General features: G+C 37.2%; 2 non-coding genes and 1 pseudogene across 2 annotated transcripts; 2 read left to right on the plus strand and 1 right to left on the minus strand.

The window, feature by feature from the left end:
• Window positions 1–26275: 26275 nt before the first annotated feature.
• Window positions 26276–47544, minus strand: LOC148571126 (uncharacterized; annotated as a pseudogene).
• LOC148571127 (small nucleolar RNA R71) lies at window positions 27968–28075 on the plus strand. Its single transcript, XR_015908646.1, has one exon. It is a non-coding gene; the product is annotated as a small nucleolar RNA R71 (small nucleolar RNA).
• Window positions 47545–62312: 14768 nt separating the features above from the next.
• On the plus strand, window positions 62313–62420 carry LOC148571128 (small nucleolar RNA R71). Its single transcript, XR_015908522.1, has one exon. It is a non-coding gene; the product is annotated as a small nucleolar RNA R71 (small nucleolar RNA).
• Window positions 62421–72089: the final 9669 nt, after the last annotated feature.

The following is a 72089-nucleotide window of genomic DNA, read 5'->3' on the forward strand; positions in this document are numbered from 1 at the left end:
AGAGAAGATCAAAGAGCCATAAGGGAAGACCAAAGGGCTATGAGGAAAGAGAAACAAAGGCAAAAGGGATAACATAGAAGAGATCAATCAGCACATTGGATCCTCAAGGAGGAGCACTAGGCGCCACCATTAAAGGTGGATTCTTTCTCTTTACACCCCTTTCTTGTTATTTTTCTATTTACTGTATGTTTATTTATCTGTTTTCTTGTCCTAATTGCATGATCATTTGCATTGATGTCATAAAAAGCTGTAAAATATCCCATATATATCTCACCTTGCTTAAATGAAAATTTTTATTGAAAATAATTGAGAGATGCATGAATTTTAAGTTTAAAATAAGATTAGTTTAATTAGTTTGATGTGGTGTCATTTTCTTTTGTTTTCTGAATGTATGATTAAACAGTGCATATTTGAAGTTAAAATTTTAGAATGTTGGCTCTTGAAAGAATAAGGAAAAAAGGAAAAATATTATTGATAATTTGAAAAATCTGAAAATTGAATCTTGAAGCAAGAAAAAGAAGCAAAAAGCAAAAGAAAAAGCATGTTGCAAAAGAAAAAAAAATTATATGCATGCAAGAAAGAAAAAATGGTAAAAAAGTAAAAGAAAAAAAAATCCATTACTGCCCAAAAATGCAGGAAAAGGAGGACAGATTGAAAAAGCCAATAACCCTTTAAACCAGAAGGCAAGGGTAAAAGGACCCAAGGCTTTAAGCATTAATGCATAGGAGGGCCCAAAGAAATAAAATCCTGGCCTAAGTGGCTCAATCTAAGCTGTCCCTAACCATGTGCTTGTGGTGTGAAGGTGTCAAGTGAAAAGCTTGAGACTGAGCGGTTAAAGTCGTGGTCCAAAGCAAAAAGAGTGTGCTTAAGAACCATGGACACCTCTATTTGGGGACTCTAGCAAAGCTGAGTCACAATCTGAAAAGGTTCACTGATAAATCACTATTTTATGGTTTATCTTGTACTCAATTGAGTGGTTTTTATTAACTCTTTACCCAATTATTCATACTATTTGCATGGTTTTATATTTCCATCCTAATTATGTGTTTTGATTGAAAACATGCTTCTTTGATCTTATATTTGCTTATTATTAATCCTCTCTTATTACTATTAGATGCCTTGATATGTGTGTTAAGTGTTTTCAGATATTATAAGGCAGGAATGACTTGGAGGATGGAAAGGAAGCATGCAAAAGTGGAAGGAATACAAGAAGTTGGAGAAATTGCTAAGCTGTCCAGCCTGACCTCTTCGCACTCAAACAACTATAACTTTAGCTATAGAGGTCCAAATGACGCAGTTCCAGTTGCGTTGGAAAGCTAACGTCTGGAGCTTCGATTTGATATATAATATGTTATAGTTTCCCTGACGCTAGGCAATGCGATCGCGTGATCCATGCGGCCGCATCGCAGTGACAGAAATCAGCGTGTTTGAGTTCTTCTCCAGCGATTTCTGGGCTGTTTCTGACCCAGTTTGCGGCCCAGAAAACACAGATTAGAGGCTATAAAGTGAAAAAATATATTCCTTCATAAAGAGGCTCTCATAATTTACTTTTCATGTTTTAGATGTAGTTTTAGAGAGAGAGGTTCTCTCCTCTCTCTCTCTTAGGATTAGGATTTAGGACTTCTCTTAGTTTTAGGAGTGACTCTCGATCCCAGGTTTAATGTTCTTTTCTGTTTAATTTCGTTTCCATTTTTATTCACCTTAGTACTTTAATTGATATTTATCTTTTGAATAATTGGCTTATGGCTTTCATGTTATGATTTTCTTTATTAATGCAATTGAGGTATTTTCATATTTGTGATTTATATTTAGCTTTTTACATTCTTGGTTTTGGTTAAGAAATCAGTAACTCAGGAGTTATCCAATTCAACAGCATAATTGATAATTTTTATCTTGCCAATTGAATTGAACTTCAATAATCTCAATCTTTTCTTAGGAAATAAATAGGATTCGAAGATCAAACTAATTAATCCCTTGACTTTCCTTTACTTTAGTAAAGGTTGACTAAGTGGAATTAAGATTCAACTTTCATTATTATTGATAAGGATAACTAAGTCTGGACTTCCAATTTCTAATACCTTGCCAAGAGTTTATTTTATTATTATTATTTATTTTTCTTATCATTCAACATACTGCTTCCTTACTTTCAAAACCCCCAATTTACAAGACTCATAACCACTAATAAGAAAACCTCCCTGCAATTCCTTGAGAAGACGACCCGAGGTTTAAATACTCGGTTAACAATTTTTAAGGGGTTTGTTACTTGTAACAACCAAAACGTTTGTACGAAGGGATTTTTGTCGGTTTAGAGACTATATCTACAATGCGACTGTTTTTATGACATTCTTTACTGGCAAAAATCCCAACGTCAAAATGGCGCCGTTGCCGGGGAGTTGCAAACGTGTGCCTTATTATTGGTTATTGTAAATATTTTATTTTTGCTTGTTTATTTGTTTTTATTTTTGTTTTTATTTTTGCTTTTTCTTAAGTTAAGAGGTTATTGGTTTTTTATTTTAAAATTTTTATTTTATCTTATCTTATTTCAAAAATCAAATTTCAAAATTCAAATTTAAAAATTTTTCAAAATTCAAATTTAAAAATTTTCAAATTTCAAATTTCAAAAATCCAAAATTCAAAAATTTAAAATTCAAAATTTTAAAATTTAATTTTCAAATTCAAAATTTAAATAACATTTTAATTTAAATTTGTTTTTATTTTTGTTTTTAATTTTTATTTGCTACTATGAACTCTCACCCCTTTGGCTATGAGTCTGGTTACAATAATATTGCAGGTAGAAGAAATTACAATGAGAACAGGCATCAAGGTTGGAACAATCAAAGATGGGAGGAGCCACAAGGATTTGATCAACCCTCATGGCAACAACCACCTCCAATGGACCATCAACAACCACCACCATATGCCTATGAACCCTTTCCTCAACACAACTTTGAACTACCACACTCACAAGCCAACTACCACCATTCACCTCCATATGACTCTAACCCTCAACCACCATACCAACCACCTTATGAGCCATATGAACCATATATAGAACCACCCCAATTCTAACCCAATTACTCACAAGAACTACCACTTCAATATTCACCATCTCCATATCCATCAATCCAAGAGCACTATGATCCTATTTATGAAAGCCGAGTACATCAAGAGACAAAGGATCGTTTCAAGGAAACAGTGGATCGATTTTATGCAACCATTCGTCAATTTGAGCAGGCGATAATTCAATTAGTTTCCCGACGTTCGGACACTCAAGGAACCCCCATGGCTTCATGTGGACAATCTAATGAAGAACGTAGTATGAAGGAGATACTAGAAACTCCAGTGAACAGTACGGAGCATGACTTTGTACTGGAACAAGTAGAGAAAGCCAGAATTATTGAAGAAGAAGAATTGGTTGAAGACTTAGGAGATGCAGAACCTCCATGGGAAAGTCCAGTCATAGAACCCCCTTCCAAGACATTTGAAATTGATGCTGAGGAGGGTGTACAACCTCCAAGGCATATCACAGTTGAAGACTTGGAAGAGGTTGATCAAGTGATGGAGATTCAAGAAGAAGAAGCACGACCTCCCATGCCCTTGGAAAGCAATGAAGAGGAGATTGAATTGGAAGAAAGCTACCAAGAGGAAGAGGTTGAAATTGAAGAAGCTTGCAAAGAGGTAGTATTTATCAGAGAAGAGCACAAGGGAGTGGAGCTTGCAATTTCATTAAAAACACCTCCCCCTAAGTTGCCATCATCCTTCACAACATTCAAGTGGGTAAAATTCATATCCCTTAGCTTTCTAATCCCACTTGAATATGGATTACTGGAGACGGATGGTCAACTTAGAGCTCTTTGTGGCATTAAGAGTAAGAGGAAGATGGCCAGTGGTAAGAATTGTCCTACAAGGTTCATTATGGTTGGAAGCTTTAAGTTTAAACACAAAGGTTGGTATAAAGCTCAACTGAATGGGTCTAGGAAGTTGTTTGGCCACTTACGTGAGAATTCAGACTGCTTGCCACCCGGATGGAACAATATTGCTCAACCAAAAGACGGGTGCAAAGGCAAGGTCTGGGACCCCAGAATCCAATCTATCAATCACCACTCTTGGGGCCTGGTCACTTGCTTTAACTTACTTGAAGGCTTTCTGCACCTAGTTTGGGACCCCGGAGGTTACTAGAGATACAAACATGGGTGGAGATTCCTGGATGAATACAAGCATAAGCCACCATAACAGGAAGCTCATCAAATATCCAACTTAAGGACTCTAACTAAAAGTGCTAGGTGGGAGACAACCCACCATGGTATGATCGTTCATTTTTCATTTTTATTTAGTTTTATTTGATTTCAAGTTTTATTTTATTTTATTGAACCTGGAGTTTTGCATCACATTCATATTAACACTGCATTCTGCATCTTTTCAGATAAAAAAAAAAGCGAGCACACGACGCGACTGCATCAGCAACGTGTCCGCGTCGCAAGGAGATGGGAGACAATATTAATATGAACAGAGAGTTTCGCAGGAGCAGCGCTGGAGGCGTGCCAATGGCACAAATCACCCCACGCAACCGCGTCGCTGACGCGACCGCATCATATGGGAATAATGGCCTCCCACGCGACCGCGTCACCCACGCGGCCACGTGACCTGAAATCGGCGTAAAAAGGGTGTATGGCAGAAAGTTGAGCTGGAGTTGGGCTGGACCCGTGCTAGTAGCACAAGACCTGCCAGCGAACGCATCACCCACGCGTCCGCGTCATATTAGAAATAAGGCCACCCGCGCGATCGCGTCGACCACGCGACCGCGTCACCCTGGATTTTGGCAATACTGAGTTTTGAACAGAGAGTTGTGCGACCGCGAGGCTGCACTTGCGCCACTAGCACAAATCGAGTCACGCGATCGCGTGCCCCACGCGTCCGCATCACCCAACCTTATCGCGCACCATGCGACCGCGTCACCCACGTGACCGCGTTGCCAGCTTCGCACAACCTATCCAAATTAGTACCAATTTTCTTATCTTTTCTTTTCTAATCCTAATTTCTTCCTTCTCTCTCCTTTCTCACTTTCTTTTTCTTCTTCTCATCCTTTTTCCCTCTCATTTTATTTTATTTTATTTATTTGCGTACTTTCATTCATTGCATATTTTTATTTTTCTAAATTTATTATTTTACCATTGGTATTCAAATGTTCTTATTCAACTATTATTTCTTTTCTGGTATTATCTTGGTGCTTATGACTTGTTTTATTCTGGTTAGGTAATATTATTTAAATCAATGCCAATATTTTATACCTGTATTACTTTTGTATTGATTTTTAATTTATATTATCTTTCCTTCCCCACTCTCTTCCCCATTGTTGCATATTCTGCACCACTGGTATGCTATGGCTTCTATTGTTTTCTTACATGTTGTAGCTACCATGTAAATGAGACCCTTTTCATTTGGCATTAACCCAACCATACTTCATTTATTTTCTTATCTCTATTATTGGGTTACCTTTCTTCCCTTTTTCTTTCAGGATGGCCACCAGGAAGAGAACCGGAAGATGTTTAAATGGGGAGACAGACAAGTCCATCTGCACAATCCTTAGAGAAAAGCAACAGTTGAAACAACCCGTCCACTTGCACATCTCAGCATGCACCGAGGACGGTGCAATCTTTAAGTGTGGGGAGGTCGATACCGATCTCCGTGGGTTAGTACCTTCCTATCTCAAACACCAATGTTTTATTTTTTCTTGTTAGTTGTTGCATTTGCATATTTAATTGCATGTTTATTTGATTTTATGCATTTAGTTACTACTTGGTTGAAGTAATATTTTCTTTTTCAAGAAATATTATAGCATTTCACTAATTTGAAAAAAATTTTTATGTTAAAACTTGTTTGAAGTTGTATTTGGAACATGGTTTTTAAGCCAAAGAACACACAACCTATGAGATTTGAGCTTATTTATATGGTTACATTATTTAACCATAAATATTTTATTCCTGTGTATTTCCTTCTCTATGATTGTAATCTATTTTTTTTGTTCCATTCTATATGTCCAATATTTAGTGTATTTACATGCTTGCATATGATTGAGGCCATTGTTTGATTTTAGCTCACTTATCCCAAAATTAGCCTACCTTTTACATCACCCTTGTTAGCCCCCTTGAGCTTTTAAATCCCTTTTGTTTTATAACCACATTACTAGCCTTAAGTAGAAAAACAAAATAAGAATCCCAAGTTAAATCCTTGGTTAGCTTAAGATAGATATTGTGTAAAATTTAAGTGTGGAAAATTTTATGGGAACATGGGATGATATGAAAAAGTAGGGAATTAAATTGAATAAGTTATTTAAAAATTTGGGAAGTATGCTCATGTGAAATCAAAATAATTAAATTACTATGTGCATTGAAGAAAAATATATTAAATAATTAAATAAGGGGATACAAAAAAAATGAAAAAAATACCCCAAATGCAAAATAAAAAAATCAATGCACATGGGACAAAATTCAAAAATAAGTTTGATACATGAGCATGTAATACAAAAGTGGGAAAATTTTGGGTAGCTAGGTAAAGTATTTTTAAATTATATAAAGTATGTATATGTTAGGTGAGATCTTAGACTAATTAAGGATTCACTTTGTTAGCTCACTTAGCCTTATATATATATACCCTCACCCTTACCTTAGCCCCATTACAACCTTGAAAAGACCTCATGATGTTTGCATTGGTACATTAAATTTTTGTTGATTGGTTAGATGAAGAACAAGGTTTAGAAAGCATGACTAGAGAAGAGTAGAGTGAATAACCCTATACACTTGAGAGATTAGAGTGATATACACTTCCAGTGAGGGTTCAACGCTTAAATTCTATGTTTCTTGCTTTCATGAGCTGTCTTCTTACAAGTTCACTTGCTTTTTATTGTCTGATTTGAATTAATGGAAATTGGTTTATATTTGTCTTGGAGAACTTATTTACTCTTAACCAAGTAAGTAAAAGCATTTAGCATGTAGTTGCATTCATAGGTTGCATTTCATACCATTCCTCTTCATCTTTATAGCTTCTCTTGAGCTTAGCATGAGGACATGCTAGTGTTTAAGTGTGGGGAGGTTGATAAACCACTATTTTATGGTTTATCTTGTACTCAATTGAGTGGTTTTTATTAACTCTTTACCCACTTATTTAGACTATTTGCATGGTTTTATATTTCCTTCCTAATTATGTATTTTGATTGAAAACATGCTTCTTTGATCTTATATTTGCTTATTATTAATCCTCTCTTATTACCATTAGATGCCTTGATATGTGTGTTAAGTGTTTTCAGATATTATAAGGCAGGAATGGCTTGGAGGATGGAAAAGAAGCATGCAAAAGTGGAAGGAATACAAGAAGTTGGAGAAATTGCTAAGTTGTCCAGCCTGATCTCTTTGCACTCAAACAGCTATAACTTTAGCTACAGAGGTCCAAATGACGCGGTTCCAGTTGCGTTGGAAAGCTAACGTCCGGGGCTTCGATTTGATATATAATATGCTATAGTTTCCCTGACGCTAGGTGACGCGACCGCGTGATCCATGCGGCCGCGTTGCAGTGACGAAAATCAGCGTGTTTGAATTCTTCTCCAGCAATTTCTGGGCTGTTTCTGACCCAGTTTGCGGCCCAGAAAACACATATTAGAGGCTATAAAGTTGGGAAATACATCCATTCATAAAGAGGGTCTCATAATTCACTTTTCATGTTTTAGATGTAGTTTAGAGAGAGAGGTTCTCTCCTCTCTCTCTCTTAGGATTAGGATTTAGGACTTCTCTTAGTTTTAGGAGTGACTCTCGATCCCAGGTTTAATGTTCTTTTCTGTTTAATTTCGTTTCCATTTTTATTCACCTTAGTACTTTAATTGATATTTATCTTTTAAATAATTGGCTTATGGCTTTCATGTTATGATTTTCTTTATTAATGCAATTGAGGTATTTTCAGATTTGTGATTTATATTTAGCTTTTTACATTCTTGGTTTTGGTTAAGAAATCAGTAACTCAGGAGTTATCCAATTCAACAGCATAATTGATAATTGTTATCTTGCCAATTGAATTGAACTTCAATAATCCCAATCTTTTCTTAGGAAATAAATAGGATTCGAAGATCAAACTAATTAATCCCTTGACTTTCCTTTACTTTAGTAAAGGTTGACTAAGTGGAATTAAGATTCAACTTTCATTATTATTGATAAGGATAACTAAGTCTGGACTTCCAATTTCTAATACCTTGCCAATAGTTTATTTTATTATTATTATTTATTTTTCTTATCATTCAACATACTGCTTCCTTACTTTCAAAACCCCCAATTTACAAGACTCATAACCACTAATAAGAATACCTCCCTGCAATTTCTTGAGAAGACGACCCGAGATTTAAATACTCAGTTAACAATTTTTAAGGGGTTTGTTACTTGTGACAACCAAAACGTTTGTACGAAGGGATTTTTGTCGGTTTAGAGACTATATCTACAATGCGACTGTTTTTATGACATTCTTTACTGGCAAAAATCCCAACGTTATTCTCCCAGGTAAAGTGTCTGTGGCATGAATATATCTGGTGGTAATACTGGAAAACAGAGTGCTTAGGGTCACGGCCAAGACTCTGAAAGTTGTGTTCAAGAATCAAAATAAGCTTAACTAAGAGAGTCAATAATATCATCTGGATTCTAAGTTCCTAAGGATGCCAACATCTCTGATTTTCAATTGATAGTGAGATGCCAAAACTATTCAGAAGCAAAAAGCTACTAAGGCCCGCTCATCTGATTTTAACTAAGCGTCATTTGAAACATAGAAATTTATTGTATCTTAATTTTCTTTTCCATCCTACTGTGTTTTTTAGTTGCTTAGGGACAAGCAACGGTTTAAGTTTGGTGTTGTGATGAGCCGATATTTTATACGCTTTTTGACATCATTTTCATATTTTAGATTAGTTTTTGTTTAGTTTTTATTGAGTTTTTATAGGATTTAGTGTTAATATTGAGTTTTTGTTTAGTTTTTATTGAGTTTTTATTGAGTTTTTATTGTTTAGTTTTTGTTTAGTTGTTTAGCTATAATGATTTTTTGTATTTTTGGACAATTTTAGGTATTTTCTGGCTGAAATTGAAGAGTTAGAGTAGAAGTCTGATTTAGAGACAGAGAAAGCACTATAGATGCTGTCCAGATCTGACCTGCTTCCATTCGGAAGATATTTCCTGGAGTTACAGAAGTTTAAATGGAGCGTTCTCAATGGCTATGGAAAGCTGACTTCCAGAGCTTTCCAGCAATATATAATAGTCCATACCTTGCTTCGGATTAGAAGGCCCAAAACTAGCGTTCAACTCCAACTATCTGACTAGTTCTGGCGTCCAGCGCCAGAAAAGGATTCCAAGCTGGAGTCCAATGCCCAAAAAGGTGCCAGGACTGGAGTTCAATGCCCAAGGAAGCCTAAGCACGTGGATTTTATCAAAGCTCAGCCCAAACACTTACAAAGTGGGCCCCAGAAGTAGATTTTAATACTAGATAGACTGTTTTACCCTTACAACTCACTAGTTTAGCATTTAAAGTGTATTTTACATAATCATTTGAAGAGATCATACACCATACACGTTTTTATCATTGTTTTACTTTGGTATGAGTTTCTAAACCTCCTAGGTTGAGGGGAGGAGCCCTGCTGAGTCCTATAAATTAATAAAAGAATTACTGTTTCTTCTTTGATCTGTGTTTGATCTATCTCTAAGATGTATATCCGATCTTCATCGTGGTGAATAGGATGATCTAACCAATTAGCTCTGTTCATCATATTAAGACAAACATGCCTGACAAATACCCGCGTCTACTTGGGTTCATGTGAATACTTGGAAGGAAAGCAGGAGCCAACAACTATGTTTATACATCTCTCAGACGGTTAGTCCACGAATTTGTTGGGTACTTCTCGAGACACCAGTTCAACTGATTTTTGGGGAGATTAGGGTCTCTGTGGTAGAGGCTAGAACCCAAAGAAGCAGCGTTCTCTGATCCGAAAGATTCGACCTTGTCTGTGGCATTTTGTGTAAGATCGCCAAGAGAATGGACTGTACACGCTTCACCCTCAAGTAGAGATGGATCCACACTAAACCTAGGGTTTAGATCTGAAGGAGTATTGGCAGCTGCTCAAACCACTATCAATCACTTACAGCCTGCCACAGAAGAAGATCATTCACAATCAAGGAAGACAGTAACACTAGATTTCATTCAGAAAGACAAAGCAACTTTGACTCTCAACTCTATTCCTATTAAACATCTTTATTAGTTATATGTTTTCATAGTTTCATGATACTTTATCCAATTCCATATACAACCTTTCGATTCCACATAACTAAGACCTGCAAGACAACCATTGCTTGCTTCAAGCCACAATCCTTGTGGGATCGACCCTGACTCGCTCAAGTATTACTTGGATAACCCAGTGCACATGCTGGTTCTGCTGCTGTACGAACAGTGTGGGGTTTGCATACACACGCACCAGGTTTATAATTGGAAGGTGGTTCATCTTGGTAAGGGTATAGAGATGGTGTATATTAAGGTGGTTCTTGGGAGTAATTGTGTTGTAATTGTTGTGGTTCTATGTATCATTCATATGGCTCATAAGGTGGTTGGTATGGTGGATAAGGATTAAGGTCATATGGAGGTGTTTGATGGTAGGGGGCTTGTGAGTATGATGGTTCAAAACTATGTTGAGGAGGTGGTTCATAGGCATATGGTGATTGTGGTTGACAACCACAATGAAGGTCTCCACATCTATTAGGTTGATATGCATTAGGAGTTGGATTATACCTATAAGAAATCGGAGGAGGTTGTTGCCATAAAGAGTGATCAATTCCTTGAGGCTCCTCCCATCTTTGATTGTTCCATCCTTGATGCATGTTGTCATTGTAGTTCCCATTTCCTACAAAATAGTTTGAACCAAACTCATAGCCAAAGGGGTGAGAATTCATAGTGGAAAAGAAAAACAACAACAAAAACTAAGAAGAGATAATGAAAACAAACTCCTAAACCAAAACTAGCAAACCAACAAAAAGCAAACTATTCACACTATTCACATATGAACAATAACCAATAACAAGCATACATTGCAATTCCCCGGCAATGGCGCCAAAAACTTGAAAAAGCGAAACCGTCGGCTTAGAATTTTCTTCTCGGTAAAAGAGAAATAACTTCGTTGCAAGTATAGTTCCAAACCGACTAGTAATGCTCAATCAAAGTTTAATTTTGTTTGTCACGAGTGCAAACCAATAAAAATACCGAGAGTATTAGATCTCGGGTTGTCTCTCAAAGGAATTACAGTGAGGTATGCACATTATTCGTTATAGTATCCAAGGGGTGGTTTCCATATAAGGGCAATAAAATACATGGCAAGAAAAGTTAGAAAACAACTAAAGAAAGCAAATAATAAAGATAGACAATCATGGCAAGGATTGAGAATATAGGCTTTCTATCCTAATCATTAATTATCATACAATGATTAACAAGAGCTAATCCTATTTAGTCATCTCCAACATTGGAAGAAGGTATAATGTTATCTTCACTTGAGAGAAAGTCAAATAAAACTAGTTAATCTTAATCCAAAAGTCCTAATCAACTTACTAATTGAATTAGCCAGAGATTAGAGTCAATGAAAATAATATTAAGTAACAACTCTAGATCACCAATCTAAATTGGGTATTGATGACTTAAAAGCACCTAATTTCTCTTTCCAAGCCAAGAATGCTCAAAAAGCTACTCTAAACCTAAGCCAAGCATTTTATCAAACACTTGGAAGGTATAAAAGGAAAGCATCATAAATTGCAAGAAATAATAAAAACTATTTCTACCCAATGCAAGAAATTAACAATAACTACTCAAAAAAGCATTAAAAGAACATAAAACATACAATTGCATTAAAGGAAATGGGAAATTAACAAGAGTGCTCATAAACATAAAGGCAACAAAATAAAGGAAATAACATGTAAAACTAAGAAAGCGAAGCTATAGAAACAAGAAATTACAAGGAAAACTAGATAAAAACAAGAATTAAAACCTAAATCTAAGAAGAAAATTAACCTAAGAACCCTAATTCTAGAGAGAATAGGGAGCTTCTCTCTCTAGAAAACTAGCTAAAGCATCATCCTAACCTAAACTAATTGCTCCCCCCTTGACCCATCTTGAGTTCTGCATCAAATAGCTTCAGAAATAAGTTGGACTTGGGCCTGGAAAGCTCAGAAATCGCCCCAGCGAATTCACTTTAATGAGGTCACGCTATCAGCGTCACACGTGCACGTGGACGACGCCTGCACGTCGCTGGCAGATTCCATCCTCATGCGTACGCGTGGGTGACGCGTGCACGTGGCCATGAATTCTCCAAAAGCTCATTTCTTCATGAATCCTCCACTTTGGATGCTTTTATCTTCACTTTTTCCATCCAATAATTGCCTTATGAATATGAAATCACCCAACAAACGTATCAAGGCATCGAATGAGATTAAAGTGAATTAAAATTGGCAAATTAAAGGCCTAAAAAGCATGTTTTCACTCTTAAGCACAAATTTAGGGAGAATTACAAAAGCATGCTATTTCATTGAATAAATGTGAGAAAAGTAGATAAAATCCTATAAATTAAGCACAAGATAAATATAAAAATTGGGGTTTATCAAACCCTAAGAGTAATTCAAAAATTTAATGAAATAAAAAACACACAAAGGACACCAAACTTAAGAATTGAAGCTAGACTCAAATAAAAGACAAAGAAAAGATGGATTTTTTGAAAAAGAAAACAAAAGACACAAAATAAAATAGTAAAAAGTATTTAATCTAAGCAACAAGATAATCTGGTAGTTTGTCAAATCTGAACAATCCCCGGCAACGGCACCAAAAACTTGGTGCACGAAACTGACTTCGCAAGTTTCGCACAGATAGACCGACAACTGCACCAGGTCGTCCAAGTAATACCTCAAGTGAGTGAGGGTTGACCCCACAGAGATTGTTGGTTTGAACAAGCAATGACTATCTTATAGATCTCAGTCAGGCGGATAGAAAATATAGTTGTCATGAAACAACACATAAAAATAGAATAAAGATAAAATTACTCAATTGGTGTGAAATTAGTGATGAGAAAATGGTTGATGCTTCAGAGATGCTTCTTCCTTTTGGATCAACTTTTCTCACCATCTACTCTAACTTCTGATGATTCATTCCATGGCAGGCTGTAAATGATTAACACCGGGTCAGCGGTCATTAATCTCCTCTGCTTCAGATCAAACGTCGGGTCAGCGGTCATCCAATCTTAACGTGGGCGAAGCTCTAGCAGTGAATTCCCTTGGTGATCCTACTCAAAGTGCCGCAGACATGGTCAAATCTTCTGGATCAGAGAATGCTGCATCTTTTGGTTCTATCCTATACCACAAAGGCCCTAATTACCCCGTACCTCGGCTAAACTGATGTCTCGAGAGGTCCCCAACGAAGTCGTAGATTAGCCGTCTAAGAGATGTATAATAAAGCTTGTGGTTCAGTACTATCCCGTCAAGGACTCATACGAACCCATGTGAATAGGGATGACGGTCAACTTACACTCCCAATTCATTAGGATGAAGAACGAAGATACATCTTAGAATAAAATCAAGCATAGATTGAAATAGAATAGTGATATAATTAATCCATAAGAATCAGCAGAGCTCCTAACCTTAACTTAGGAGGTTAGTGACTCATACTCTACAATATGATGTTTGAAAATAAAAGTGGGGGAAAAAAAAGATCTTAAACAAGGGTGATCTCTCCTATATATACAAATCTGATAACTAAGAATTACAGAAATAAGATAACTAGTCCTATAGTGCGAAAATCCACTTTCCAGGCCCACTTGGTAAGTGTTTGGGCTGAGATTGAGTGAAGCCACGAGTTGGTACCCCCTCTAGGGCGTTGGACGCCAACTTGGGACTTCTGAATGGTCGTTGGATTCCAGCTGCTCCCTTCTGGGCGTTGGACGCCAAGAATGGGATTGGTGGCTGGCGTTGAATGCCAGTTTTGGGCATTCCTTTCCAAAGAAAAGTATGAACTATTATATATTTCTGGAAAGTCCTGGATGTTACCTTTTCATAGCCATTGAGATCGCGCCATTTGGAATTCTATAGCTCAAGAATTGCTCCTTCGAGTGCATGGAGGTCAGAATCTGACATCATCTGCAGTCCTTTCTCTGTCTCTGAATTGGACTTTGTCAAAACTCATCAATTTCAGCCAGAAAATACCTGAAATCACCATAAAACACACAAAATCAAAGTAGAATCCAAAAATATGAATTTTGCACTAAAACATATGAAAATATAATAAAACTTAAACAAAACATAATGAAAACTATATGAAAATGATGCCAAAAAACGTATAAAATATCCGCTCATCACTAACCATCTGTTACAATCGCATTAAAACCTCCCTGGTGGATCAAGTTTTCGAGACAAAATGTTTCTGTTCGCCTGGTACAACAAAAAATAGCACCGATAAATTAAAAAAAACTCCAATAAAAAATTAATAATTATAATAAAAAATAAATATTAACAAAAATTAAAAATAAATATTATAATATTTACAAACAAAGAAACCTATAATGTTAATTACATTACATTTAATTAAGTTAGAATGATATAATATTATAACTAAAATTATCTTAAAATAGAAAATTCCAAAATATATTATTTATTATTTTCAAAAAATAATTAATTATAAAAAAATTCTATTCATTTATTAATTATAATATTTGCAAGTTATAATAATATAATCAATATTACAAATATTAAGTTATAATAATATAATATTATAATTAAAACTATTTTAAAAAAATAATTTTCAAAAATATTTTTAATTATTTGCAGAAAATATAATTATCAAAATGTTATTAAATATTAATTATAATAATTATAATATTATACTTTTTAACCCGAAATATAGTTTTTACTATTTGAAGAAAATAGTTAATAAATAAAATATTCTAATTATTTATTAATTATAATATTTGCAAAGTATAATAACAAAAAGAATATTTTAAAAAGTATGAAATATTTTTTAATTATTTGCACTATAATTAATTTTTAACGTATTATAATTATTTAATTAATATTACTTTTAAAAATCATTTAAAATAATGTAATTCCAAAATATTTTATAACTATTTGAAGTATAATTTATTTTAAAATATTATAATTCTTTATTGATTATAATATTTATAGATTAATCATAATATTATAAATGTTTCTTAATTATAATATTTACATAATAATTACTATATATATAATTAATATACACTGACTAATTATTTACTAAAATATGAAAATAATGAGCCAAAAACTTGATACACTCGAATATTGACAAGTGCACCAAATCGCACCAAGTAATAGCAGGGTAAGTGAATATCATTCCCACAAGGATTAAAGGATCGAGTAAACCCTTGACAAGCAACAATTTTAAGTCTGGTGTTGGGCACTCCACTTTTCTTCACTTTTACCATCCATATGGCAGCAAAAACCGGAGAGTCCTCCTCAAGAAAGAGAAAAGAGAAATCTCCCTCATCTAGTCCCTATGATTTCACCCGGTTCTTTTTCAAGAATCATGAGAATCACTTCAATTAAATTGTGAGGAAAAAAAACTAATCCCGGAGGTTTGTTTTGACATACAACCGGGCGAGTATCTGGAAATCCAAGACCAGATTCAGTGGAGGGGTTGGAAAGTTCTAACCAACCCCATGACTAACGTGGGCATGCTAATGGTCAAGGAGTTCCACGCCAATGCTTGGGTGACTTACAAGCATGCACAAGGTGTGAACACGAACCCGAAGAACTGGTGCACTGTAGTCTGAGGGACGATCATGGAGTTTAGTCCAGAGAGTGTGAGGGAGATACTTCATCTGGCACCATCTAGAGACAATCCTCACTCTTACACACAAAGGTAGTGTTTGGAAGAGAGACTAAAACAGAGAGACTGAGACTGAAATAAATTTCAGTATTGTATTTGGCGTAAAGAAGAAGACAGAAATTGAAATAAGAATGAAGCTCTAATTTAATTTGCACAAAGGGTAAAGTTGAAACTAATTAATTGAAAGGGGAGTATTTTAGGTATAAAATATTATTAAAATTTCAGTCTCTGTTCCAAAAAATTTCAGTCCCTTATGTCCCCACTTTTTGGAGGTATTGAAATACTGAAATTTTAGGGACAGAGATGGAATTTTTAGTACCAGTTTCTGAACCAACAAACATGATACTGAGTTCCAGTCTCTTAGTCTCCATCCCAATACCTCAAAATAAATGCTACCAAAAGGTCAACACGGACTAGAGATTGGACATGGTCCTTGCTGATATTTGCATTCCCGGAGCAGAGTGGAGGAGGGATACCAGAGGTCAGCCGTATGAGCTGGGTAGGCATGATTTGAGGCTAGTTGCTTAGGGGTGGTTGGAGATTATTCAGCGCTCTATCATTCCTACAAGTAACTGGTCAGAGGTTACTATCGACTGAGCTGTGATGATTCATTGCATCATACTTGGTAATGAGGTAGAGGTACATCGGGTGATCCCACAGGAGATATATAGGCTAGCCGATAAGGCCTCCACCTCTACTAGATTGGCCTTTCTCCACCTCATCCGTCGTCTTTGTGAGGATGCCCGAGTCCATATTGACGGAGATACCTTCATTGTTGTTGATCGACCTATCAGGAGGAGGGGTATAGAGCATGCTAGGGAGCTTAGACATGCACCACCACAAGAGCTAGTTTCCCCTCATCAGCAGGAGTAGCGGGATGCCTCATGAATTTTATTTCCCTCCCCGTGATTACTGGGACCAGTTGACCACATCTATTGGGGAGATGACATCAACTGTTGATCAGCTGAGAATTGAGCATCAGGACCACTCAGCCCTCCTCCATCAGCTAGTGGAGGAGCAGCTGAGGCATAGGCATGACTTGGATGAGCTGAAGTCATAGAGAGATTCTCTGGAGGGAGCACCAGCCACCATGACTGAGGTGGTTTAGTTTCTTTATCTTCTGCCTTCCCTATTTTATTTTCTATTTCCTAGTATTTTTTCTTTGTTTTTGTTTTCTGTTTGATAGCTTTTGCATGACTTGTGGTAGTATTTTATTGCTTTTCTAGTTTAGTTATTTATTTTGTTATTTTAATTGTATTATGAAAATTTGTCTCATGTATTACTCACTGAGTTTGAAAAATAAAAAAAAAGAGGTGGTAAAATGCATGAGACTTAAGTTATATCTTATGAGTTGTTCTGATTACTTTGATGTGGTGCTATTACCTATACTTCTGAATGTATGAAATGAACATTGCATATTTGGTTCTTGAAGAATAGGAACTTAGAGAATTTTTATGGATTCTCTAAAGTAAGAAATTGGTCCTTGAAGTAAAACAAACAGCAAAAGGAAAAAGAAAATAAAGAGCAAGGTCCAAAGCTCTGAGCATCAATGGTTAGGATGGTCTAAAATGATTAAAAGCTCAAATAAGCTATTTTCCTAACTACATACTTGTGGTGTGAATGTGTCAAGTAATTCTTGAGACAAAGCACTAAGAGTCAAGACCAAATGCAATTACAGAGTATGCCAAAGGCTCTGAGCACCACTGTTTGGGAGAAATAAAAAGAAAAACTAGAACTCAAAAGAGTTCTCTAGTTAAGTACTTGTGGTGTTGTTGTATCATGTTAAGCTTGAAGACAAAATACTTAGAGTCGTGGCTAGGCTCAAGGTGCACAGCACCAAAGGAAAAGAAAAGAAAAAGCTGTGTTCAAGGATTAATCAGAGCTTCAAGAGAAAGAGAGTCCATAATACCATCTGTGTTCAAGGATTAATCAGAGTTGTGTTTACAGAGCATGACTCACTTCAAAATTTTATGTCCAAATTTAATTTTTAATATTATCTTTTATGATGGAACTTCTCCCGTACATCCGTCAGTTACGTTACATAAAGAAACCATTTCCATAGTGAACGACAACTCATATTCTCTATCTCATTTTCATCTATATTTCAGTATTTCAGTAACAGTTGTAGAAAAATAATGTGTAACATCTTCTTCAATTCTTTACTCTATTAATTTACCTTTTAATTTGTTTCATTTTTTTACTTCGATTTCTAATTCAAGATGCACTTCTCTGTATGGAACAATTATTATTAGAATAAAAAAAAATAGTCATTATGACAGAAATTAAAAAAAATAGTAAATAAAAATTAGTAGAAAAAATAGTTATTATGTTAGAAATCAGAGTTGTCAATCATACAATGGGACTATTTTAGTTCAACCATGTCGAAAAGAATAAAAGAAAATTTGAATCTAAATTTATTAGATATTAAATAAAATAAAATTACATAAAATATTTTTTACCGTATAAATTAAATAAAAAATTATCAATATTTTTAAATAAATATTTTATACAACAACTGCCATATAAAACTCACTAAATAGTAAAAAAGAGTTGAACATCAGACTCCTATATCCTTTTGTATATTGTTATTCTGTTATAGTATAAATAATAATTTTGGAATTATTTAAATATTTTAATATAAATTATTTAATATTGTCAGAACTAAAAAAATTAAGAAATAAAATTAATATTTCTTCTAAGAATGATTATTTTTAAAATTATAAATACACAATAAAAAATTAGAGTACATTAAAATGTTATTATAATAAAAAATAATTCAAAAGAAAAGATTAACAAATTAATGGAAAATATATACACAACTAACCAATCTTATCATCATTCAGTATATTATTTAGACTCATTCTAATACTTGAATATCTAAAAAATAGATTATTAACAGATAAATAATATTTTTTGAATTATCTAAATCTTTTAATATAAATGATTTAATATTGTTTGGACCAAAAAAATTAAGCAATAAGATTAATATTTCTTCTAAGAATAATTTTCATCAAAATTATAAATACATAATAAATATCTAGAGTACGTTAAAATAGTACCATAATAAAAAAAATTCAAATATTAAATTAATAGTGTAAATTTTGTAAGTGAATAATTATCAATCATAATACACTGTATTATAGATATATGTAACATATTATATTAGAAATAATTAAAAGTTTACTAATTATGAATGAAAGCTTTTAAATAATAATAATTTATACCCACTAATGTTATTATTGTTCTGAGATGTCAGGGCATCTTGGCCAGTTTCATTGACCTTTTTCATTACTATTTTAGGGTAGTTTCATGCATTCTCTTAGTAAATAAGCAAGTTTTGGGTGAATATACACTTACATCTTGATTCAAGCAAACATTGTGAACTTTACATGATTTCATGAGAATTATGCATGAATTGAATGATAAAATGGATGATGCATGAACTCATGACTTGAAACAAAGCTTTGATGCACCTTATTTGTTTGATTTCAGGACAAAGGAAGCAAAGAAGAGCCACGTTAGCAGCCACGTTAGTCCCACTAACGTGACCACTAACGTGGAATGGGAGTAAGTTTGCAACGTTAGTGGAAAAGTTACCACCAATAACGCCTTCGAAGGCCATCATAACCCACGTTAGTTGCTACGTTAGTTACATTAACATGGGAACTAACGTGGAAGGAAAAAGAAGCTCCAACGTTAGTGGTAAAAGTAAACACCACTAACGTTTCAAAAGGCCACACATAGCCACGTTAAGAGTCACGTTAATCTAATTAACGTGAACTCTAACGTGGAATAAGAAGAGATCGCCAACGTTAGTGACACTCACCTTTGTCACTAACGCTGGATCAGGCCAAGATTGCCTACTTTAGTGGTCACGTTAAGACCACTAACGTGAATGGTAATGTGGAGCAAGGGATGATATGCCAACGTTAGTGACACTAAGCTTTGTCACTAACATTGGAGATGGCAAGCACACCCACGTTAGTGGTCACGTTAATTCCATTAACGTGAAGCACTAACATGGAAGGAAGGGGCGTTTTGAAGCGTTAGTGACAAAGGTAAGTGTCACTAACGCCCTCGAGTTTTGGCATGCCCACGTTAAGGGCCATGTTAGTTACACTAACGTGGATCATTAACGTAGGAAAGAGGGACAAGGAGCAGCGTTATTGGTAAAAGTAAGTGTCAATAATGCTTGCAAAGGGCTAAGAGGCTACGTTAGTAATCACGTTAGTACCACTAACGTTGAAGTTAACGTGGATCAACTGGTTTGGAACGTTAGTGACAAAGTTATTGTCACTAACGCTTTCGAACCCAAGTTCACACTTAACATTAATGCCACTAACATCCTAACTAACGTCCTACCATGCCTAACTCACATTCTTTCTGCAAGCAAAGCTGAGCCCACTGAAGACTGTAACCACTTCAACTAAAGATCAAGGGCCCATATCCAAGACTTGAAGAGCTAACTAGAAGATCAGAAGAGTAGTATATATAGGGATAGTTTTGAATTAAAAAGGGGATTGGAAATTTAGAAAGCTACACTTTGTACATTTTACTTTCTCTGTAATTTCTAGTTTAATTTCAGAATGTACTCTTCTCTATCATCTTCCATTTTCAGAGCTATGAACAACAAAATCCCTTTTCATTGGGTTAGGGAGCTCTGTTGTAATTTGTTGGATCAATTATAGTTTTCATTCTTCTTCTTCTTTCTTTTCTCTTGATTTACTAGAAAGATTTCGATCTTAAATCAATTGGTTAGTTGTCTTGGAAAAGAAACTCTTCATAATTGGATCTCCTCTGAGCCTTGGAAAAGGGATGAGGATCATGCTAGAATTGCTTTCTCTTGTTGGACCAAATTGGGGTTTGGATGGATATAGTGACATATAATCCTACCAACACTTTGATTTGGAAATACATGTGGTATAATCAGTGACCATACTTCATCTCTTCCCATGAGTAATTAAATCAAGGAATTGGGTAATTGTTCAAGCTTAGAGAGATTGGGTTGCCAATGAATTGGAATCCAATCACTTAAGATTGCCAAGGAGATCAATGAATGCATTGATTGAGGAAGAGATGAGAATGAACTTGATCCGGAGAATGCAACATCTCCTAAGCCCAATGAATCCCCCATTTCTGATCTTACCCATTCTCTTTACCTTCTGCCATTTACTTTTATGCTTATCTCCCCAAATCCCCATTTAAGATTCTGCAATTTACTTTCTGCAATTTACATTCCGCCATTTATTTCCAGCACTTACATTTTTTGTTATTTGCTTTTCCGCCATTTAATTTTCTGTAATTTCTCAACTTAATTTCTGGTTAGTTGAACTAGAACATTCCTCTAATTAAAGTTGCTTGACCAATCAATCCCTGTGGGATTCGACCTCACTCTATTGTGAGTTTTTACTTGATGACAATTCGGTATACTTGCCGAAAGGAAATTTGTTGAGAGACAAGTTTCCGTGCATCATTCTATCTATTACTTGGATTTGGACCAATTCTATTGTTATTTTGAGTATCTGACTCCTTAAGAAGTAAATATATTATTGACATGAGATTAATGCATTTTTAAATTCTACCAAAAATAAAGTAATTTCTTATGTAAATCATAGCTACTAAGAGTAAAAAAAATATAATAGTAATTATTAAAATATAGATCTAAACGAAAAAATTATTATTTATAATTTATAATAATTAATGTAGATAAAGTAACTCAAGCAAAATATTGAAGGTCAATAATTTTGGGCATGCGTCTATTTCTATTTGTGATATCTTTAAAAAAAAGATAAATTGGATTAAAAGCAAATTAAATAAAAAAATTTCTATGTATATTCAATAATACTAATAAGAGATGAGATGAGGAGAGAGAAACAGATTAGAGGTAAAAGATAACGGGTAAAAGTTATATCAAGGTGGCCAAGTAGTGGAGAAGTTAATAGAAAGGATAATAATGGAAAGAAATCTTGGACACCAAACCCATGTATTGCCATTATATATTGTTATAGATAATAATAATAATGATAATAATGATAATAATGATAATATAATAAGAGTAATAACAACAGCAACACCAACAACAACAACAACAACAACAACAACAACAACAACAACAACAACAACAATAATAATAATACTAATAATAATAATAAATTTAATTTTTGTCTAATTAAAATATTTTTTGATAAATAATTTAAATTTTAGTCAAATAAATAATAATTAAATTAAACTTCAATAATCATAAAATTCTATTTAATTATTTTTGTTAAAAATAATTTTCTTAAAAACTATATCTCAATATAATATAATAACTTATAATAACTACATAAGTGATAAGGTCCAGGCATGGCCGAATGGCCAGCCCTCCCAAAAGTCTAAGATAGCATAAAACTAATCAAAGATCTGATCTGAAGATGTAAATACAATAGTAAAAAGTCCTATTTATACTAAACTAGTTACTAGGGTTTACAGAATGAGTAATTAATGCAGAAATCCACTTATGGGGCCCACTTGGTGTGTGCTTGGGCTAAGCATTGAGCTTTACACATATAGAGGCTTCTCTTGAAGTTGAACGGCAGTTTGTAACCTGTTTCTGGCGTTTAACTCCACTTTGCAACCTGTTTCTGGCGTTTGACTCCAGAATGCAGCATGGAACTGGCGTTCAACGCCAGTTTACGTCATTTATCTTTAATCAAAGTATGGACTATTATATATTTCTGGAAATTCCTAGATGTCTACTTTCCAACACAATTAAGAGCGCGCCATTTGGAGTTCTGTAGCTCCAGAAAATCCACTTTGAGTGCAGGGAGGTCAGAATCCAACAGCATCTGCAGTCCTTCTTCAACCTCTGAATCTGATTTTTGCTCAAGTCCCTCAATTTCAGCTAGAAAATACTTGAAATCACAGAAAAACACACAAACTCATAGTAAAGTCCAGAAATGTGAATTTTAATTAAAAACTAATAAAAATATACTAAAAACTAACTAAATTATACTGAAAACTATGTAAAAACAATGCCAAAAAGCGTATAAATTATCCGCTCATGACAACACCAAACTTAAATTGTTGCTTGTCCCCAAGCAACTGAAAATAAAATGGGATAAAAAGAAGAGAATATACTATGAATTCCAAAATATCAATGAAAATTAGCTCCAATCAGATGAGCGGGACTTGTAGCTTTTTGCCTCTTGAATAGTTTTGGCATCTCAATTTATCCATTGAAGTTCAGAATGATTGGCATCTATAGGAACTCAGAGTTCAGATAGTGTTATTGATTCTCCTAGTTCAGTATGTTGATTCTTGAACACAGCTACTTTATGAGTCTTGGCCGTGGCCCTAAGCACTTTGTTTTCCAGTATTACCACCGGATACATAAATGCCACAGACACATAACTGGGTGAACCTTTTCAGATTGTGACTCAGCTTTGCTAAAGTCCCCAATTAGAAGTGTCCAGGGTTCTTAAGCACACTCTTCTTTTTGCTTTGGACCTCGACTTTAACCGCTCAGTCTCAGGTTTTCACTTGATACCTTCACGCCACAAGCACATGGTTAGGGACAGCTTGGTTTAGCCGCTTAGGCCAGGATTTTATTCCTTTAGGCCCTCCTATCCACTGATGCTCAAAGCCTTGGATCCTTTTTATTTACCCTTGCCTTTTGGTTTTAAGGGCTATTGGCTTTTTGCTCTTGCCTTTTGATTTAAAGAGCTTTTGGCTTTTTCTGCTTACTTTTTCTTTTTCTTTATTTTTTTTTCGCAATTTTTTTTTGCAAGCTTTTGTATTCACTGCTTTTTCTTGCTTCAAGAATCATTTTTATGATTTTTCAGATTATCAAATAACATGTCTCCTTTTTCCTTATTCTTCAAGAGCCAACATATTTAACATTCATAAACATCAACTTCAAAAGACATATGCGCTGTTCAAGCATTCATTCAGAAAACAAAAAGTATTGTCACCACATCAAAATAATTAAACTAGTTTCAAGGATGAATTTGAAACCATGTACTTCTTGTTCTTTTGTAATTAAAACAATTTTCATTTAAGAGATGTGATGGATTCATATTCATAACTTTAAGGCATAGACACTTAGACACTAGTGATCATGTAATAAGACACAAATATAAATAATCATAAAGCTTAAAAATCGGAAAACAAGAAAATAAATAAACAAGGAGATTAAGGAATGAGTCCACCTTAGTGAGGGTAGCGTTTTCCTCTTCTTGAAGAACCAATGGTGCCCTTGAGCTCCTCTATGTCTCTTCCTTGTCTTTGTTGTTCCTCCCTCATAGCTCTTTGATCTTCTCTAATTTCATAGAGGATGATGGAATGCTCTTAGTGCTCCATCCTTAGTTGTCCCATTCTGGAACTTAATTCTCCTAGGGAAGTGTTGATTTGCTCCCAATAATTCTGTGGAGGAAAGTGCATTCCCTGAGGCATCTCAGGGATTTCATGGTGAGGAATCTCCTCATGCTCATGTTGAGGTTCATGATCTCTTGTTTGCTCCATCCTTTTCTTAGTGATGGGCTTATCCTCTTCAATGAGGATGTCTCCCTCTATGTCAATTCCAGCCGAATTGCAGAGGTGGCAAATGAGGTGAGGAAAGGCTAACCTTGCCAAATTGGAGGACTTGTCAGCCACCTTGTAGAGTTCTTGAGGTATAATCTCATGAACTTCCACTTCCTCCCCAATCATGATACTATGGATCATGATGGCCCGGTCTATAGTAACTTCAGACCGGTTGCTAGTAGGAATGATTGAGCGTTGAATGAACTCTAGCCATCCCCTAGCCACTGGTTTGAGGTCAAGCCTTCTTAGTTGAACCGGCTTGCCTTTTGAGTCAATTTTCCATTGAGCTCCTTCCACACATATGTCCATGAGGACTTGGTCCAACCTTTGATCAAAGTTGACTCTTCTAGTGTAGGTGTGTACGTTTTCTTCCATCATTGGCAAGTTGAACGCCAACCTTACATTTTCTGGACTGAAATATAAGTATTTTCCCCGAACCATAGTAAGCCAATGCTTTGGATTCGGGTTCACACTTTGATCATGGTTCCTTATGATCCATGAATTTGCATAGAACTCTTGAACCATTAAGATCCCGACTTGTTGAATAGGGTTGTGAGAACTTCCCAACCTCTTCTTTGAATCTCAAGTCGGATCTCCGGATACTCATTCCTTTTGAGTTTGAAAGGAACCTCAGGGATCACTTTCTTCTTGGCCACAACTTCATAGAAGTGGTCTTGATGGACCTTAGAGATGAATCTCTCCATCTCCCATGACTCAGAGGTGGAAGTAATTGCCTTCCCTTTCCTCTTTCTAGAGGTTTCTCTGGCCTTAGGTGCCATGAGTGGTTATAGAAAAATAAAAAGCTATGCTTTTACCACACCAAACTTAAAATGTTTGCTCATCCCGGAGCAAAAGAAGAAAGAAAGAAGTAGAAGAAGAAAAATAGAGGAGAGGGAGAGAGAGATGGTTTTGGCCAAGGGGAAGAAGAGAGGGTTTTGTTGTGTGAAAATGAAGAGGGAATGAGGGGTTTATATAGGAGTGGGGAGGGGTTTAGGGTTCGGCCATTTAGGGTTTAGGGAAATTATTTTGAATTTAAAGGTAGGTGGGGTTTTTGGGAAAGAGAGGATGGATGTGATTGGTGAAGAGGTGATGGGGAAGAGTGATTGAGTTGATTGGTGAGGGATATTTGGGGAAGAGAGTTATGGAAAGGTGTGAAGAGGAGAGAAGAAGTAGGTGGGGATCCTGTGGGGTCCACAGATCCTGAGGGAATCCTGTGGGGTCCACAGATCCTTAGGTGTTTGAGGATTTCTCATCCCTGCACCTTTTTGACGTGTAAAACGCCCCATATATGCAACCCTGGCATTTAACGCCAAACTGCAGCATGTTTCTGGTGTTAAATGCCACTTCCTTGCTTGTTTTGGGCATTCAACGCCAGTCCATAGCATGTTTCTGGCGTTGAACGCCAGAATAGTGCATGTTTCTGGCGTTAAACGCCAGTCTGATGCTTGTTTCTGGCGTTTAATGCCAGCTTTCCTCTGGGTGCAATCTTGGCATTTAAACGCCAGACTGCTGCTTGTTTTTGGCATTTAACGCCAGTTTCATGCTCTGTTCTGGCGTTAAACGCCAGCCAGATGCTCCTTTCTGGCGTTTAAACGCCAGTAAGCCCTTCCTCCAGGGTGTGCTATTTTCAATGCTGTTTTTCATTCTGTTTTTGATTTTTCAGTAGTTTTTGTGACTCCACATGATCATCAACCTAATAAAACATGAAATAAAAAAGAGAAAATAAAATAAAAAATGATTAAATAACATTGGGTTGCCTCCCAACAAGCGCTTCTTTAATGTCAGTAGCTTAACAGTGAGCTCTCATGGAGCCTCACAGATAATCAGAGCAAGGTTGAGACCTCCCAACACCAAACTTAGAGTTTGGTTGTGGGGGTTCAACACCAAACATAGAGTTTGGTTGTGGCCTCCCAACACTAAACTTAGAGTTTGACTGTGGGGGCTTTGGTTGACTCTGCAGTGAGAGAAGTTTTTCATGCTTCCTCTCCATGGTTACAGAAGGAGGTCCTTGAGTTTTAGACACAAGGTTGTCCTCATTTAGTTGAAGGACTAACTCTCCTCTGTCCATATCAATGACAGCTCTTGCTGTGGCTAGGAAGGGTCTTCCAAGGATGATGGATTCATCCTCATCCTTCCCAGTGTCTAGGATTATGAAATCAGTAGGGATGTAAAGGCTTTCAACCTTTACTAACACATCCTCTACTAGTCCATAAGCCTGTTTTCTTAAGTTGTCTGCCAATTGTAATGAGAATATGGTAGGCTGTACCTCAATGATCCCCAGCTTCTCCATTACAGAGAGTGGCATAAGATTTATACCTGACCCTAGGTCACACAGAGCTTTCTCAAAGGTCATGGTGCCTATGGTACAGGATATTAAGAATTTGCGAGGATCTTGTTTCTTTTAAGGTAAAGTTTGCTGAACCCCTGTATTTAGTTCACTAATGAGCAAGGGAGGTTCACCTTCCCAAGTCTCATTACCAAACAGCTTGGCATTCAGCTTCATGATGGCTCCTAGATATTGAGCAACTTGCTCTTCGGTTACATCTTCATCATCTTCAGAGGAAGAATAGTCTTCAGAGCTCATGAACGGCAGAAGGAGGTTTAGTGGAATCTCTATGGTCTCTATATGAGCCTCAGATTCCTTTGGGTCCTTAATAGGGAACTCCTTCTTGCTTGAGAGACGTCCCATGAGGTCATCCTCATTGGGATTCACGTCCTCTCCTTCCTCTCTAGGTTCGGCCATGTTGATTATGTTAATGGCCTTGCACTCTCTTTTTGGATTCTCTTCAGTATTGCTTGGGAGAGTACTAGGAGGGGTTTCAGTGATTTTCTTACTCAGTTGGCCCACTTGTACCTCCAAATTTCTTATGGAAGACCTTGTTTCACTCATGAAACTTAGAGTGGCCTTGGACAGATCAGAGACTAAGTTTGCTAAATTAGAGGTATTTTGTTCAGAGTTCTCTGTCTGTTGCTGAGAAGATGATGGAAAAGGCTTGCTATTGCTGAGCCTGTTTCTTCCACCATTATTAAAGCCTTGTTGAGGCTTTTGTTGATCCTTCCATGAGAGATTTGGGTGATTTTTCCATGAGGGATTATAGGTGTTTCCATAGGGTTCACCCATGTAATTCACCTCTGCTATTGCAGGGTTCTCAGGATCATAAGCTTCTTCCTCAGAAGATGCCTCTTGAGTACTGTTGGATGCAGCTTGCATTCCATTCAGACTCTGGGAAATCATGTTGACTTGCTGAGTCAACATTTTGTTCTGAGCCAATATGGCATTCAGAGTATCAATTTCAAGAACTCCCTTCTTCTGAGGCGTTCCATTATTCACGAAATTTCTCTCAAAAGTATACATGAATTGATTATTTGCAACCATGTCAATAAGTTCTTGAGCTTCTGCAGGCGTTTTCTTTAGGTGAATGGATCCACCTGTAGAATGGTTCAGTGATATCTTGGAGAACTCAAACAGACCATAATAGAATATATCCAGAATGGTCCATTCTGAAAGCATGTCAGGAGGACACCTTTTGGTCATCTGCTTGTATCTTTCCCAAACTTCATAGAGGGATTCACCATCTTTTTGCTTGAAGGTCTGAACATCCACTCTAAGCTTGCTCAGCTTTTGAGGAGGAAAGAACTTAGCCAAGAAGGCTGTGACTAGCTTATCCCAAGAGTTCAGGCTATCTTTAGGTTGTGAGTCCATCCATGTTCTAGCTCTGTCTCTTACAGCAAAAGGGAAAAGCATGAGCCTGTAGACTTCAGGATCTACTCCATTAGTCTTAACAGTCTTACAGATCTGCAGGAACTCAGTTAAAAACTGATAGGGATCTTCTGATGGAAGTCTATGGAATTTGCAGTTCTGTTGCATTAGAGCAACTAATTGAGGTTTCAGCTCAAAATTGTTTGCTCCAATGGTAGGGATTGAGATGCTTCTTCCATCAAACTTGGAAGTAGGTGTAGTATAATCACCAAGCATCCTCCTTGCGTTATTGTTGTTAGGTGCGTCTGCCATCTCCTTTTCTTGTTCAAAAATTTTAGTAAGGTTGTCTCTGGATTGTTGTAATTTAGCTTCTCTTAGTTTTCTCTTCAGAGTCCTTTCAAGTTCTGGATCAGCTTCAACAAGAATGCCTTTTTCCTTGTTCCTGCTCATATGAAAGAGAAGAAAACAAGAAAAGAAGAAGAATCCTCTATGTTACAGTAAAGAGGTTCCTTATTGTTAGTAGAAGAAGAAAGGGAATTAGAGTGAAGAAGAATGGATAATCCAAACACAAGGGTGAGGATAGGAGCAGAGATATGAGATGAAGAGAAGAGTTAGTAAGTAATTAAATAAATAGAAGGAGATGAGAGAAAGAAGTTTTCGAAAATAATTTTTGAAAAGGAGTTGATGATTTTCGAAAATTAAAGGGGAAATAAAATTAAAATTAAAATTTAAAATAATTAATTAATTAAAAAGAATTTTTGAAAAAGAGGGAGGTATTTTCGAAAATTAGAGAGGGAAGAGTAGTTAGGTGGTTTTGAAAAAGATAAGAAGTAAACAAAAAGTCAATTAGTTAGTTGAAAAAGATTTGAAAATCAATTTTGAAAGGATAAGAAGATAAGAAGTTAGAGAAGATATTTTAAAATCAAATTTTTGAAAAAATATGATTTAAAAAGATATGATAGAAAGATATGATTAAAAAGATATAATTAAAAAGATTTAATTTTTTAAGATTAAAATTGATTACTTGACCAACAAGAAACTAAAAGATAAGATTCTAGAATTTAAAGATTGAACTTTTCTTAACAAGAAAGTAACAAACTTCAAATTTTTGAACCAATCACATTACTTGTTTGTTAAGTTTTGAAAATTTTGAAATAAAATTAAGAAAAAGATTTTGAAAATAATTTTTTTGAAATTTTCGAAAATCATAAAAAAACTGAAGAAGATTTAATTTTTGAAAAAGTTTTGAAAAAGATAAGATTTTTAAAATTGAAATTTTGATTTGACTCATAAGAAACAACTAGATTTTAAAAATTTTTGAAAAAGTCAATCCAAATTTTTGAAATTTTGAGATAAATAAAGAAAAGATATTTTTTATTTTTGAATTTTTAATGATGAGAGAGAAAAACACAATTATGACCCAAAACATGAAAATTATGAATCAAAACAAGAAAAATATGTAAGAACACTTTGAATGCAAAGATGAACACCAAGAACACTTTGAATGTCAAGATGAACACCAAGAACTTATTTTTGAAAAATTTTCAAGAAAAGAAAACATGCACGACACCAAACTTAAAAATTTGCAAACTTTAGACACTAACAAATTGAAAATGCATATGAAAAACAAGTAAAGACACAAAACAAGAAAATAAGGGGATCAAACAAGAAGATTGGCCAAGAACAACTTGAAGATCATGAAGAATGCAATGCATGAAATTTTCGAAAATAATTTTTAGAAAATTAAAAAGATGCAATTGACACCAAACTTAAAACTTGACTCTAGACTCAAACAAGAAACACAACAAATATTTTTGATTTTATGATTCTATAAATTTTTTTGATTTTTCGAAAATAAATTTGGGAAAAACGAAAAAAGAAGAAATATATATATATATATATATATATATATATATATATATATATATATATATATATATATATATATATATATATGTATTTTTCGAAAATAAGAAATAAAAAGCTTAAAATTAAAATAAAATTACCTACTCTGAGCAACAAGATGAACCGTCAGTTGTCCAAACTCGAACAATCCCCGGCAACGGCGCCAAAAACTTGGTGCGCAGAAATCATGATCATTCCTTCCTTGGTAACGGCGCTAAAAACTTAATACGCACGTTCATGTTCTTAATTCTGTTTCACAACTTCGTACAACTAGCCAGCAAGTGCACTGGGTCGTCCAAGTAATAAACCTTACGTGAGTAAGGGTCGATCCCACGGAGATTGTCGGCTTGAAGCAAGCTATGGTCACCTTGTAAATCTCAGTCAGGCGGATTCAAATGTATTAAGAGATTATGGTGTACTAAAAGATAATTAAAATAGGATAGAGATACTTATGTAAATCATTGGTGAGAATTTCAGATAAGCGTATAGAGATGCTTTCGTTCCTCTGAACCTCTGCTTTCCTGCTGTCTTCATCCAATCAGTCCTACTCCTTTCCATGGCAAGCTGTATGTTAGGCATCACCGTTGTCAATGGCCACCTGTCCTCTCAGTGAAAATGGTCCAATGCGCTGTCACTGCATGGCTAATCATCTGTCGGTTCTCGATCATACTGGAATAGGATTTACTATCTTTTTGCGTCTGTCACTACGCCTAGCACTCGCGAGTTTAAAGCTCGTCACAGTCATTCAATCCCTGAATCCTACTCGGAATACCATAGACAAGGTTTAGACTTTCCGAATTCTCAAGAATGGCCGTCCATGGGTTCTAACTTATACCACGAAGATACTAATAACTCGGACTCGGTCCCCTATATTAGATATCCAAGAGATACTCATTCTAGCTTGTTTGCATGTAGAACAGAAGTGTTTGTCAGGCACGCGTTCATAAGTGAGAATGATGATGAGCGTCACATAATCATCACATTCATCATGTTCTTGGGTGCGAATGAACATCTTAGAAGCGGAATAAGTTGAATTGAATAGAAAAACAGTAGTACTTTGTATTAATTTATGAGGAACAGCAAAGCTCTATACCTTAATCTATGGAGTGTAGAAACTCTATCGTAAAAAATACATAAGTGATAAGGTCCAGGCATGGCCGAATGGCCAGCCCTCCTAAAAGTCTAAGATAGCATAAAACTAATCAAAGATCTGATCCGAAGATGTAAATACAATAGTAAAAAGTCCTATTTATACTAAACTAGTTACTAGGGTTTACAGAATGAGTAATTGATGCAGAAATCCACTTCTGGGGCCCACTTGGTGTGTGCTTGGGCTGAGCATAGAGCTTTACACGTGTAGAGGCTTCTCTTGGAGTTGAATGCCAGTTTGTCACCTGTTTCTGGCGTTTAACTCCACTTTGCAACCTGTTTCTGGCGTTTGACTCTAGAATGCAGCATGGAACTGGCGTTCAACGCCCGTTTACGTCATCTATCCTTAATCAAAGTATGGACTATTATATATTTCTGGAAAGCCCTGGATGTCTACTTTCTAACGCAATTGAGAGCGCACCATTTGGAGTTCTGTAGCTCTAGAAAATCCACTTTGAGTGCAGGGAGGTCAGAATCCAATAACATCTGCAGTCCTTCTTCAACCTCCGAATCTGATTTTTACTCAAGTCCCTCAATTTCAGCCAGAAAATACCTGAAATCACAGAAAAATACACAAACTCATAGTAAAGTCTAGAAATGTAAATTTTAATTAAAAACTAATAAAAATATACTAAAAACTAACTAAATTATACTAAAAACTATGTAAAAACAATGCCAAAAAGCGTATAAATTATCCGCTCATCACTCAACTTGAAGGCCCTCCTAGAATTTGTGGTTTGTGCTCTAGCACCACGCATTACACTGATCAATTCCATCAAACTCTAGAGGAGCATGCTCTTGTTGTGGCCAATGTGAATTACAACAACCGTCTACCCTATCCTTCTCAAGGCCAAAATAACTACTCTCATGGTAGTAATTAAAATCAAGGGTGGAGGGATAATGCACAAGGGAGCAATCAAAACCAAAGATGGAACAACTCTTCTTCTCATTACAACAACAACCAATCTTCATCTAAATACCATCACAACAACAACAACCACCAAGCCAACCAAAATCACCAAAACCAAAACCAAAGCAACTACATCAAATACCAAGCACCACACCATAGACAACAATCTAACCAATCCTCTTCATCTTCCACCAATCAATTTGATGAGCTTAGAACCACTATGGAGAAACGGGACGAGAGCTACAAGGCTCAATTCGATACCATGGGCGCTTAATTAGCCAATCTTACCGACATGATCTCGAAGATGTCCATGTCCTCCAACAATACCAACCAACCCTCAAGCTCTTCTAGCCTTCCTTCCCAACCCCAACCAAACCCCAAAGGTGGTCTCAACGTCATCACTATACAGTCGGGGACTACATTAGAAGAGATACCTCCTAGGGTAATGGAAGACATTCATGAGGAAGAAGTGGTTGTTGAAGCTCCACATGAAGAGGAGGAGGTAGTCAAAAAGCATGATGAAGAAAGTGTAAGCCTTAAGGAACCCAAGAGGAAAGCTATAGTGGATGAGTCCATTCCTATCCCATTTCCTTTCTTGGTGAAGAAAGCAAAGAAGACGCCGGAATTCGATTTAAACATGCTTCAAGTGTTCAAGAAAGTTGAGGTAACCATACCACTTCTTGATGCTATCCAACAAATTTTGAAGTATACAAAATTTCTGAAAGACTTGTGCACACACAAGGATAGGATACGAGAGTTGGAGACATTATCCTTGGGTAGTTCAATTTCTTCCTTGATGGAACCTATTCCAAAGAAAGGTGGTGACTCTAGACCTTGTTTAGTTTCTTGTTGTATTGGTGGACGTACTTTTCATGACTGTATGTATGATCTAGGAGCTTGCGTAAGCATCATGCCACTTTCTATCTTTGTGCGGTTGAATTTAGCTCCATTAAAGAAGTCGGCGGCGAAGTTTGCCTTAGCCGATAAAAGTGTGATCACGGTGATGGGAATAGCAGAAGATGTACTTGTGGCAATCAAGGACTTAGTCTTTCCGGTTGACTTTTACATCCTTGAAATGCCCCCAACAGAAAATAGAAGCTCATCCTCTGTTCTACTTGGTAGACCCTTCCTCAAGACCTCTAAATTCAAGTTAGATGCCTTCACCGGCACATATTCTTTTGAGGTTGGAGACAAAACTATCAAGTTCAATTTAGAAGAGGCCATGAAGCATCCTCCCGAAGAGCATTTCGTTCTCCGATGTGATGTAATCGATGAAGTGGTAGCGAAAGTGCAAGAAGAAGACCACAACAAGTTGTGCTACCATGTTGTTGAAGAGACGGATGACCAAGAGAATGAATATGAGAAAGTTGTTGAGAATGAACTCCGTGAGCTTGATGAAAAGGAACCTCAGCTTGAGGCAAAAAGTGAACTGAAGCCTCTTCCATCTCATTTGAAGTTTGCTTTCTTAGAGGACAACCAAAAGTTTCCAGTCATTATTGCTAGTGAGCTTTCGAGTGAAGAAGAAGAAAAGCTCCTAGATGTCCTAAGAAGGTACAAGAAGGCAATTGGTTGGAGCCTAGCTGATATTGTGGGGATTGACCCTCACAAGTGCATGCATCGTATATTTCTCCAAGAGGGAGCTAGGCTGGTTAGGCAACCTCAAAGGAGGCTCAACCCGACCATCCTTGATGTGGTAAAGAAGGAGGTCACTAGGCTACTTGATGCGGGTATCATATACCCAATTTCTGATAGTGAATGGGTGAGCCCAGTCCATGTTGTTCCCAAGAAATTGGGCATTACTGCGATTAAGAAGGATGATGGTGGAGTGGTCACCAAGAGAGTACAAAATGCATGGCGAGTGTGCATCGATTATAGGAGGTTGAACGCCGCTACAAGAAAGGACCACTACCCTTTGCCCTTTGTTGATCAGATGTTGGACCGTTTGGTGGGTAAATCCCATTATTGCTTTCTTGATGGATTCACTGGTTACTTCCAGATTCACATTGCTCCTGAAGATCAGGAAAAGACCACATTCACTTGCCCTTTTGGCACCTTTGCCTATAAAAGGATGCCATTTGGACTATGTAATGCACCTGCTACTTTTCAGCGGTGTATGACCAGTGTCTTTTCTGATCTAATGGAGAATTGTCTGGAAGTCTTTATGGACGACTTCAGTGTTTATGGAAATTCATTTAATTGTTGCTTAGAGAACTTGGCCAAGGTCCTAGCTAGATGTGTTGACACTAACCTTGTCTTAAACTTTGAAAAATGCCACTTTATGGTAAGGCAAGGTATAGTGTTAGGACATGTGGTATCTAGTGAAGGCATTTCTGTAGACCCGGCCAAGGTCGATGTTGTCACCACTTTACTTCACCCCTCATCTGTGAGGGAGGTTCGCTCGTTTTTGGGACATGCAGGATTTTGCAGGCGCTTTATCAAAGATTTCAGCAAAATTGCTTTGCCATTGTCGCGCCTACTCCAAAAAGATGTGGATTTTGAGTTTGACAGTGCATGTGTGAAAGCATTTGAAGAGCTAAGGAGAGTTCTTACCACAGCATCGATTGTGCGAGGCCCCAACTGGACATTGCCATTTGAGATAATGTGCAATGCTTCAAACCATGCTGTAGGTGCCGCGCTTGCACATCGCGATGGTAAACTTCCTTATGTCATTGCTTACTCTTTTAAAACATTGGATGCAGCGCAATCCAACTATACCACTACAGAAAAGGAACTCCTAGCTATTGTTCATGCTTTAGATAAATTCAGATCTTATCTGCTAGGGTCCAAGATAGTGGTATACACGGATCATGCAGCTTTGAAGTACTTATTGACCAAGAATGAGTCAAAGCCTAGACTCATACGTTGGATCTTGCTTTTGCAAGAATTCGACATTGAGATTAGGTACTGGAGTGGGTCTCAAAACTTGGTTGCGGATCATTTAAGCCGCCTTGAGAATTTAAAATTTGACCCATTTCCGATCAATGACTCATTCCCATTGGATAGTTTGCATGCTGTGTCGGATAGCTTTCCTTGGTTTGCCCCAATGGCGAACTACTTGGTTGCGAAAATCTTCCCTCCCAACTTTTCTAACAACCAAAGAGACAAGTTGAGGAGTGATTCCAAATACTACATTTGGGATGATCCTCACTTGTGGAAGAGGGGCATGGACCAAGTAATTCAAAGATGTGTGCCGGAATCTGAAATTCAACCCGTTCTTGAAGCTTAACATTCGTCCGAATGTGGTGGCCACTTTGGCCCACAAAAGATAGCTAAAAAGGTGTTGGATTGTGGATTCTGGTGGCCAACCTTATTCAAGGATGCTAACCGGTTCTGTGTGTCTTGCCATCAGTGTCAGAAGTCGGGAAACACGTCCCAAAGGGATGAAATGCCTCATCAACCTATGTTGTTTTGTGAGATATTTGATGTATGGGGCATTGACTTTATGGGACCGTTTCCCAACTCAAGTGGATATCTATATATTCTGCTAGCGGTTGACTACGTGTCAAAGTGGGTAGAAGCAATACCTACCCACTTTGACGACCCCAATACCGTTGTTTCTTTTATTAGAAATCACATTGTATGCCGTTACGGGTCGCCACGAGCAATCGTGAGCGACCAAGGATCCCACTTTTGTTATGATAAGGGTGAAATGTCTTCTTTAATGAAAACCATGGTGGAACACCAAACTTAGATTTACACACTCACCCTTTACTTTCTTTGGTGTGCAACACCAAACTTAGCTCCTAGCAATGTAGAGAAATCTCATTACTCTCTTATTGACAAGCTATGGAAAGAGAATTACCTTTAGTTGGTTTGCCTCCCAACAAGCGCTCTTTTAATGTCACTAGCTTGACGACTAACTCTCTCAGTCGAGTCTGTATTTTTTCTTAGTCCTTTCCTTCATATCACCCAAGTAGTGCTTGAGCCTTTGTCTATTTACAGTGAAGGTCTCCTGTGATTTTTCTTCCATGATTTCTATATGTCCATAAGGGGAAACCTTGGTGATAAGAAAAGGGCCAGACCACCTTGATCTTAATTTCCCAGGGAAAAGTTTCAATATGGAGTTGTAAAGTAGCACTTTCTGTCCTTCCTCAAAGCTTCTTGGTGCCATCTTGAGGTCGTGTTTTTCCTTTGCCTTTTCCTTGTACATTTTTGCATTTTCATAGGCTTGGAATCTGAATTCTTCCAATTATTACAGTTGTAAGAGCCTCCTTTCACCAGCTGCTTCACCATCAAAATTCAATAACTTGAGAGCCCAGAAAGCTTTGTGTTCAAGCTCTAATGGCAGGTGACAAGCCATACCATACACCAGTTGATATGGAGACATCCCAATTGGTATTTTAAAGGCTGTCCTGTATACCCAAAGAGCATCATCCAGCTTCTTTGACTAGTCTTTTCTTGAAGCTCCCACCATCTTTTCCAGGATCCTTTTTAGCTCTCGATTGGATACTTCTGTCTGGCCACTTGTTTGCGGGTGATAGGGTTTGGCAACCCTGTGCTTAACCCCATATCTGTAACGACCCAATTTTTAGTACGCCTAGGACATACCAGAAACTGAGTGCTACCAATTTGTCATCCTAATTATTATCTATTATTTATTATATGAGCCTGATTCGTTGTTAAAAGCGTAGTTAGTTAGTGAGGTACTTTTTTTTTAAAACGTTTGGATTAATAAATAGAATCATTCATAAGCAATTCACAAATAATAATAGATAAAACGCTTATAAACAACCACACATAAATACATCTCAAGCAGATGATAGCATTCCGTGATCCAGCTTTATTAGAGTATAGACTTTTAGATAGAACACCCCTAGATATAGCTAGATAATAACTATATACATATACATACATACAACATCCCAGGTCCTGACCTGTTCAAGAGGTCCCTAAGCTGGCACCTAGGCTAGCCTAGACTCTATACTCACCTAGTCCCTCTAAACTACTAAAGCGAGGGAAAGTATGTTCTAAGTCTTCAAAACTCAAGTCAGGTGGAACGTCATCAAAAGGTGGAACATCATCTTCTACTCCTCTGCACGATCAGATATTGCCATATGATATCAATCCAGTACCTCATCAAGTAGCCATATAACAAGAGTCTCGTACATAGAATTTAGGTTAAAGTTCGCGTACAAACGGGGTGCAGATATTGGCTGGTTTCACCGTATATACATATGAACAGAGAACGGGATTCACCCAAGACTCAGAAGACTACCTAGAGCGGAATCCTCTTTGTGAACGGTAATAAGCGAACTACGGAAGTGTACCCAAGCTTCCATCTGAAGGGGGAAGGGAGAGAGAAGGGGTAAGAACTTGGGAGTTCTTAGTAGGGTCGGGGTTATTAGTTAAGTTCATTAATTCCGTGTTGTTTAGCAGACAAATAGCAGAATACAAGAAGCAGTAAATAGAAGATACATATAAATAGAGGAAATAGAGAAAATAGAAAACAGAACACAAACAGAAAAATACAAGAAAATACAACACAGACACAGAGAATAAAATACAAACAAGGAAAGCATACATTCATACAACAATCATAACAGAGGAAAATGCACAGCCAAGTATGATGCATGTCTAGCCATAGTGCAGGTAATGAGCTCATTTGTCGGTTACATACCCACTCCTGACGTTACCCAGCAACCTCTGTCTGGATAAGGCTTTCCTGTTGGCAATATCCACTGCAAGCAACCTTTGTCTTGCAGGGCGGCACTTATTAGCCGATATACGCTTAACAGACTCACTATAAGCAACCTCTGTCTTACAGGAGCAACAACATACTCACTGTAAGCAACCTCTGTCTTACAGGAACAACAACACACTCACTGTAAGCAACCTCTGTCTTACAGGAGCACACTCATCTCGATACCTCTATAAGCAACCTCTGTCTTACAGCAAAGCATTATAGCAAGGTATCCCAGGAAAGCGTTCTCAGTGGTCGTACCACCATCTATCTGACTGCCTCTCTGCAGCAGATTCTTACATAATCATTCTCATTATCATCATTCATTAACATTCTCATTATTCATCATCACTTTCACATTCTTATGCAGTACTTCTTTCTTTCTCTGTTCAATCATGCTATACAAACTCTACAGCTTTTACTTTTACAACATCTTAATTCAAACCATTTCTCTTTATCACATTACTCTTTTCTCTTTGTCTTTTTACTTTGCTCTGATTACTCTTTTCTCTGTATCCTTTTATTCTGCTCTGGTTACTCTGTTCTCTATGTTTCTTTACTCTGCTCTGATTTCTCTATTTAACGTATGTATTTATAGCTTATGTAAATTTCGGTATGAATAGTTAGTCTGTCCCAAGTATAGGTTCATTAAGTCTATACTGAAACAGTTTAACTTTTCATATAATACCTAACCCTAGTCGCAACTCAAGGACTAACTACGTTGCCCTAGTTCGTTCACTAATTTCTATCTATTTTTCTGTCATTAAAACCTTACAGACTTTTTATTCGATTTTTATCTTTTCTTCAACTTTTTATCTTTTATTTATCTTTGCCTCACTAATATGTTTTTACCACTCCCTAAGTGTTTTATGAAAGTAATTATGAGATTCTGTGCTTAAAGTCGTCTTTCTAAAGCTTTTACAGAAAACTGCCTTTTCTGCATTATTTTATTAATTTTATTAAAATATTATTTTTAATTAAATATTATTATTTAATATTTTATTATTTTTTAATTATTTTATCATTAAATTTTTGAAAATTAACTTAATTTTACTTTTAACCTTTAAAATTCACTTTTTACCACCCGTAACTTTTAATATTTATACTTTTACCACCCTAACTTTCATAAATTACCAAATAACCCCTTAAACACCAAAAATTTTACTTCCTTGCCCTTTTAAGGATCTAAAGCCTGTTCTTCATCACACTCAAAGTGTTCTTCATGTTCTTCATAAATTCTTCAGATTCCTTCTCTGTTTTTACCCGTTTTTCAGTCTTTTCAGCAACCGATTTTTACTATAATTCATAATAAATTAGCAGCCACTAAAACTCCATATTTTCTACATGATTTCAACACAAATTGAACCTCAATTTAAGCTTAGGGTTTCGTTTTTCCAGCTTCCCAAGAACATGAACTTTAAAGCTTGAATTTCATCAAATTTCATCAAAATTTCACCAAATTTTCACCAAGAATCAATCATATATGCAACCAATTTTTAGCACAGCAAATTTATACAACATTCACACAAATCAAACACAAATAATCAAGATTAATTTCGTGACACCCTACCTGGTTTTGCTGCTCCTAATTCGGTTAGACTTTCAGGTGGTCTTTAAGAACTTTTTCCTCCTAAATCACATCAAGAACAACTTTAAATCCAAAAACTCTCAACTAACCAAATCTCACTCAGCATGTTAGGAAGTGATTTCTAAGCTTAGACTTGTTGTAAATTCACGTTTCTTGGCTCTCAAGTCAAGTTAAGCATGATTGCTAAGGAAAAAATCAAGAAAACACATGTTTTGCATGATTTTCCTTGAAAACCGAATTGAAATGGGAGGGAGACAGCCATCTCACCTTATTTCCATCATTGATAACTTATATGGTTATGTAGAGAAAGAAGAGAGGATCATTTTGGTGAAATCAGAGTTTTGATTTGAGTTTTAGTTCAGAAGAAATCAAGCTTTGAAGATTAAGTGTTCATGAAAGTTCTCTCTTTTCTCTCTTGTTATTTTTGGCCAAAATGATAAAATGAGACAGCCTTGAAGGTCTTGGGGTGTAAGGTGAGTTGTGATTGGTTGGCTTGGAGGTGGGTTAAAATAATATTAAAATATCTCAGGTGTATAACTACTAAAACTAGATGTATCGGAACACTTGTAAAAACATCTCTAAAAATTATTTTCTGAGCTACTAGCATAAATGACACTAGTAACATATTTATTATGAGAATAGAACATGTATGATGAGGCCTTAGCATTGCTAACATCATCAGAGAGTGCTAGTGCTAAGCTGCACCAGTAAAACCTAAACCCAGTTAAACCGATTTCCTGTTTTTAACTAAAACAGACCAGGTAACCTTATAATATCATTCAAGAAGCCTCTAATACTAATATAATGATAATATCATCCTATTATCTCTCTTATCTCATAAATCGGGTCCGGTTTGTCAAATTGAAACTATTTCCAAAAAACCGAATCAAAACTCCTAACCGATACGGTTCAAAAACTAGGTTCTTCGTGACTGCGTTATTGAGCTTGCCTCATAAAAGGTTCTATCTTAAAGATGACATAATGACAATGAGGATTGAGATACTTGATGATATATCAGAGGTGTTCCCTTTACTGATCTTCCGAAGAAATTCGTGCCTGTAGAAAAGATCTCGCGTACTCGAAAATCAGGGTTGTTACATTCTACCCTCCTAAAAGAAAATTTTGCCCTCAAAATTTCAGCCGCCTACAGGAATCCATCTTCAAGCAGTCTATTTCCTTCAAGCCATCCTGACGAAGAGATCGGTTCATTCCTTACAGCATCTAAATCTCACATAGTCATAGTCATGGAGATCATAATAGCTATGAAGATAGCTGTGGCTCACAACAATTCGTCGTTCGGAGCTCGATTAAACCGTGCCTATTCATAGTCATTGAGGTCTTATCCGCACCAAACAATCAACATTAAGGTGATCAGTCTTAATATCTCAAGTTAAGTACGAACATTCCCAAAATGAGCACTCATAGACATTCATGCCAAATGTATCTTAAAGATACCCTATCGGCATGAGACACACAAGCAGAGTATGCAATAAAGCATAGTCAGTCCACTCCCCAGGCTCTACCGGGAACAAACTACTCTGATACCAAATTGTAACGACCCAATTTTTCAGTATGCTTAGGACATACCAGAAACTGAGTGCTACCAATTTGTCATCCTAATTATTATCTATTATTTATTATATGAGCCTGATTCGTTGTTAAAAGCGTAGTTAGTTAGTGAGGTACTTTTTTTTTAAAACGTTTGGATTAATAAATAGAATCATTCATAAGCAATTCACAAATAATAATAGATAAAACGGTTATAAAAAACCACACATAAATACATCTCAAGCAGTTGATAACATTCCGTGATCCAGCTTTTTTAGAGTATAGACTTTTAGTTAGAACACCCCTAGATATAGCTAGATAATAACTATATACAAATACATACATACAACATCCCAGGTCCTGACCTGTTCAAGAGGTCCCTAAGCTGGCACCTAGGCTAGCCTAGACTCTATACTCACCTAGTCCCTCTAAACTACTAAAGCAAGGGAAAGTATGTTCTAAGTCTTCAAAAATCAAATCAGGTGGAACATCATCAAAAGGTGGAACATCATCTTCTACTCCTCTGCACGATCAGATATTGCCAGATGACATCACTCCAGTATCTCATCAAGTAGCCACATAACAAGAGTCTCGTACATAGGATTTAGGTTAAAGTTCGCGTATAAACGGGGTGCAGACGTTGGCTGGTCTCACCGTATATACATATGAATAGAGAACGGGATTCACCCTAGACTCAGAAGACTACCTAGAGCGGAATCCTCTTTGTGAACGGTCATCAGCGAACTACGGAAGTGTACCCAAGCTTCAATCTGAAGGGGGAAGGGAGAGAGAAGGGGTAAGAACTTGGGAGTTCTTAGTAGGGTCGGGGTTATTAGTTAAGTTTATTAATTCCGTGCTGTTTAGCAGACAAATAGCAGAATACAAGAAGCAGTAAATAGAAGATACATATAAATAGAGGAAATAGAGAAAATAGAAAAAAGAACACAAACAGAAAAATACAAGAAAATACAACACAGACACAAAGAATAGAATACAAACAAGGAAAGCATACATTCATACAACAATCATAACAGAGGAAAATGCACAGCCAAGTATGATGCATGTCTAGCCCTAGTGCAGGTAATGAGCTCATTTGTCGGTTACATACCCGCTCCCGACGTTACCCAGCAACCTCTGTCTGGATAAGTCTTTCCTGTTGGCAATATCCACTGCAAGCAACTTTTGTCTTGCAGGGTATCCACTGCAAGCAACCTTTGTCTTGCAGGGCGGCACTTATTAGCCGATATACGCCCAACAGACTCACTATAAGCAACCTCTGTCTTATAGGAGTAACAACATTCTCACTGTAAGCAACCTCTGTCTTACAGGAGCAACAACACACTCACTGTAAGCAACCTCTGTCTTACAGGAGCACACTCATCTCGATACCTCTATAAGCAACCTCTGTCTTACAGCAAAGCATTATAGCAAGGTATCCCAGGAAAGCGTTCTCAGTGGTCGTACCACCATCTATCTGACTGCCTCTCTGCAGCAGATTCTTACATAATCATTCTCATTATCATCATTCATTAACATTCTCATTATTCATCATCACTTTCACATTCTTATACAGTACTTCTTTCTTTCTCTGTTCAGTCATGCTATACAAACTCTACAGCTTTTACTTTCACAACATCTTAATTCAAACCATTTCTCTTTATCACATTACTCTTTTCTCTTTGTCTTTTTACTTTGCTCTGATTACTCTTTTTTCTGTATCCCTTTATTCTGCTCTGGTTACTCTGTTCTCTGTGTTTCTTTACTCTGCTCTGATTTTTCTGTTTAACGTATGTATTTAAAGCTTATGTAAATTTCGGTATGAATAGTTAGTCTGTCCCAAGTATAGGTTCATTAAGTCTATACTAAAACAGTTTAACTTTTCATATAATACCTAACCCTAGTCGCAACTCAAGGACTAACTATGTTGCCCTAGTTCGTTCACTAATTTCTGTCTGTTTTTCTGTCATTAAAACCTTGCAGACTTTTTCTTCGATTTTTATCTTTTCTTCAACTTTTTATCTTTTATTTATCTTTGCCTCACTAATATGTTTTTACCACTCCCTAAGTGTTTTATGAAAGTAATTATGAGATTCTGTGCTTAAAGTCGTCTTTCTAAAGCTTTTACAGAAAACTGCCTTTTCTGCATTATTTTATTAATTTTATTAAATTATTATTTTTAATTAAATATTATTATTTAATATTTTATTATTTTTTAATTATTTTATCATTAAATTTTTGAAAATTAACTTACTTTTACTTTTAACCTTTAAAATTCACTTTTTACCACCCGTAACTTTTAATATTTCTACTTTTACCACCCTAACTTTCATAAATTACCAAATAACCCCTTAAACACCAAAAATTTTACTTCCTTGCCCTTTTAAGGATCTAAAGCCTGTTCTTCATTGTTCTTCATCACACTCAAAGTGTTCTTCATGTTCTTCATAAATTCTTCAGATTCCTTCTCTGTTTTTACCCGTTTTTCAGTCTTTTCAGCAACCGATTTTTACTATAATTCATAATAAATTAGTAGCCACTAAAACCCCATATTTTCTACATGATTTCAACACAAATTGAACCTCAATTTAAGCTTAGGGTTTCGTTTTTCCAGCTTCCCAAGAACATGAACTTTAAAGCTTGAATTTCATCAAATTTCATCAAAATTTCACCAAATTTTCACCAAGAATCAATCATATATGCAACCAATTTTTAGCACAGCCAATTTATACAACATTCACACAACTCAAACACAAATAATCAAGATTAATTTCGTGACACCCTACCTGGTTTTGCTGCTCCTAATTCGGTTAGACTTTCAGGTGGTCCTTAAACACTTTTTCCTCCTAAATCACGTCAAGAACAACTTTAAATCCAAAAACCCTCAACTAACCAAATCTCACTCAGCATGTTAGGAAGTGATTTATAACCTTAGACTTGCTGTAAATTCACGTTTCTTGGCCCTCAAGTCAAGTTAAGCATGATTCCTAAGGAAAAACATCAAGAAAACACATGTTTTGCATGGTTTTCCTTGAAAACCGAATTGAAATGGGAGGGAGACAGCCATCTCACCTTATTTCCATCCTTGATAAGTAACATGGTTATGTAGAGAAAGAAGAGAGGATCACTTTGGTGAAATCAGAGTTTTGATTTGAGTTTTAGTTCAGAAGAAATCAGGCTTTGAAGATTAAGTGTTCATGAAAGTTCTCTCTTTTCTCTCTTGTTATTTTCGGCCAAAATGATGAAATGAGACAGCCTTGGAGGTCTTGGGGGTGTAAGGTGAGTTGTGATTGGTTGGCTTGGAGGTGGGTTAAAATAATATTAAAATATCTCAGGTATATAACTACTAAAACTAGATGTATCAGAACACTTGTTAAAACATCTCTAAAAATTATTTTCTGAGCTACTAGCATAAATGACACTAGTAACATATTTATTATGAGAATAAAACATGTATGATGAGACCTTAGCATTGCTAACGTCATCAGAGAGTGCTAGTGCTAAGCTGCACCAGTAAAACCTAAACTCGGTTAAACTGATTTCCTGTTTTTAACTAAAACAGACCAGGTAACCTTATAATATCATTCAAGAAGCCTCTAATATTAATATAATGATAATATCATCCTATTATCTCTCTTCTCTCATAAATCGGGTCCGGTTTGTCAAACTGAAACTATTTACGAAAAACTGAATCAAAACTCCTAACCGATACGGTTCAAAAACTAGGTTCTTCGTGACTGTGTTATTGAGCTTGCCTCATAAATGGTTCTATCTTAAAGATGACATAATGAAAATGAGGATTGAGATACTTGATGATATATCAGAGGTGTTCCCTTTACTGATCTTCCAGAGAAATTCGTGCCTGTAGAAAAGATCTCGCGTACTCGAAAATCAGGGTTGTTACAATATCTCATGAGGAGGGTCTCTAGTGGCCTATTGCAAAAATGGCTTCCTCCATCACCGATGAGTGCTCTGGGAACTCCAAACCAGCTAAAGATATTTTTTCAGAGGAAGTTCAGGACCACCTTGTTGTCATTTGTAGGTGTTGCAATGGCATCCACCCACTTGGACACATAGTCCACTGCCACCAAAATGTAATTGTTTGAGTATGAGGTTGGGAATGATCCCATGAAATCAATCCCTCGTACATCAAATAGCTCAAGTTCCAAGATGAATTGCTGTGGCATCTCATTTTTCTTGGGCAAATTTCCAGCCCGCTGACATTCATTGCAGTTCTTCACTAGCACTCGTGCATCTTTGAAGATGGTGGGTCGAAAGAATCCGCACTGCAAGACTTTTGCTGCGATTCTTTCTCCTCCAAAATAGCCCACATAGCAAGAACCATGACAATTCAATAAGACTTCCCTTCCTTCTTCCTCTGAAATACATCTTCTGAGCAATCCATCTGAGCATTTTTTGAATAAGTATGGCTCATCCCAAATGAAATACTTTGCATCATTGATGAGTTTCCTCTTTTGATGCTTGTTGATCATTGAAGGAAATTCCCCAGTGGCCCTAAAATTAGCAATGTCTGCGAACCAGGGTGCCTTATGAACCAGCATTGATTGCTCATCAGGGAAGAATTCATTGACACTTGATTTGTGGGTGCTGCCTTCTTCACAAGGGATTCTGGACAAATGATCTGCTACTTTGTTCTTCACTCCCTTCTTGTCTTTAATCTTAATGTTGAATTCCTGCAATAGCAAAATCCACCTTATCAGTCTTGGTTTTGACTCTTGTTTTGCAAGTAAATATTTTATTGCTGCATGATAAGTAAAAACAATCACTTTAGATCCAATGAGATAAGATCTAAACTTGTCAAATGCAAACACTATTGCCAGTAGTTCCTTCTTAGTAGTGGTATAATTCCTTTGAGTTTCATTCAAAACCTTGTTGGCATAATATATAACATGCACTAAATTGCCTTTCCTTTGTCCAAGCACTGCCCCAACAGCAAATTCTGATGCATCACACATCAGTTCAAAAGGCAAATTCCAATCAGGTGGGGCAATGATAGGTACTGCGGAAAGCTCTCTTTTCAGTGTTTCAAAAGCTAGTTTGCATTTTTGATCAAATACAAAATGTGTATCAGAGACTAATAGGTTGCTCAAAGGCTTTGCAATTTTGGAAAACTCTCTGATAAACCTTCTGTAGAAACCATCATGGCCTAAAAAACTCCTAATTGCCTTGACATTACTAGATGGAGGTAATTTCTCAATTAATTCCACCATAGCATTGTCTACTTCTATGCCATTTTCTAAAATTTTATGGCCCAGGACAATCCCCTCTGTTACCATGAAATGGCATTTCTCCCAGTTTAGAACTAGGTTTACCTCTTGGCACCTTTTTAACACTAAGGTAAGATGATTAAGGCAATTGGGAAAGGAATCTCCAAAAACTGAGAAATCGTCCATGAAGACTTCAATGAATTTTTCAATCATGCCTGAGAAAATAGACAACATGCATCTTTGGAAAGTTGCAAGGGCATTGCACAATCCAAAAGGCATGCGCCTGTAAGCAAAAACTCCATATGGACAGGTGAATGATGTCTTTTCTTTAACTCTTGGATCAACTACTATTTGATTATAACCGGAATATCCATCAAGAAAACAGTAATATGCATGTCCTGCCAATCTCTCCAACATCTGGTCCATAAAAGGAAGTGGAAAATGATCCTTTCTAGTTGTCTCATTGAGTTTCCTATAGTCAATGCACATCCTTCAGCCTGTTACTGTTCTTGTGGGTATGAGTTCATTCTTCTCATTGGGTACAAATGTGATCCCTCCTTTCTTTGGAACCACATGGACAAGACTCACCCATGGGCCATCAGAAATGGGATAAATGACTCCTGCCTGCCATAGCTTTATCACTTCTCTTTGGACCACTTCTTTCATGACAGGATTCAATCTTCTTTGGACTTGAATGGAGGGTTTGGAATCATCTTCCAGCAAGATCTTATGCATGCATATGGATGAGCTTATCCCTTTTAAGTCAGCAAGTGTCCATCCAATGGCATCTTGGTGCTTTTGCAGCACCTTGATTAATTCCTCTTTCTGTTCTTGACTAAGGGCAGAATTGATGATCACTGGGTAACTTCCATCACTTTTCAAGTATGCATACTTGAGAGTAGGAGGCAGTGCTTTCAACTCTAGTTTGGGTGCTTCTTTCTCCTTTTGCTTCTCCTCCAATGTGCTTGGAATAGGCATTTCAGCTGAGCTGACATCAACAACCTTAACATTTAACATGGAGTCACCTTCTGTCAATCCTTCAAGTGCTTCTTCGAAGGTTTCTTGCACCACAGTTTCTACTGCATATAGCCTCATACACTCTCCTAGTGATTCTGGTGGATAGCTCATGGCCTTTAATATATTGAATACCATTCTCTCATCATGTAGCCTAAGGGTAAGTTCACCCTTTTGGACATCAATGATGGCTCCAGCAGTAGCTAAAAATGGCCTCCCCAGGATTATTGAAGCCTTAGCTTCTTCCTCCATGTCCAAAACCACAAAGTCAGCAGGAAAGATGAAGTCTCCTACATTCATTAGCAAGTCTTCTACTATTCCATGAGGGAATTTAAATGACCGATCTGCCAGTTGGAGAGCCATTCTTGTTGGTTTGGCTTCCTCAATCTTCATTCTTTTCATCATAGTTAAGGACATCAAGTTTATACTAGCTCCCAAGTCACATAAGGCTTTTTCAACTGTTATTTCCCCTATGATACAGGGAATTTGGAAGCTTCCTGGGTCCTTTAATTTTTGAGGCAGCTTGTGTTGGATGATAGCACTACACTCCTCTGTTAGTATCACAGTTTCATCATTCCTCCAGCTTCTCTTTTTAATCTCAGGAAAGTTCTTTCCAGTTCACTATCAAAGGGGGTTGAAACCTCTCTTCTACCTGTCATACAATGAACAAGTACAAGAAACAGCAAGTGTATAGTCTACTAAAATAGAATATAGTTAGCTTGGTTAGAGCAATTTATCAAACAGTTAGTAGGTTAGCTTGCTGGAAAGTAAAGAAGTAAGAGAAATTAAAGAGAAATAACTAAAAATAAATTGCAGAGACAAAAATGAAACACTGAAAGTAAAATTCAATTAATCAAACAAAAAAAAAGTGCTCAATCTAGTTATCCTTTAATTTAGTAATTGTCAATACAAAATCAATCCCCGGCAACGGCCCCATAAACTTGATACGCGGGAATTTGCCTCTCAACAAATTTCCTACCAGCAAGTGTACCGGATTGTCGTCAAGTAAAAACTCACTGTAGAGTGAGGTCAAATCCCACAGGGATTGGTAGATCGATAAATGTTAACTGGAGAATTTTGCTAGTTGAGCGAAATCGGAATTGAATTGGGATTGCAAAAAATAAAATTAGCGGGAAACGTAAATTGTAAGAAATTAAATCGCCGAAACTAAATTGCTGGAACAGAAGCTTAAATTACAAGAAATTAAATGGGAATAGGAAATTAGCATGAAATTAAAGAGCAGAAAGTAAATAGAATGGATAGATCAGAGATGGGGATTCATTGGGTTTTAGGAGATATTAAACTCTCCGAATCAAATCATTTTCATCTCTTCCTCAATCAATGCATTCATTGACATTGCTTGGCAATCTTAGATGATCGGATTCCAATGTCTTGGCTCACCAATCTCTCTAAGCATGAATAATTTCCCAATGTCTTGATTTAATTACTCATGGGAAGAGTTAAAGTTCAGTCACTGACTATACCACACAAATTCATAGATCAAAGTGTTGGTAGGATTACATGTCACTATATCCATCCAAACCCCAATTTAATCCAATGTGAGAAAGCAATTCTAGCATGAATTATTCATTCCTCTCTCAAGGATCCGACGAATTCCAATTATGGATAGCTTCTCTCTCAAGAAAACTATCCAATTGAAGAAAGACCGAAAGCTTTCTAACAAAAATCAAGAGAAAAGAAAGAAGAAGAAGATGAAAACTACAATTGATCCATTGAATTACAATAGAGCTCCCTAACCCAATGAAAGGGGTTTAGTTGTTCATAGCTCTCAAAATGGAAATTGGAATTGAAAGATACATTTTGGAAATTAAAACAGAAAATGAAAAGGGCAATAGAAAGTAAGTCCGAAAAAAATCCCCATCTAACTTAAATTCTAAGCTATTTATACACTCTCTTCCATTGATCTTCAATCTCTGAATTGGGCTTTAGGCCTTGATGGAATTGGGTTGAAATGGCTCCAATTGGTTTTCCTTGCTGTTGAGAAGAGATCTGTTTGAATTTCAGATTCTGATGCTTCACGTTAGAGTCAACGTTTGATGGCCAACGTTGACTCAAATGCTCTTCAGAAAAACCAGATAACTTGCTGTCATTGGCGTTTGACTCAACATTGGAGGGCCAACATCCTGCTATCCACGCGTATGCATGCTTTGCGCGTTTGCGCATAAGGGGTAAAAATGTTCATCCACGCGTACGCGTGCTGCACGCGTGCGCGTGGATGCAAAAATATCATTTTCTAGTTTTAAACACATGCAGGGGAGCGTTGGCCTTAGCCTTGGACCTCCAACATTCCCTCCAACGTTGGCATTTCCACGCGTGTGCGTACTCTACGCTTACGTATGAATCACCCTTTTTCCCATCCATGCGTACCCGTCAATGACGCGTACGCGTCGATTCAAGTTTATCAAATCCAATTCTGGGCTCTTTATCGCGGACGTTGGAGGCAAGTGTTTGAGGCAATGTTGGACTCCAACGATCGTTTAGTGACGCGTACGCGTGACCCACGCGTACGCGTCACTCAAAAATTCAATCCAAAACATCAAAGTTTAGTATTTTCCAATTCAAAATATATAAACCGAGAGTAATGAAATTGATAAACCCCGATATCGTGATTTATCTTGTGCTTATTTTGAGGGATTTTGTCACCTTTTCTCGCATTTATTCAATGAAATAGCATAGTTTTGTAATTCTCCCTTGAATTTTGCTTAAGTATAAAAACATGCTTTTTAGGCCCTAAATTGGTGATTTTAATTCACTTTAATTCCATTCGATGCCTTGATGTGTTTGATGAGTGAATTCAGGTCCATAAGGCAAGTATTGGATGGAAGAAATGAGGAGAAAAGCATACAAAAAGAGAGAATGCATGAAGAAACAAAGATTGGGAATGCTCCAAAGGACGCGCACGTGCACCAGGTGCATACGCGTAAAAGTGGTTTCGCCAATAGACGCGCACGCGTACACACCGCGCCCGCATGGGTTGAGAACTTGCCAATTGATGTGCACGCGCACATGACGCGCACGCGCCGATACTCTCACGTGGCCCACTTGAAGGCAAAATGCTGGGGGTGATTTCTGAGCTGCCAGGCCCAAATCCAACTTGTTTCTGAGTGTATTTCATGCAGAATTGAAGTCCAAGCAAATGGGGATCAATTGTTTTGTAGTATAGCATCATGTAGGTTAGTTTCTAGAGAGAGAAGCTCCCTCTTCTCTCTAGAATTAGGTTAGGTTAATTTCTCTTAGATTTAGGTTCAATTACATGTTTTCATCTTGTTTCTTTTATGAATTCTTGCTTCTACTCTTTCATTCTCTTGATTTGTAATGTTAATTTCCTTTTTTGCTCTCTTTTATGTTCATGGATGCTTACGTTGGATTTAGATCTCTTTTAATGAAATTTAATGTTTGATGTTCTTTTAATTGTTGAATTGAGTTGTGAATTTACTTTTCTTGCAATTGGTAGTTGGTAGTTTTATTATTCTTGCATTTTTACTATGCTTTCCTTTTATGCCTTCCAAGTGTTTGACAAAATGCTTGGTTAGATCTTAGTGTAGAATTTTGTGCTCTTGGCTTGGGAAGGTAACTTAGGAACTCTTGAGTCGCTAATGTCCAAGTGATCGACGATTGGGAGCCATTAACGCTAGATCTCACCAATTGATTAGGTGTAGAACTAGGAGTTATGTACTTGGATTGATATAGCTCACTTGACTTTCCTCTACTATTAGTTAGGGGTTAACTTAGTGGGATTGATTCTTGCCAATTCTCATGTTGTGGTTAGTGATTAGGATAGAGATCCTTGACCACCAAACCTTGCCAAGACCTTTTTAGTTGTTAGTTTATTTTCATTGCCATTTATATTTCATGTCTCTTATACCAAAAACCCCAAAACATACCTCCATAACCAATAACAAGGTACTTTATTGCAATTCCTAGGGAGAACGACCTGAGGTTCAATACTTCAGTTTATAAATTTAAGGGTTTGTACTAGTGACAAACACAATTTTTGCATGAAAGGGCTATTGTTAGTTTAGAAACTATACTTTACAACGAGATTTCATTTGAGAATTCTAAACCACACAAAAGTCCCGTTCATCAAAATGGCGCCATTGCTAGGGAGTTGCAATGGTGTTATGTTATTGGTTATTGTATATATGTGAATATTGTGAATAGCTTGATTTTTGGATTGCTTCTTAGATTTTGCTAGTTTTAGGACTTTGTTTCATTATTTCCTGTTAGCTTTTATTTCTTATTTTCACTTTTCACTATGAATTCTCACTTTGGCTATGAGTGTGATTATAACTATGTTGTAGGAAATGGGATCTTCAATGAGGATGTGTATCAAGGATGGGACAATCAATGGTGGGAGGAGCCATATGCATATGATCAATCCTCATGGCAACAACCTCCACCAATGCACTATGAAGAGGAGCCATTCTATGATGCATATCAATCCAATGGCTATGGTGAATCCTCTTGTGACTTTCAAGAACCACCACCATATGCCTATGAGCCATATCCCCAACATAACCATCAACCATACTCACAAGCCACCTTTCACCAACCATCTTCATATGACCCTAATCCATACCCACCATACCAACAATCATATGAGCCATATGAACCACACATAGAGCCACCACCACTCCAACATCAATATTTTCAAGAGCCACCCCCCTCTATACTATTACCAAGTAGAACCACCTCCAACGCATGCAAATTTTCAACCACAAGATGAATTCTACTTTTCGCCACAACCACCTTCCGACTATAATACCTTCCCCTCAAACAATGAATCTTCTCTTCCACCATCACCCCCCGATGAAGCCTCTATACTAGAATTAAGGGATCTTGAATCTCATATCTTAAGGCAACACGAGGAGGATGAAAAGAATTTTGAGGAGTTAAGAGCAAAAATGGCCATCATGGTAGAAGCCATTGGCAACATAGTCTCATCCCGCCTAAACCTATGCGATCAAGGCACTTCCATTGTGGAATGTGGAGAAGCAATGAAGCTTAGTGAGGGAGTGAACTTGAAGCTCCAAGGAGAAGAAGAGGAGTTAAAGCAAGAAATGCAACAAGTGGAGGAAGTAGAGATTATTAAAGAAGAGGAAGAAGTGGTTGAAGACTTAGGAGATACGGAACCACCTTGGGAGTCTAAGATTGAAGAAAAACACTCCAAAATTATTGAAATTGATACTAAGGAGTAATGTGCACAACCTCCAAGGCATATCTCTTATGAAGAATTGGATGGAATAGAGCAAGAATTAAGTCCCCTTGGTGATGAAGATCAAGCATCAAGTCTTAGTAGTAAAGAATCCTTTGAGCATGAAGAACCTTCTCTCGATGAAATGGAAAGCAATGTGGAGGTAAATGTCTCTCACCCTCCCATTTATGATTTGAGTAAGGGAAAAGAGTTAGATAAAAGTGTTGAACAAAGGATTGAGATTAAGAGATCTTGTGAGGAGGTGCAGATCCTTAGAAAAAGCAGGATGGGAATTGAATATGCTTTAGCAAGACCCTTGAAATCACCTTTGCCTAGGTTGCCATCTACACCTTCATTTGAGTGGATGAAACTCATTTCTATTATCTTTATTATCCCACTTGAATATGACTTGCTTGAAACGGATGGTCAACTTAGGATGCTTTGTGGGATGAAGCGTAAAAGAAAGATGTTTCGTGGTTGGCGTTGCAAATCAAGGCTCATTATGGTTGAAGCTTCAAGGAGTAAAGGTTGGACTAGTGCTCAATTGGATGGGTCTAGGAGGATAGTTTGGTACTTCCATGAGAATTCATCTCTCTTGCCACCCGGAGGAAATCACCATGATCAACTCAAGGACGGGTGTGAAAACAAAGTGTGGGATCCCGGATCACACAAGGAAGATCAACTTTGGGAGCCTATGGTTTGTGAAGAACTCCATCAAGGCTTGGAGTTATTAACCTTGAATGATGAAGCACAATGGAAGTCCAAGCATTGGTGGATGTTCAAGGATGGATTCAAGCACAAGCCACCTTGATGAAGAGCTCCCCATAGGTCCAACTTAAGGACAATAAACAAAAGTGCTAGGTGGGAGACACCCCACCATGGTAACATCTTTTCATCTTTCCTTTTTGTACATATTGGTAAAATAAGTTTAATTTCATGTTTTGTTTGATTAGTTAAGTTTAATTGGGAGCCTAGTAAGTTAAATAAGGTTTTATGATGTTTTGGTAGTTGTTTAGAGGTTTGGAATGCTTGGTTTGGTGCAAAAGCATAGAAAAATTTTGAAAAACAGAGCACCACCCACGCGCACACACACTCCACGCGTACGCGTGAATTAAGCAATTTCGGCCATCCACGCGGACGCGCCAAGTACGCGTACGCGTGGATTGAATTTTTCCACTTCCCATACATTTACCCGAGAGTTGTGCCTGAAGTGTGCCAACTTAGTGCCCCAGGGCACGCGAACGCGTACCTTGCGCATCCGCATCAACTCTCTGCTTTTCCATGCACGCGTACGTGCACTGTACGCGTACGCATCGCTTCCATTTCATCAATCCACGCTTATGCGCACATGACGCACACGCGTGGATTGCCCTGTTTCACCTTCTTTTCTTCTCTTCTTTCCATTTCTTTCCTTCTTCTCTTTTCTCTTCTTTTCTTTCCACCCTTCAAACATCATCCGACACTACCAAACATCATATAACACCATTTTTTTAGTTAGTTAGTTGGTTTAATTTTTATTTTCCATTATAAGTGTTGGATTACTAATCTTGTTTACTGTTTACTATTGCTTATTACTAATAGGATGTTGGTTTAACATCATTGTTGTTAATTGTCATTGTTGGATTCTTTGTTGAGGTTATATTTGGTTACTTGGTTCGAAATATTTTATGTTTAATGCTTTTGAATACCGAGTACATGTTACATTGCTTTCATGCATCTTAACTCTTTGAATTGCCTGTTTTGGCCATCATGCATTCATCATCTATTGTTAGGCAATTGTATATTATCATTGATTTTTTTAGGTGATGCCTGTTTATGGTTTACCCTTATTCACGTCACTTATTTCATGCATTGAGATTGTGGGATTGTGAGATTGGATCGAAAGCTTACCTAGTGACATATTTTTAAGCTTTGTAAAGCTTTGTGGGCCATGCTTGCTATGTGATTGATTTTTGACTTCTATATCCTTTTTCCTAAGTTCCATTGCATCCATGTGTTTCACCTCTATGTCACTTAGGTGTTGCAACAACTTCAATATGTGTCATTGATTGTTGTGTGAGTTTCATACACCATTTTGTTCACTAAGTCTACCTACACATCAATCAATGTCCATGCATTACCCAATTTCACAATTGCTTGATTAATTGCTTGAATGCTTTCATGCCTCTTCACTACTTGTGTGGTTGACTTAACCTACAAGTCTTTTAAAGTATCTCAAGTACACTAGAATGAGTGAAACGTGTGTCTTCTTTTGTATAATTGTGACATGGTTTCTAAATACTAGAGTATGAGTTCTAAACCACATGCAAGTTAGGACCCACACACTCATTTTTCACCAATGTCACACTAATTCACTCACTCAATTCTAGTGATTTACCTCATTCCAACAATTCACGCTTCCTAGCTTTTGTATGTTTTCATCTTACGGTGTTTATTTTGTTTTTCATGATTGATGCACCATAAGCAAAAATGGAAGCAGAAGAAAAAACACGCAGCACCGGTTGACCTACCAGCTGAAGGTAGCAACTCGGAAAGTCGTCGTACCCCCTTGCTCATCTTTGGATGCACCGAGGATGGTGCAAACTTTTAAGTGTGGGGAGGTCGTCCGACCGCTCGGCATTTTTGGGTGACAAATTTCTAATCCCAACACTTTTGCATCTCATTTTAGGATTTTTAGTTACATTTTTTTATTTTGCATATGTATATATTAAGCTTAGTCAAAATCATGATATTTTCCAAGGATTTTATCTATAGGGTACCCCAATTGAAAAAGAAAAAAAATTTAGAACTTGCTTGAATTATATACTTTGTGGAACATGATTTTTGAGCTAAGAACACAAGCATGTGAGGTTTGAGCCTAATGGTGTGGTTACATCATATATAACCACTTATTTTCATTCTTGTGTGCATTATTCTCTTCCTATGATTGTAATCTTTGATTTGTTTGATTCTTTATGTCCATTATTTTGTGTATACATGCATTTATATGATTGACGCCATTCTTCAAATAGCTCACTTACCCAAATGGCCTACCCTTTTATCTTCCATTGTTAGCCAATTTTGAGTCTATGCTTAACCCGTTTGTTCTTAATTGTAGCACATTACAAGCCTAAGTAAAAAACAATAAATGTCCTTAATTGGGATCTTTGATTAGCTTAGACTAGTGAGAGTGTTCATCAATTGATTTTGGGAAAGTTGGGAACATTGGGTAGAGATAAAAGTGTGTTTATGTTTTTGTTGAAAAACTATGGGAATTGGGTACACACTCATGTATTAAATATGAAACCATATGCATTGGTACTTGGTGCACGAAATTGTGATGTCCAGGCTCGAATAATCCCTGGCAACGTGAGCAACTTGGTACGCGTAATCGTGATTACACTTTAATAATGTAAAATTCATGGCTCTTTCTTTCCCTGGCGATGGCGCCAAGAACATGGTGCCAATACCATGGTTCACAACTTCGATACAACTAACCAGCAAGTGCACTGGGTCGTCCAAGTAATACCTTACGTGAGTAAGGGTCGAATCCCACGGAGATTGTTGGTATGAAGCAAGCTATGGTCACCTTGCAAATCTCAGTTAGGCAGATATAAATTGATAATGATGTTTTCGAATACTAAATAATAGAATAGGGATAGAGATACTTATGTAAATCATTGGTGAGAGTTTCAGATAAGCGTATGGAGATGCTTTCGTTCCTCTGAACCTCTGCTTTCCTGCTATCTTCATCCAATCAGTCTTACTCCTTTCCATGGCTAGCTTTATGCAAGGGCATCACCGTTGTCAGTGGCTACATCCCCTCCTCTTAGTGAATAATATGCTCACGCACCCTGTCATGGCACGGCAATTCATCTGTCGGTTCCCGATCATGCTGGAATAGGATTCACCCTCCTTTTGCGTCTGTCACTAACGCCCAGCACTCGCGAGTTTGAAGCTCGTCACAGTCATTCAATCATTGAATCCTACTCGGAATACCACAGACAAGGTTTAGACTTTCCGGATTCTCTTGAATGCCACCATCATTCTAGCTTACGCCACGAAGATTCTGGTTAGGAGATCTAAGAGATATTCATTCTAGCTTATTTCATGTAGAACGGAAGTATTTGTCAGGCACGTGTTCATAGGGGAGAATGGTGATGAGCGTCACACATAATCATCACCTTCATCACGTTCTTGGGTGCGAATGGATATCTTAGAAGCGAAATAAGATGAATTGAATAGAAAACAGTAGTACTTTGCATTAATCTTTGAGGAACAGCAGAGCTCCACACCTTAATCTATGGAGTGTAGAAACTCTACCGTTAAAAATACATAAGTGAAAGTCCAGGCATGGCTGAGAGGCCAGCCCTCTGATCTAAGAACCAGACGTCCAAAGATGGTTTACACTGATCAAAGATGCCTCATACAATAGTAAAATGTCCTATTTATAATAAACTAGCTACTAGGGTTTACATGAGTAAGTATTTGATGCATAAATCCACTTCCTGGGCCCACTTGGTGTGTGTTTGGGCTGAGCTTGAGTGTTGTACGTGTAGAGGTCCTTCTTGGAGTTGAACGCCAGTTTTTGTGCCAGTTTGGGCGTTCAACTCTGGTTTTGGCTCCTTTTCTGGCGCTGGACGCCAAATTTGGGTAGAAAGCTGGTGTTGAACGCCAGTTTACGTCGTCTATTCTTGGCCAAAGTATGGACTATTATACATTTCTGGAAAGCCCTGGATGTATACTTTCCAACGCAATTGGAAGCGCGCCATTTCGAGTTCTGTAGCTCCAGAAAATCCACTTTGAGTGCAGGGAGGTCAGAATCCAACAGCATCAGCAGTCCTTCTTCAACCTCTGAATCTGATTTCTGCTCAAGTCCCTCAATTTCAGCCAGAAAATACCTGAAATCACAGAAAAACACACAAACTCATAGTAAAGTCCAGAAATGTGAATTTAACATAAAAACTAATGAAAACATCCCTAAAAGTAACTAGATCCTACTAAAAACATACTAAAAACAATGTCAAAAAGCGTATAAATTATCCGCTCATCACAACACCAAACTTAAATTGTTGCTTGTCCCCAAGCAACTGAAAATCAAATAGGATAAAAATAAGAGAATATACTATAAATTCCAAACTATCAATGAAACAGAGCTTCAATCATATGAGCGGGACTTATAGCTTTTTGCCTCTTGAATAGTTTTGGCATCTCACTTTATCCATTGAAGTTTAGAATGATTGGCATCTATAGGAACTTCAGATTTCGAATAGTGTTATTGACTCTCCTAGTTCAGTATGATAATTCTTGAACACAGCTTCTTTATGAGTCTTGGCCGTGGCCCTAAGCACTTTGTTTTCCAGTATTACCACCGGATACATAAATGCCACAGACACATAATTGGGTGAACCTTTTCAGATTGTGACTCAGCTTTGCTAAAGTCCCCAATTAGAGGTGTCCAGGGTTCTTAAGCACACTCTTTTTTTGCTTTGGACCTTGACTTTAACCGCTTAGTCTCAAGTTTTCACTTGACACCTACACGCCACAAGCACATGGTTAGGGACAGCTTGGTTTAGCTGCTTAGGCCAGGATTTTATTCCTTTTAGGCCCTCCTATCCATTGATGCTCAAAGCCTTGGGATCCTTTTTATTGCCCTTGCCTTTTGGTTTTAAGGGTTATTGGCTTTTTGCTCTTGCCTCTTGGTTTTAAGAGCTTTTGGCTTTTTCTGCTTGCTTTTCTTTCTATTTTTTTTTCTACAAGCTTTGTGCTTTGCTGCTTTTTCTTGCTTCAAGAATCATTTTTATGATTTTTTAGATTATCAAATAACATGTCTCCTTGTCATCATTCTTTCAAGAGCCAACATATTTAACATTCTTAAACAACAACTTCAAAAGACATATGCACTGTTCAAGCATACATTCGGAAAACAAGAAGCATTGTCACCACATCAATATAATTAAGCTAAGTTCAAGGATAAATTCGAAACTCATGTACTTCTTGTTCTTTTGAATTAAAACATTTTTCATTTAAGAGAGGTGATGGATTCATAGGACATTTATAACTTTAAGACATAGTTACTACTACTAATGATCATGTAATGAAGACACAAACATAGATAGGCATATAACATAGAAAACGAAAAACAGAAGAAATAAGAACAAGGAATGAATCCACCTTAGTGATGGTGGCGTTTCCTTCTTGAGGAACCAATGATGTCCTTGAGCTCTTCTATGTCTCTTCCTTGCCTTTGTTGCTCCTCCCTCATTGCTTTTTGATCTTCTCTTATTTGATGTTCCACCCTTAGTTGTCCCATATTGGAACTCAATTCTCCTAGGGAGGTGTTGATTTGCTCCCAATAATTTTGTGGAGGAAAGTGCATTTGAGGCATCTCCGGGATCTCATGGAAATGAGCTTCTTGCGCCTCTTGAGCTCCATGATTGGGCTCTCTTGCTTGCTCCATCTTTTTCTTAGTGATGGGCTTGTCCTCTTTAATGAGGATATCTTCCTCTATGTCAATCCCAGCCGAATTGCATAGGTGGCAAATGAGGTGAGGAAAGGCTAACCTTGCCATAGTGGAGGACTTGTCAGCCACCTTGTAGAGTTCTTGAGATATAATCTCATGAACTTCCACCTCTTCTCCAATCATGATGCTATGGATCATGATGGCCCGGTCTATAGTAACTTCAGACCGGTTGCTAGTGGGAATGATTGAGCATTGAATGAACTCCAACCATCCCCTAGCTATAGGCTTGAGGTCCAATCTTCTTAGTTGAACCGGCTTGCCTTTGGAGTCAACCTTCCATTGAGCTCCTTCTACACATATGTCCATAAGGACTTGGTCCAACCTTTGATCAAAGTTGACTCTCCTTGTGTAGGGGCGTGCGTTCTCTTCCATGTTTGGCAAGTTGAACGCCAACCTCACATTCTCCGGACTAAAATCTAAGTATCTCCCCCGAACCATTGTAACATAGTTCTTTGGATCCGAGTTCTTACTTTGATCATGGTTCTTGGTGATCCATGCATTAGCATAGAACTCTTGAACCATTAGGATGCCGACTTGTTGGATGGGATTTGTTAGAACTTCCCAACCTCTTCTTTGAATTTCATGTCGGATCTCCAGATACTCATTTCTTTTGAGTTTGAAAGGGACCTCAGGGATCACCTTCTTCTTGGCCACAACATCATAGAAGTGGTCTTGATGGGCTTTGGAGATGAACTTTTCCATCTCCCATGACTCGGATGTGGAAGCTTTTGTCTTCCCTTTCCCTCTTCTAGAGGATTCTCCGGTCTTAGATGCCATCAATGGTAATGGAAAAACAAAAAAGCTATGCTTTTACCACACCAAACTTAGAATATTGCTCGCCCTCGAGCAATAAACAAAAGAATAGAAGAAGAAGAAGAAGAAATATGGAGAGGGAGAGGGAGATGTGGTTTCGGCCAAGAAGGGTGTAGAGGGGTGTGTTGTGTGAATTTGATTAAGAATGGGGGGCTTTATATAGGGAAGGGAGGGGGGTTAAGGTTCGGCCATATGGGTGGGAAATTGGTTTTGAATTTTAAAGGTAGGTGGAGTTTATGAGGCAGGTTTATGGGGAAGAGTGGATGGATGTGAGTGGTGAAGAGGTGATGGGGAAGAGAGTTTGAGGTGATTGGTGAAGGGTTTTTGGGGAGGAGTGTTTGTGGGGTTGTGTGAAAGAGAGTGGTGAGAAGAAGTGAGTGGAGGTAGGTGGGGATCCTGTGGGGTCCACAGATCCTGAGTGGATCCTGTGGGGTCCACAGATCCTGAGTGGATCCTATGGGGTCCACAGATCCTGAGGTGTTCAAGGATTTACATCCCTGCACCCATTAGGCATGTAAAAATGCCTTTATACACAACTCTGGGCGTTCAGCGCCAGGTTGGTGGCCATTTAGGGCGTTCAACGCCCATTTGTGTGCCATTTCTGGCGTTGAACGCCAGAACCATGCCTGTTCTGGCGTTCAGCGCCCAGAAGCTGCCCATTTTGGGCGTTCAGCGCCAGAACCATGCTCTGTTCTGGCGCTGAACGCCAGACAGATGCTCCTCCAGGGTGTGATTTTTCTTCTGCTGTTTTTGATTCCGTTTTCAATTTTTATATTTATTTTGTGACTCCACATGATCATGAACCTACAAAGACATATAACTAAGAAAAATATAGTTAGATAAATAAAAATTGGGTTGCCTCCTAACAAGCGCTTCTTTAATGTCAATAGCTTGACAGTGGGCTCTCATGGAGCCTCACAGATGTGCAGAGCTTTGTTGAGACTCTCCAACACCAAACTTAGAGTTTGGATATGGGAGTTCAACACCAAACTTAGAGTTTGGTTGTGGCCTCCCAACACCAAACTTAGAGTTTGACTGTGGGGGCTCTGGTTGACTCTGCTTTGAGAGAAGCTTTTCATGCTTCCTCTCCATGGTTGCAGAGGGAGATCCTTGAGTTTTAAACACAAGGGGGTTCTCATTCCAATGAAGGACTATTTCAGCTCTGTCAACATCGGTCACAGCTCTTGTTGTGGCTAGGAAAGGTCTTCCTAGGATGATGGATTCATCCTCTTCCTTTCCAGTATCCAGGACTATGAAATCAGCAGGGATGTAAAGGCCTTCAACCTTTACTAACACGTCCTCTACTTGTCCATAAGCCTATTTTCTTGAATTGTCTTCCATCTCTAATGAGATTTTAGCAGCTTGCACCCCATAGATTCCCAGTTTCTCTATTACAGAGAGGGGCATGAGGTTTATTCCTGAACCAAGGTCACATAGAGCTTTAAAGATCATGGTGCCTATAGTACAAGGTATTATGAACTTTCCAGGATCCTGTCTCTTCTGAGGCAATGTCAGTTGATCCAGATCACTTAGTTCATTGATGAACAAGGGAGGTTCAACTTCCCAAGTATCAATGCCAAATAATTTGGCATTCAGCTTCATGATTACACCAAGAAACTTGGCAGTTTGCTCTTCAGTAACATCATCATTCTCTTCAGAAGAGGAATACTCATCAGAGCTCATGAAGGGTATAAGGAGGTTCAATGAAATCTCTATGGTCTCTAGATGAGCCTCAGAGTCCTTTGGTTCCTTAGAGGGAAGCTCCTTATTGACCACTGGACGTCCCAGGAGGTCTTCCTCATTGGGATTCACGTCCTCTCCTCTCTTCACAGGTTCGGCCATGGTGCTTATGTCAATGGCCTTGCACTCTCCTTTTGGATTCTCTTCTGTATTGCTTGGGAGAGTACTTGGAGGGATTTTAGTGATCCTTTTACTCAGCTGGCCCACTTGTGCTTCCAAATTTCTAATAGAAGACCTGGTTTCATTCATGAAACTCACAGTGGCCTTAGATAGATCAGAGACTAGATTTGCTAAATTAGAAGCATTTTGTTCAGAGTTCTCTGTCTGTTGCTGAGTGGATGATGGAAAAGATTTATTATTGTTAAACCTGTTTCTTCCACCATTATTAAAGCCTTGTTGAGGCTTTTGATCCTTCCATGAGAAATTGGGGTGATTTCTCCATGATGAGTTATAGGTGTTTCCATAAGGTTCACCTAAGTAATTTACCTCTGCTATTGCAGGGTTCTCAGGATCATAAGCTTCTTCTGCATAAGAAGCCTCTTGAATACTGTTGGATGCAGCTTGCATTCCATGCAGACTCTGAGAGATCATATTGACTTGCTGAGTCAATATTTTATTTTGAGCCAATATGGCATTCAGAGTATCAACTTCAAGAACTCCCTTCTTCATAGGCGTCCCATTATTCACAGGATTCCTTTCAGAAGTGTACATGAACTGGTTATTAGCAACCATGTCAATGAATTCTTGAGCTTCTGCAGGCGTTTTCTTTAGGTGAATGGATCCACCTGCAGAAGTGTCCAGTGACATCTTTGATAGCTCAGATAAACCATCATAGAATATATCCAGGATGGTCCATTCTGAAAGCATGTCAGAAGGACACTTTTTGGTCAACTGTTTGTATCTTTCCCAAGCTTTATAGAAGGATTCACCTTCTTTCTGTCTGAAGGTTTGAACATCAGCTCTAAGCTTGCTCAGCTTTTGAGGAGGAAAGTACCTGGCTAAGAAAGTCGTGACTAGCTTATCCCAAGAGTTCAGGCTGTCTTTGGGTTGAGAATCCAACCATAATCTAGCTCTGTCTCTTACAGCAAAAGGGAAAAGCATGAGCCTGTAGACTTCAGGATCTACTCCATTAGTCTTAACAGTATCACATATCTGCAAGAATTCAGTTAAGAACTGAAAAGGATCTTCAGATGGAAGTCCATGAAACTTGCAGTTCTGCTGCATCAAAGAAACTAATTGAGGTTTTAGCTCAAAGTTGTTTACTCCAATGGCAGGAATGGAGATGCTTCTTCCATGTAAATTGGAATTAGGTGCAGTAAAGTCACCAAGCATCTTCCTTACATTATTATTATTTTCGGCTGCCATCTCCTCTTCCTGTTCGAAAATTTCTGAAAGGTTATCTCTGGATTGTTGTATTTTAGCTTCTCTTAATTTTCTCTTCAGAGTCCTTTCAGGTTCTGGATCTGCTTCCACAAGAATGTTCTTATCCTTGCTCCTGCTCATATGACAAAGAAGAGGGCACAGAAAAATAATAATAATAATAGAGATCCTTTATACCACAGTATAGGGATCCCTGTGTGAGTAGAAGAGGGGGAGACAAAGAATGTAATATAATGGAAGAAACACAACTGTGAGGATGGCAGAGATGTGAGATGAGATGTTAGGATATGAATGAATAAATAGAATAAGATGGGGGAGGGATAATTTTCGAAAATTATTTTGAAAAAGAGTTAGTGATTTTCGAAAATGGTTTTTGAAAATTGTTAGTATTTTTTCGAAAAATTTTTTTAAAATTAAAAATAAAAATAAGAATAATTAGTTAATTAAAAAGAAATTTTTGAAAAAAAGGGAAGATATTTTCGAAAATTAGAGAGAGAGAGTTAGTTAGGTAGTTTTGAAAAAGTTAAGAAACAAACAAAAAGTTAGTTAGTTAGTTGAAACAAATTTTGAAAAGATAAGAAGTTAGGAAGTTAGAAAAGATATTTTGAAAAGATATTTTTGAAAAAGATAAGATAAGAAGATTTTTTGAAAAGATATGATTGAAATTAGTTTTGAAAAAGATTTGATTTTTAAAATCACAATTAATGACTTGATTCATAAGAAATCACAAGATATGATTCTAGAACTTAAAGTTTGAATCTTTCTTAACAAGCAAGTAACAAACTTCAAATTTTTGAATCAAAACATTAATTGATTATGTTATTTTCAAAAATTTGATATAAAAATAAGAAAAATATTTTTAGAATTTTCGAAAATAACTAAGAAATTTGAAAAAGATTTGATTTTTGAAAAAGATTTTGAAAAAGATAAGATTTTCAAATTGAAAATTTGATTTGACTCATAAGAAACAACTTGATTTTAAAAATTTTTGAAAAAGTCAACTCAAATTTTCGAATTTGATGAGAGAAAAAGGGAAAGATATTTTTTTGATTTTTGAATTTTTATGATGCAAGGGAAAAACAAGAAAAATGATGCAATGCATGAAATTTTTAGATCAAAACAATGAATGCATGCATGAATGATATGAGTGTCAAGATGAATACCAAGAACACTTTGAATGTCAAGAAGAACATCAAGAACATATTTTTGAAAAATTTTTTATGCAAAGAAAACATGTAAGACACCAAACTTAGAATTCTTTAATGCTTAGGCACTAAGAATTCAAGAATGCATATGATAAACATGAAAAGACACAAAACAAAAAATCATCAAGATCAAACAAGAAGACTTACCAAGAACAACTTGAAGATCGTGAAGAACACTATGAATGCATGAAATTTTCGAAAAATGCAAGATGCATATGCAAGTGACACCAAACTTATGATATGACTCAAGACTCAAACAAGAAACACAAAAATATTTTTGATTTTTATGATTTTCTAATTTTTTTGGATTTTTATTTTATATTTTTCGAAAAATTCTTTTGAAAAAGAAAATAAGGATTCCAAAATTTTTTTAATTTGAATTCCAGGAATCTTATGCTCTAAAGCTCCAATCAAAGGGTCAGGCATGGCTTAATAGCCAGCCAAGCTTTAGTATATAACTCAGACATGACACGCCTGACATACTCATTCCCAAAGGAATTAGACATGGCTTTACAGCCAGCCAAGCTTCACATGCTTTATGAAACACTAGAATTCATTCTTAAAAAATTTTGAATAAAAATATATTTTTTCGAAAACAGGTGAGAAAATTTTGAAATATTTTTGAAAATTTTTTGAAAAGAAGACAAAAAGAAAATTACCTAATCTGAGCAACAGGATGAACCGTCAGTTGTCCATACTCAAACAATCCCCGGCAACGGCGCCAAAAACTTGGTGCACGAAATTGTGATGTCCAGGCTCGAATAATCCCTGGCAACGTGAGCAACTTGGTACGCGTAATCGTGATTACACTTTAATAATGTAAAATTCATGGCTCTTTCTTTCCCTGGCGATGGCGCCAAGAACATGGTGCCAATACCATGGTTCACAACTTCGATACAACTAACCAGCAAGAGCACTGGGTCGTCCAAGTAATACCTTACGTGAGTAAGGGTCGAATCCCACGGAGATTGTTGGTATGAAGCAAGCTATGGTCACCTTGCAAATCTCAGTTAGGCAGATATAAATTGATAATGATGTTTTTGAATACTAAATAATAGAATAGGGATAGAGATACTTATGTAAATCATTGGTGAGAGTTTCAGATAAGCGTATGGAGATGCTTTCATTCCTCTGAACCTCTGCTTTCCTGCTATCTTCATCCAATCAGTCTTACTCCTTTCCATGGCTGGCTTTATGCAAGGGCATCACCGTTGTCAGTGGCTACATCCCCTCCTCTCAGTGAATAATATGCTCACGCACCCTGTCACGGCACGGCTATTCATCTGTCGGTTCCCGATCATGTTGGAATAGGATTCACCCTCCTTTTGCGTCTGTCACTAACGCCCAGCACTCGCGAGTTTGAAGCTCGTCACAGTCATTCAATCATTGAATCCTACTCGGAATACCACAGACAAGGTTTAGACTTTCCGGATTTTCTTGAATGCCGCCATCATTCTAGCTTACGCCACGAAGATTCTGGTTAGGAGATCTAAGAGATATTCATTCTAGCTTATTTCATGTAGAATGGAAGTGTTTGTCAGGCACGTGTTCATAGGGGAGAATGGTGATGAGCGTCACACATAATCATCACCTTCATCATGTTCTTGCGTGCGAATGGATATCTTAGAAGCGAAATAAGATGAATTGAATAGAAAACAGTAGTACTTTGCATTAATCTTTGAGGAACAGCAGAGCTCCACACCTTAATCTATGGAGTGTAGAAACTCTACCGTTAAAAATACATAAGTGAAAGTCCAGGCATGGCCGAGAGGCCAGCCCTCTGATCTAAGAACCAGATGTCCAAAGATGGTTTACACTGATCAAAGATGCCTCATACAATAGTAAAAGGTCCTATTTATAATAAACTAGCTACTAGGGTTTACATGAGTAAGTATTTGATGCATAAATCCACTTCCTGGGCCCACTTGGTGTGTGTTTGGGCTGAGCTTGAGTGTTGTACGTGTAGAGGTCCTTCTTGGAGTTGAACGCCAGTTTTTGTGCCAGTTTCGGCGTTCAACTCTGGTTTTGGCTCCTTTTCTGGCGCTGGACGCCAGATTTAGGTACAAAGCTGGTGTTGAACGCCAGTTTACGTCGTCGATTCCTGACCAAAGTATGGACTATTATACATTTCTGGAAAGCCCTAGATGTCTACTTTCCAATGCAATTGGAAGCGCGCCATTTCGAGTTCTGTAGCTCCAGAAAATCCACTTTGAGTGCAGGGAGGTCAGAATCCAACAGCATCAGCAGTCCTTCTTCAATCTCTGAATCTGATTTCTGCTCAAGTCCCTCAATTTCAGCCAGAAAATACCTGAAATCACAAAAAAACACACAAACTCATAGTAAAGTCCAGAAATGTGAATTTAACATAAAAACTAATGAAAACATCCCTAAAAGTAACTAGATCCTACTAAAAACATACTAAAAACAATGTCAAAAAGCGTATAAATTATCCACTCATCAGTACTTGTATGTATTTTAGTTTGAAAAGAAGAAAAAAAATGATGATGAGAAAAGCAAAAGAAACAAAAACATATATATATATATATATATATATATATATATATATATATATAAAAGAAAAAAATATAGAAAAGGAAAGACAAAAAGAATTGCAAAAAAAAGGGGACAAAATGCCCCAAAGCAAGGTTCAATAAAAGTCAATGCATATGGGTGGTGATAAAAAAAAAAGGGGGAGAATGCATGAGTGTGTGGAAAAGTGAAGAATAGGTAGTTAGGTTTGTTTAGAATTGTATAGGTTGTCATAGGTTAGGTGGGTAGTTTAAGTTAATCAAAGATTCAAATCTCAAGCCCACTTGACCATATGCATCCTACCTTGACGCTAACCCCATTACAGCCTATGGGAAGTCCTCATGATATCTGTATGCATGCATGAAATAATTGTTGATTGTTAGATGAAAAACAAATCTTGAAAAACATGATTAGGGGAGAATTGAGTGAATCAACCCCATACACTTGAGCGACTAGAGTGGATACACATCCGGTGAGGGTTCGATTGCTCAATTACATGTTTCCACCCATGATCATCTTTTCTTGCAAGTTTGTAAAATCTTTCAATGATTCAATTCAATTTTGGGTTTGATTTGACTGCTATGGCATTAGCCCTTGTACTTAAATGTGTTTTCCTGGAAGTTGACTTGTTTTGACCAAGTGGATGCATTCATATAGATAGATTGCATTTAGTTAGTTTGCATTGAATAAATGTTGATGTCCCTTTGCTTCTTTCTTGATTTTAGCATGAGGAAATGCTTAGTTTAAGTGTGGGGAGATTTGATAAACCCCAATTTTGTGATTTATCTTGTGCTTATTTTGGGGGATTTTGTCACCTTTTCTCGCATTTATTCACTGAAATAGCATAGTTTTGTAATTCTCCCTTGAATTTTGCTTAAGTATAAAAACATGCTTTTTAAGCCCTAAATTGGTGATTTTAATTCACTTTAATTCCATTCGATGCCTTGATGTGTTTGATGAGTGAATTCAGGTCCCTAAGGCAAGTATTGGATGGAAGAAATGAGGTGAAAAGCATACAAAAAGGGAGAATGTATGAAGAAACAAAGATTGGGAATGCTCCAAAGGACGCGCACACGCACCAGGCGCATACGCGTAAAAGTGGTTTCGCCAATAGACGCGCACGCGTACACGCCGCGCCCGCGCGGGTTGAGAATTTGCCAATCGATGCGCACGCGCCGATACTCTCACGTGGCCCACTTGAAAGCAAAATGCTGGGGGCAATTTTTGAGCTGCCCATGCCCAAATCCAACTTGTTTCTGAGTGTATTTCATGCAGAATTGAAGTCCAAGCAAAGGGGGAGCAATTGTTTGGTAGTATAGCATCATGTAGGTTAGTTTCTAGAGAGAGAAGCTCCCTCTTCTCTCTAGAAATAGGTTAGGTTAATCTCTCTTAGATTTAGGTTCAATTACATCTTTTCATCTTGTTTCTTTTATGAATTTTTGCTTCTACTCTTTCATTCTCTTGATTTGTAATGTTAATTTCCCTTTTTATTCTCTCTTTTATGTTCATGGATGCTTATGTTGGATTTAGATCTCTTTTAATAAAATTTAATGTTTGATGTTCTTTTAATTGTTGAATTGAGTTGTGAATTTACTTTTCTTGCAATTGGTAGTTGGTAGTTTTATTATTCTTGCATTTTTACTATGCTTTCCTTTTATGCGTTCCAAGTGTTTGACAAAATGCTTGGTTGGATCTTAGTGTAGAATTTTTGTGCTCTTGGCTTGGGAAGGTAACTTAGGAACTCTTGAGTCGCTAATGTCCAAGTGATCAACGATTGGGAGCCATTAACGCTAGATCTCACCAATTGATTATGTGTAGAACTAGGACTTATGGACTTGGATTGATATAGCTCACTTGACTTTCCTCTACTATTAGTTAGGGGTTAACTTATTGGGATTGATCCTTGCCAATTATCATGTTGTGGTTAGTGATTAGGATAGAGATCTTTGACCACCAAACCTTGCCAAGACCTTTTTAGTTGTTAGTTTGTTTTCATTGTCATTTACATTTCATGTCTCTTATCCCAAAAACCCCAAAACATACCTCCATAACTAATAACAAGGCACTTTATTGTAATTTCTAGGGAGAACGACATACCCGAGGTTCAATACTTCGGTTTATAAATTTAGGGGTCTGTACTAGTGACAAACACAATTTTTGCATGAAAGGGCTATTGTTGGTTTAGAAACTATACTTTACAACGAGATTTCATTTGAGAATTCTAAACCACACAAAAGTCCCGTTCATCAGAAATCTCGGGTCGTTCACCCTATGATGCAATTGGAAGTGTTACTTTTTCAGTTGTGAGGGCAAAGGGGGTTTGCAAATCAAAGAACAAAAGATTAAAAGAACTAAGCAAAAAAAGAACTTAGAGATGATCAAAATTATAGTTAATGCAATTAAAGAGAAGATGAGATCAAAACTAGTGAAAATGCTATAAATGCAATAAAGAGCCTTGACTTGGGAATAAGAGGATCCAAGGAATCCTATCATCGCCATAACCACAACTATGATAATTATGATGAGTCAATCTCGCCTAGTTAACCCCTAACATCGAGGAGTAAGTCAAGCAAGCATAATTGACCTTATTCCATAAGTCCTAGCTAACTTACCAAACTAGTTGATAAAAAGCTAGCGTCAACGAAAACAAGAGTCAACTAACTACCCAAGAATTACCATTAAATGTCAGACATTATGACTCTAGTATCCTAAGATCTCAATTCCCAAGCCAAAGTGTGAAAATCTACTCAAAACTCATAATTGGCATTTTCACAAACACCTTGTGTGTATAAAAGTAAAACATGAAAAATTGTAAGGGAAAATGGAAAACTATAACCAACAATTCACAAAATCAAATATAAACAAGCAATCAAACATAAAGAGAGCATAAAGCATTAAATTCATCAATCAAAACTTTAAGAAACTCAAAATTGCAAATATGAACAAAGTAACTTGAACCAAAGGAAATTGAAAGCAAAAGTGCTATAATTAAAGAGGAAATTGAGAGTACTTACAATTAAAGAAGCAAAATCCAAAAGAAAAGCTTGCTATAAAATGCTACATGAAGATGGAAGTGAAACCCTAGAAGAGCAATTTTTACACTACTCCTACTCCTACTATATGAAACTATGAAAAATAAAATCTAAGTCCTAATGAAAGCTTATGTCTTGATATGTGTTGATATCCCCTTCATATAGCACTTCAATTCAGCATTGGAGCTTCCAAAACTGGGCCAAAGGCCCCCAAATTGCGCAGCACGTGTTTCATTAATGAAATCACGTGTTGGGTCCTGTGCGTACGCACAGACATGTGCGTACGTGCAATTTGCTATTTTGGCTCCTGTGCGTAGGCACAGGTACTTGTGTGTACGCACAAATACAAATTTCCTCTTGTGCGCATGCACGCAAGCTTGTGCGCACGCACACTTATCTGTGTGTGCTTTTCCTTGTTTTCTTCATGTGTTCTCCCTTGTACATGCTTTCTTCCACTTTTGCCTAGCCAATCTTGCCAAAATGACCTGAAATCACTCACAAAACATATCACGGCATCGAATGACATAAAAGTGGAATTAAAATCACCAATTTAAGCACAAAAATGCATGTTTTCACATTTAAGTCCAAATTAGGGATCAAACACAAAAGTATGCTATTTTGGTGCCTAAGTGTGAGTTTATGTGATGAAATCCATCCAAATCAAGCTAAAATATATCAGAAAATATAGACTCATTAGGCGTGATTGAGGATATGATTGTTAGGGTTGGACCCTTTGCATTCCCCACGGATTTTTTGGTGCTGGAAATGGACGAGCACAAGAGTGCGTCCCTTACCTAGGAAGACCCTTCCTAGCCACATGACGGACCCTCATTGACATTCAGAAAGGGGAAGTAACCCTAAGAGTCAATGAGTATTGATATCATTAATTCCCTGGTGGAAGAAGTGAACATGGTTGAGAGGCTCGAAGAAGAGCTGAACGACATCTTTTATGATGCCCAGCTTGATTTAGAGGAGCCAGAAGAAATGAAGGAGCCTTTGAAAACTCCTAAGGGAGAGCATAAGCCTCCTAAACTCGAGCTCAAGCCATTACCATCATCCTTAAAATATGTATTTCTAGGAGATGAGGATACTTATCTTGAGATTATAAGTTCTGTCTTAGAACCACAGGAAGAAAAGGCACTAATCCAAGTGCTAAAGACACACAAGACAGCTCTTGGGTGGACAATAAGTGACCTTAAGGGCATTAGCCCAACCCGATGCATGCACAAGATCCTGCTAGAAGATGACGCTAAACCAGTGGTGCAACCACAAAGGCGACTGAATCCAGCCATGAAGGAGGTGGTGCAAAAGAAACTCACAAAATTATGGCAGGCTGAGACTATTTATCCCATTTCTGATAGCCTCTGGGTAAGCCCTGTCCAAGTTGTTCCAAAAAAGGGAGGCATGACAGTGGTTCATAATATAAAGAATGAACTGATTCCCACAAGAACAGTTACAGGGTGGCGTATGTGTATTGACTATAGGAGGCTCAATAACTCCACTAGAAAGGATTATTTTCCTTTGCCATTTATAGATCAAATGTAGGAGAGACATGCGGGTCATGCATTCTACTACTTTTTGGATGGCTATTCAGGCTATAATCAAATTGCAGTGGATCCTTAGGACCAAGAAAAGATAGCATTTACATGCCCTTATGGCGTGTTTGTTTATAGGAGAATGCCATTTGGCCTGTCCAATGCACCTGCAACCTTTCAGAGGTGCATGCTCTCCATTTTCTCTGATATGGTGGAAAAATTCCTTGAAGTGTTCATGGATGACTTCTCCATTTTTTGGGACTCATTTGACTCATGCCTTGACCATCTGGCCCTAGTTCTCAAATGATGCCAAGAGACAAATCTGGCTTTAAATTAAAAAAAATGCCACTTTATAGTGATTGAACGAATTGTTCTGGGGCATCGGATTTCGAACAAGGGAATCGAAGTGGATCAAGTTAAGGTGGAGGTAATTGAGCGACTACCACCACCTACTAATGTTAAGGCAATCAGAAGTTTCTTAGGACATGTGATAAACCCCAATTTTGTGGTTTATATTGTGTAGAATTAGAGGGGTTTTGTCAATATTTTTCACACTTATTCACAAGAATTGCATGGTTTTGTGTTCTCTTCCTAATATTGCTTCATGATGGAAAATATGCTTCTTTTGCCTTAGACTTGCTATATTTTGATCCTCTTTTATTACCACTCGATGCCGTGATGTGTTTGTTGAGTGATTTCAGAATTTATAGGGCAAGAATGGCCTAGAAGAGAGAAAGAAAGCATGCAAAAGTAGAAGGAACATGAAGATTTGGATTTTGGGAATTTCAGCATGGGCACGCACGAGCACCTCGCGCGCGCGCGTGGGTGCGGACAGCTGGAAGCAGTGCGCTAAGATGGGCGCATCCGCGCGGATTAGTGAAATCCACACTGACACGCATGCGTACATGGCGCGCACGCGTGGATCGCAAAATCAATCGGCGCGAACGCGTGCATGGC

This window comes from Arachis ipaensis, chromosome B3, assembly GCF_059453495.1.
Source record: "Arachis ipaensis isolate K30076 ecotype BB chromosome B3, ASM5945349v1, whole genome shotgun sequence".
Classification (NCBI taxonomy): Eukaryota; Viridiplantae; Streptophyta; class Magnoliopsida; order Fabales; family Fabaceae; genus Arachis; species Arachis ipaensis.